At 48.2% G+C, this 65,654-nt stretch overlaps 4 protein-coding genes across 20 annotated transcripts in view; 3 read left to right on the top strand and 1 right to left on the bottom strand.

Moving 5' to 3' along the window:
• LOC121595871 (histone lysine acetyltransferase CREBBP-like) overlaps window positions 1-14,226 on the top strand; it is a 25,652-nt gene extending 11,426 nt beyond the window's left edge. For 7 of the 8 annotated variants that reach the window (XM_041920230.1, XM_041920221.1, XM_041920257.1 and 4 more), the window contains exons 5-17: window positions 1-3,428; window positions 3,510-3,799; window positions 3,881-4,038; window positions 4,792-4,896; window positions 4,998-5,940; window positions 6,043-6,273; window positions 6,401-6,631; window positions 6,725-7,122; window positions 7,200-7,593; window positions 7,686-8,042; window positions 8,133-8,423; window positions 8,558-8,860; window positions 8,933-14,226. The exon at window positions 1-3,428 is cut by the window's left edge and continues 4,328 nt beyond it. In XM_041920230.1, the coding sequence (XP_041776164.1) occupies window positions 1-3,428; window positions 3,510-3,799; window positions 3,881-4,038; window positions 4,792-4,896; window positions 4,998-5,940; window positions 6,043-6,273; window positions 6,401-6,631; window positions 6,725-7,122; window positions 7,200-7,593; window positions 7,686-8,042; window positions 8,133-8,423; window positions 8,558-8,860; window positions 8,933-9,814 (8,011 nt within the window). In that variant the 3' untranslated portion in view covers window positions 9,815-14,226. The remainder of the gene's footprint in view (window positions 3,429-3,509; window positions 3,800-3,880; window positions 4,039-4,791; window positions 4,897-4,997; window positions 5,941-6,042; window positions 6,274-6,400; window positions 6,632-6,724; window positions 7,123-7,199; window positions 7,594-7,685; window positions 8,043-8,132; window positions 8,424-8,557; window positions 8,861-8,932) is intronic. The other variant, XM_041920266.1, reaches the window with a different exon arrangement.
• A 9,304-nt stretch (window positions 14,227-23,530) lies between these two features.
• On the bottom strand, window positions 23,531-50,695 carry LOC121598488 (calcium/calmodulin-dependent protein kinase type II alpha chain). 10 transcript variants are annotated; one of them, XM_041925466.1, is made up of 2 exons: window positions 50,145-50,695; window positions 23,531-29,354 (listed from the first exon to the last, which is right to left on the bottom strand). In XM_041925466.1, exon 2 carries the CDS (start codon window positions 28,450-28,452, stop codon window positions 26,980-26,982), a length of 1,473 nt encoding a protein of 490 aa, XP_041781400.1. In that variant the 5' UTR covers window positions 28,453-29,354; window positions 50,145-50,695; the 3' UTR covers window positions 23,531-26,979. The 10 variants fall into 10 exon arrangements, with proteins under 10 accessions (XP_041781400.1, XP_041781389.1, XP_041781423.1 ...); XM_041925455.1 differs by having other exon boundaries at window positions 23,531-29,351; XM_041925489.1 differs by lacking the exon at window positions 50,145-50,695 and adding an exon at window positions 40,992-41,495.
• On the top strand, window positions 47,250-49,491 carry LOC121598480 (tigger transposable element-derived protein 1-like). The gene has a single exon (XM_041925408.1). The coding sequence runs from the start codon at window positions 47,554-47,556 to the stop codon at window positions 49,222-49,224; it is 1,671 nt and encodes a 556-aa protein (XP_041781342.1). The 5' UTR covers window positions 47,250-47,553; the 3' UTR covers window positions 49,225-49,491.
• Window positions 50,696-52,581: 1,886 nt separating the features above from the next.
• LOC121590280 (nuclear pore complex protein Nup153) lies at window positions 52,582-61,656 on the top strand. The gene is made up of 6 exons (XM_041909794.1): window positions 52,582-53,668; window positions 53,772-53,960; window positions 54,073-57,879; window positions 58,236-58,340; window positions 58,974-59,029; window positions 60,243-61,656. Exons 1-6 carry the CDS (start codon window positions 53,456-53,458, stop codon window positions 60,319-60,321), a joined length of 4,449 nt encoding a protein of 1,482 aa, XP_041765728.1. The 5' UTR covers window positions 52,582-53,455; the 3' UTR covers window positions 60,322-61,656.
• The last annotated feature ends 3,998 nt before the right edge of the window (window positions 61,657-65,654 follow it).

The following is a 65,654-nucleotide window of genomic DNA, read 5'->3' as shown; positions in this document are numbered from 1 at the left end:
CTCGCCCCAGCAGCAACAGCAGCAGCAGCAGGCTCAACAGCAAACGAAGCTGAACCTGCAGCAACAGCAGCAGAAGCTACAGCAGCAGCTACAGCAACAGTTGCAACCCCAGCAGCAGCAGATGCAAATGCTGCAGCAAAAGCAGCCCCAGCAGATGCTGCTACTTCAGCAGCTGCAGCAGCAGCAGTCCGACAGTCAGATGCAGATGAAGTCAGCGGACAGCACGGAACAGCAGCAGCACGATCAGCAGTTGCTCTCCTCGGCCCAGACCACTCCGCAGGCATCGCCACTGACGAACCAGCAGCAGCTGAAAGGACTGCTGCCCCAAGCGGTCGTCTCGGTGGGCCAGGAGCAGACGGGCGGACAGGCCGGCCAGGACGGGTCAGCGGCGCAAGTGCTGCTACAACAGCAGAACGCCACTGGAAGCGTAACGGCCGGCGTGGATGGTGTGGTAGGTGCAAGGGCACCGTTCAACCAGCAGCTCGTGAACAGTATGCAGCAGCAGTGCGGCCCCTCGTCCTCGCCGTTGCAGGGCAATCTGATCGGTGCTGCCGGACAGCAGCAGCAGCAACAGCCAAACCAAATGAACAGCATGCGTGCCATGGGAATGGCGAACCAGCAGCAGCAGCAGCAGCCGGGAGGCAACGCGGTACGTCTGATGATGCCACCGAACCAGCTAGTGACGAGTGGCGGCATGCTGCAGCAAAACGCTACCGACGGTATGCTGGGCCAGAATGCGGCCAACCAGCAGGGAGGCGGCGGTGTGCAGCAGACGCAAGCGAATCCCTCCATCATTCCAATGGGAGCGGGTAGCGGCGGCGGCAACCAGATGCTGTTCAGTCCCGGCGACGGTAGCACGCTGACGAACAGCGGGGCGGTAGTGTGCAGCACGTCGACCACGGGCGGCGGCGGCGGTATGCAGACGATGACGTCCCAGTCGATGCCGCTGATGAACGCGACCAACACGAGCACGATGAGCGGCGGCGGTGGCGGCGGGGGACCAAACACGAGCAGCTTCGCGGCGGGCAGTGGTGCCGGTGGAGGTGGTGCAGGCGGTACCGGCGGTACCAACCCGTCGATGGTGGCGGTGCCGGTGCAGGGTACGAAGGACTGGCACCATTCGGTCACGCCCGACCTGCGCAACCATCTGGTGCACAAGCTGGTGCAGGCGATCTTTCCCTCGCCCGATCCGTCCGCCATGTTCGACAAGCGGATGTACAATCTGGTCGCGTACGCGAAGAAGGTCGAGGGCGACATGTACGAGATGGCCAACTCGCGCTCGGAGTACTACCACCTGCTAGCGGAGAAGATCTACAAGATACAGAAGGAGCTGGAGGAGAAGCGCCAGAAGCGCAAGGAGCAGCAGATGCAGCTGCAGCAGCAACAGCAGCAACAGCAGCAGCAGCAGCTGAACGCGGCCGGGCAGGTAGTGGGCGGTGCCGGTGCCGGCGGTGCTGGCGCGAATGCCGCCGGCCAGCTGCTGCGCCCGCTCAACCACAACCACCAGCAGCAGGTGAACCTGCTGGGCGGTATGAACGCGGCAGCGGGCGCTAACAACCCGGCCGCCATGCAGCAGATGCGGCACGGCGGCGGCGCCGGTGGGCTGATGAACCAGGCGCAGAACAGCCTCGGCGGCCAGCTGGGACCGAACAGCCGGCTCGGCGTGGTAAACGCGCAGCAGCAGGGCGGTGGACCGGGCGGCCAAACGCAGCAGCTGTTTGTGGCGCAGCCGGGCCCGAGCCCGAACGGCAATCTGGTGCACGGCGCGGGCGGCACTGTGCTGCCCGGCGGGCTTTCTCCCTTCGCCCAGCAGCAGCAACCGAACAACCATGCGCAGGGCATGGTCGGCGTGCCGCAGCAGCAACCGCAGTCAGCAACCGCAATAAACCAGCAGTCATTCCTCAACGGACCGGCGATGATGGACAGCTCCTCGCAGCTGCAGCAGTTCAACGACATCGTGCGGGCCAAGTGCGCCAACCTCAGTGGTGGCGGTGTCGACGGTACGCAGCAGCAGCTCGGACAGCTCTCCAGTGCCCTTACCGGTCAGACGATGGCGCAAGGGATGCGCACGGCGTTCGGTGGCGTCAATGCCAGCGCGGCGCAGCAACAGCAGCAGCAGGGAGCCAATCCGGGCAACAATCCTGGTGCGTCCGGCGGCATGTTTGTCAACACAATCAACCCCGGTGGCGGCGGTGGTGGTGGTGGTGGTGGTGGTGGCGCCGGCGGCTTCAAGCTGATGAGCGGCGGCAAAGCTCAGGCTCAGCAGCGCAACATGGCTCTACTGTCGGGTATGGGCGGAGGTGGAGGTGGCGGCGGCGGCACCGGCGGTGCTGGCACAATCGGCAGTGCGGGAGGAGCCGGCACAGGCGGTACCGGGCTGACCGGTACAGCAGATCTCCTAGCCAGCAGTCCGTACGGTGTCGTCGGTGGGGCGGGTGGAACGATCGGCCCCAATGCAACCACCGTGGCCACGTCGAACGGGCCCATGCTGCCCTCCCCGGCAGGGAACAGCAGCACGTCCAGCAACAGTATTGTACCGCTACTACTCACGCCCGGAGGACCACCGTCGACGGAATCATCGTCGGCGGGCGTCGGTGACGGGCTCGGCGGACCGACCGCCACAGCCGGTGCGTCCTCGGCCTTGCCCGTTGGCGGCGGACTCCTTCCGCCAGGCAGCTCGCTGGGCGGAACGATGGTGACCGGGGCGGCCGCCACCGCCACCCTCTCGCTGAACGGCAGCTCTACCACGACGACGCCGGCAACGACGCCGGCCACCCCGGGCAGTGGGGCCGCCCTGCCATCCACGTCCACCGTGCTTCCCGCCTCGACCGGCAACCTTAGCGGAGGGTCCGGCACGACGAACACCACCGCCAACGGGGCCAGCACGCTCACCACGTCGGTGGGCATGTCGGTCAGCCGCATGACCTCGTCCTCGTCCTACAGCTCGCAGATGGCCGCCCTCGAGGCGGCGATGGCACGGGACAAGGAAGACTCGCCCGAGCAGCCGAGCAGCAGTGGCGCGAAGGACGCCAGCGCTGGTGGCGGTGGTGGCGGCGGCGGTGGCTGTGGCAGCAAGAACAACAAGGGCAAGTTCGAGATGAAGCGCGAGGAGGACATCAAGAGCGAGCCGGACAGCAACCACATGGACACGTCGGGCGGCGGCGAGAGCGGCGGCAAGAACGTGAACAACGAGTGCATGAGCATGATGGCGCACGAAATCAAGTCGGAGCTGATGGACGGTTCGGACGGCAGCAGCAGCGGCGGCAGCAGCGGCAAGAACAAGCTGGACGTGACCTCGTTCAAGGTGGAGGTGGAGCAGGGCCGCCCCGGCAGCCCGAAGGCGAAGGTGATGAAGACGGAGCTGAAGGCGGGCATCTACCCGGAGCCGACCATCCAGACGAACGCGAGCGACAACAAAAAGAAGTGCTGTAAGTAGTGTGCGCTGTTGTTATTCACGCACAGCTTTTGTTACGTTTGCCTTCGTTTTCTTCTTCTTCTTCTTCGATTAGCGTTCAAGCCGGAGGAACTGCGGGAGGCGCTGCTGCCCACGCTCGAGAAGCTGGTCACGCAGGAACCGGAATCGATCCCGTTCCGCATGCCGGTCGACCCGAACTCGCTCGGCATACCCGACTACTTCGACATCGTCCGCCAGCCGATGGATCTGAGCACGATCCGGAAGAAGCTGGAGAGCGGCCAGTACCAGGATCCGCGCGAGTACGTCGACGACGTGTGGCTCATGTTCGACAACGCCTGGCTGTACAACCGGAAGACGTCACGCGTCTATCGCTACTGCACCAAGGTAAGCTTGCGCTTCTATTGCTTTGTCGTCGTACGCGCCCGCCTCACAAATGCATCGGCTTTTCTTCTTCCTCTCCCCCAGCTGTCGGAGGTGTTCGAGATGGAGATCGACCCGGTGATGCAGTCGCTGGGCTACTGCTGTGGCCGCAAGTATACCTTCAACCCGCAAGTGCTGTGCTGCTACGGCAAGCAGCTATGTACCATTCCACGAGACGCAAAGTATTACAGCTACCAAAACCGGTATGTACTCGCTAGTAGTGGATCGTTGCTCGTTGCGGCACATTGCCATTGCATTTTCACCCCTCCCCAGCTAGGGAAAGCAAAACGGAAAGGGACTTTTTTGTTCGTTTGTTTGTTTGTTTGTTTGTGAAAGCAGCATTATTGACCACTCTCAGATAGTTACTTCAAACCAAAGTCTCATCATCACGACTAAAATCTGTACCCACCAGTGTGTGTATTTGCTTCGCTTGCTCACACACATATGCATGCAACCGGCACCCGTTGGTGTGTACGGTGACTTTCGAACTGAAGAAAAAGAGTAATTGTACCGCATGCGCATATCCTTGCTCCCCTTACCATTTTTCATTCGCTTGATAATTTCGCATCACAAACTCACAATCTTCGCTTAGGAAACATAGCAGCAGAGAAACGCCTTGACCAAATAAACCCGCTTTGATTAGATTGTTTTTTCGTACAGTGAAATTAAAATTTGTTCATTTGTTTTATATTTTCATATTACGCGCTCATCAACACTCTACTACCACCACCACCACCACCACCAACGTATCACCGCGCAAAATATCTACAAAAAAAAACACACACACACACACACATGCTTCCTCCCCATCTGCCAAACTCCCCAACTTGTTATCGCCATCAACATTCGGAAAACCATGATCTTCACGCCATCTTCATCCCATGCCACACCAACACACACCCTAACCTGCTGCGCCGAACGTTCTCGCTCGCTCAACACAAAACCAAAACTAAAAGCTCTTTTGGGGCATTATCTACCAGATACACGTACTGTCAGAAGTGCTTCAACGAGATACCGGGCGATACGGTTACGCTTGGTGACGATCCGATGCAGTCGCAAACGTGAGTATTAAAACATCATGGGAATATAACATTTCTAGAGGCTCGCGAGACCTTTGCTTACAATGTGTGTCTGTGTGTTTCTCCGGTCCGTCGCTGTGTAGCCAAATCAAGAAGGACCAGTTCAAGGAGATGAAAAACGATCACCTCGAGCTGGAACCGTTCGTCGACTGTCTCGACTGCGGGCGCAAGCAGCACCAGATCTGCGTGCTCTACCTCGAGTCCATCTGGCCGGGCGGGTTCGTGTGTGACGCCTGCCTGAAGAAGAAGGGCCAGAAGCGGAAGGACAACAAGTTTAACGCGAAGCGTCTGCCCACGTCCAAGCTCGGCACGTACATCGAGACGCGGGTGAACAACTTCCTGAAGAAGAAGGAGGCCGGCGCCGGCGAGGTGCACATACGCGTCGTCTCCAGCTCGGACAAGATGGTGGAGGTGAAGCCGGGCATGCGCAGCCGGTTTGTCGAGAACGGCGAGATGCTGCCCGAGTTCCCGTACCGCGCGAAGGCACTGTTCGCGTTCGAGGAGGTGGACGGCGTGGACGTGTGCTTCTTCGGCATGCACGTGCAGGAGTACGGGTCGGAGTGTGCGGCACCGAACACGCGGCGCGTCTACATCGCCTACCTCGACTCGGTGCACTTCTTCCGACCGCGCCAGTACCGCACGTCCGTCTACCACGAGATACTGCTCGGGTACATGGACTACGCGAAGCAGCTCGGCTACACGATGGCGCACATCTGGGCCTGCCCGCCGTCCGAGGGCGACGACTACATCTTCCACTGCCATCCGCCCGAGCAGCGGATACCGAAGCCGAAGCGGCTGCAGGAGTGGTACAAGAAGATGCTGGACAAGGGCATGGTCGAGCGTACCATCCAGGACTACAAGGACATCCTGAAGCAGGCGATGGAGGACAAGCTGCAGTCGGCGTCCGAGCTGCCGTACTTCGAGGGCGACTTCTGGCCGAACGTGCTGGAGGAAAGCATCAAGGAGCTGGACCAGGAGGAGGAGGAAAAGCGCAAGCAGGCCGAGCGCGAGGAGGCGGCGAACGCGGTAAGTGCATCGGGGAGCTGAGTCGCTGCTCTGTCTCTCTGTATGGGTGTGTGTGTGTGTGTGTTCGTGGATTATATTTTCGACTGAATTTGTTTTGCACAGATGATCATGTCGAACGATGACAGCGACACCGTAGCCGACGGTAAGAAGAAAGGCCAGAAGAAGGCGAAAAAGTCCAACAAGTCGAAGGCAGCTCAGCGTAAAAGCAACAAGAAAACCAATGAACAGATTGGCAACGATCTCAGCGCAAAGATATTTGCCACCATGGAAAAGCACAAGGAGGTGTTCTTCGTCATCCGGCTTCATTCGGCGCAGTCGGCTGCCAGCTTAGCGGTAAGCTTTGTTAGGTTTATGTTTTTAAAAATTCTCATTCTTTGGGAACCTCGGTACGGGAGGGTTATTTTTATTTATTCAACTGCCCCTTCTGATTCAAAACTGATTCTTTTTTGCTTCGCTACAGCCCATCCAAGATCCGGATCCACTAATCAACTGTGATCTGATGGACGGGCGTGATGCGTTCCTGACGCTCGCGAGGGACAAGCATTTCGAGTTTTCTTCGCTACGCCGGGCACAGTTCAGTACGCTCTGCATGCTGTACGAGCTGCACAACCAGGGCCAGGACAAGTTTGTCTACACCTGCAACAACTGCAAGAACCACGTCGAGACGCGATACCACTGCACCGTCTGTGACGTAAGTATTCTCTTCCCCGTGCGGTGTGGTTGTTCTTCCCTCTGCGCTATGTTGTTGCATTATCTAACAAACGGTCTTATCCTCCCCGTGCAGGATTTTGATCTCTGTATTACCTGTAAGGAGAAGGTGGGCCACCAGCACAAGATGGACAAGCTGGGTTTCGATCTGGACGACGGTTCGTCCCCGTCGGACGTGAAGCAGACGAACCCGCAGGAAGCGCGCAAGCAATCGATCCAGCGCTGCATCCAGTCGCTGGTGCACGCCTGCCAGTGCCGCGACGCCAACTGTCGCCTGCCGTCCTGCCAGAAGATGAAGCGGGTGGTGCAGCACACGAAGCACTGCAAGCGAAAGACGCACGGCGGTTGCCCGATCTGCAAGCAGCTGATAGCGCTCTGCTGCTACCACGCGAAGCACTGCCAGGAGGCGAAATGCTTGGTACCGTTCTGCCCGAACATCAAGCACAAGCTGAAGCAACAGCAGCTACAGCAGAGGTAAGCGATTGCTTTTTTTCTGTGCGGGGTTCAGTCACTAAACTTTTCCCTTTTTTCTGTCTCGTTCTCTCTGTCAGATTGCAACAGCAGCAGCTTCTTCGGCGCCGTATGGCGGTGATGAACACGACCCGGCTCGGTGCACCGACGCCGCAGATACCGCAGAACAGCAACGGCGGTGGCAGCAGTCTGAGCAGCGCCGTCTGCTCGACCAACGTCATCGCCGGCTGCTCGGTGGCCCCGTCCGGGCCGGTTAGCAACACGATGGCGATCGGTGTGCCGGCGAGCGGCGGTGGTGTCGTCACCAGCATGGCGTGTGGTGGGCTAAACAATGCCGGCGCGGGTGCCATGAGTCCGTCGGCCGTGCCAAACACGGTCCAGATGGGTGGAATGGGCAGCCCGCACCACGGTGGTATCGGCATGAAGCCGGGAGCACAAACACCGCCGGCGAATGTGCTGCAAGCCGTCAAACAGGTATGTGTTTGTTTGTGTGTGATGAATTGGGAATGTTTTAACACAATTTGCTCTCCATTTGCGCATCCTTTCCTGCTTATCGACTAATACAGGTACAGGAGGAAGCCGCTCGCCAGCAAGCGCCCCATGTGGGCTATGGCAAGGTCAATCCCGTAATGATACCGCCAGTAATGGCGCGTGCCATACCGGCCGGCCATATGAACGCGGGTGGCGTCGGTGTGAACGTGTCGGGCGTGGGCGTGATGCCCAATGCGCAGCAGCAACCGAATGCGGTGGGCGTGGCGATGGGTGGACCGGGCGGTGGTCCGGGCGGCCTCGGCCAGAACGTGATGCAAATGGACCAGTGGAACACGCGCTACCCGAACGGTGGCGGTCCGGGCATGCGACCAACGCTCCCCGGCATGATGCAGCAGCCGCAGCAGCAACAGCCACAGAACACGCTCCAGACGGTAAGCGAAGCTTCAGTTCACTCACAAGAGCTCTATCGCACCATGGGTAAGGTTCTTAACAATCCCATTTTTGTGTATGGTTGTACACAGGGCATCATGGGTGGCGGTGTCGGAGGTGCGCAGATGATGGCCGGCATACGGCAGGGCCCGGTCGCCATGCAGGGTGGCATGATGGGCAATGCCCAGCAGCAGCAGGCCGGCGGGCAACAGAACCAGCCCGGTCAAACGCAGATGGCCACGCAGCCGAAGCAGGCGATCGCACAGCTCATGGCGACCCTCAAGAATCCGGCCGCCGGTCCGGAGCAGCAGCAGCAGCTCCTGTCGATACTGAAGGCCAATCCGCAACTGATGGCTGCCTTCATTAAGCAACGACAACAACAGGTACGAGCTAAATCCCTCTCCCTCTCTAGCGCGAACGTTCCTAAATGTTATTGTTTGTTGCACTCTATCTCTCTCTCTCTCTCTCTCTCTCTCTCTATCTCTCTCTCTCTCTCTCTCTCTCTCTTTCTTAATAGGCGGCTCATCAGCAGAATCAAAATCAAGTGGGAATGCCGCAGCAACAGCAACAGCAGCAGGTGCAGCAGCAACAGCAGCAGCAAGCGCAGCAGCAGCAGCAACAGCAGCAACAGCAAGTCCAGCAGCAGCAGCACAACGTCATGCATCCCGGTGGCTCACAGGTGCAGCAGGTGCAGTCTGGCCAGCCGGTAATGGTGTACAATCCGACGACCGGCGGGCAGATGGCAGCGAACCGCATGCAAGGCGTACAGGGTATGCCGGGCGGCGGCAAACCGGGCAACAATCCATCCATGCAAATGCCGGTAAGTGTGCGTTATTCGTCCCAACCCGCAATTCGAGTCTAAACCATGCCCTCTTCCTCACCACGGTTGCAGCTGCAGCAACAGCTCTGGTACAAGCAGCAGCAGGCGCAGCAGCAGCAGCAGCAGCAGCAGCAACAGCAGCTGATGCTGCACCGACAGCTGGCCATGTCCGGCGGTAACATTCCACCCGTCCCACCGTACAACCAGCGTCCCCGGCCGCAGCAGCAGATGGGCGGCGGGTACGGGCAGGGTGGCGGCATGTTCCCCGACCAGCAGCAGTACATTCAGCAGACGATGAAGCCGAACCCGCAGGCACAGGGCGGCGTCGGCGTGAACGTCTTGTCCCAGCAGCTCCAGCAGCAGCAGCAGCAGGGCCAGGGCCCGAACCAGGGCATCATGGGGCCACCGAACCCGCAGCAGCTCGCCATGCAGCAGCAGCTGATGCAGTCGGTCCGGTCGCCGCCACCGATTCGCAGCCCGCAGCCCCAGCCGTCCCCGCGGGCGGTACCGTCGCCGCGGGCTCAACCGTCCGTGTCGCCGCGTGCGCAACCGTCGCCGCACCACATTCCGTCCCATTCGCCCGTGCCAGTGCAGCCGGGCGACGTAGTGCTGCACAACCACATGCACTCGGGCCACCAGCCGGGCAACGTGGTTGGCATGGGAGGTGGCCTGGGCAACGTCGGCATGCCAGGTGCGGGCACCGGTAACGTGGTCGGAGTGGGCGTCGTCGGTGTGGGCGGCCCAGTGAACGCCATGTCGGTGGGCGGCGGCATGGGCGGCGTGGTGGGCGTAGTCGGCGGGCTCGGTGGCGGCAACGTGGTGGGCGTGGGAGGCGCGGGCGGTGTGCAGCAGGATCTGTCGCAGGGCGTCGGTATAATCGGCCCGGGCGGAAACGGGAACGCTGGCGAAACCTCCCTGCCAGACCAGCTGACCAAGTTTGTCGAACAGTTGTAGTAGTATTCTGGAAAAAGTCAACGTAGCGGGTAGAAACGTACTATTTTGATATTATTAGTTTGTTTTAGAATAATTAGTTTTTTTTAGTACAGATGTTTACAAATCGTATGTAACTTAAGTGAAGTGTGGTTCCGTTCTGATAGGGACAAAGAAAGCATTACGCAAGCATTACGACAAGAAAGGATAGTATATTTGTTTACCAATTGTGACGGAAGGTAAAGTGAAAAGTACGTGGCTGCGCATATAAGCAAGGAAAACAGCAATTTAAGGATATAGTTTCATTGAGCAGAGCGAAGGCTGTATAATTGTACATAGATATTGTTCGATTTTCGTTCAACAGGGCGAAAGTCGGTCCTATTCGCTGTCAATAGTTAAATGTTCATTAGTTCTATTCCAACCAATACCCTGAACACAATTTTTGTTTGTTTTTTAAGGGCTCGTATTCTAGGCTTAGGACGAAGATTTTTTTTTTCTATTTCGTTATAATGTATCACAAACATAGGTGGAGAGCGATTGTGTAGCACTCACACGTAGATCACGCGAAAAATCATACGGTTTAAGTAATGAATTGCTCGATTTGAAGCCATTTTTCTCAGGTTTCATTAATTACCTTCGAAACACTTGCACACGCGCTCGCGCTATAAAAAGAAAAGAACTCACCTGCATACGTCATAACTATATTAGTTTATTATCATGTATAGATATATACATATATACATATATATATTTTCTCCATGTTCATGGTGTAAATATGCAAGTCTCCGAAACGTCTTCGTCCTTTAACATGTGCATAATGATTGTGGCAGGTTCAATAAGCGCGGGCCCGTAAAGCATGTAGTAGGCCAAACGAGAAGCGACTAGCGCAAATTTAACTCTGCGTGATTTACCTTCAAATAATACTGTGTTCCAGTGCGTTTTCAGTTAACACGAAAGCTCTAGTGCGTGTTAATCTATTTTATAAAGCTGTACATATTTAAATCCCTTTTTGAAAGATGAAGATCGGAGAGAGGAACCAGGGACATGTAGATTACGGATGAGGGCGGGGTACAGGGGCGAGATAGAAACGTGCGGTGTATAGGAAAATTGGTAAGAAAAATCAGAAAACAAACAACACAACCAAGAGAGCAGAACAAACCAGAAGAACGACACAAAAGGCCTTGCTAGCGAAGTGGTGCAGTAACACGTGTAAAAGAAATGCAATTTGTATAGGTAAAAAAACATACAAAACAAACAAACATTAGACTTTTGAATTTAGTGTATTCTTCGAAAGGGAGTTAGCGCGAGTGCAATTTTATAATGCAGTCGCCGTCACACATCCACTCGCTCGCACACCACACTACAGCTTAACCACCCAAGCTTGCGTACGGGGGTTTTGAATGGTTTTTTTTGTACATCTTACACTAAACGATCTTATCACATAAGTTCTACAGTAAGGTGGTCCTCAATGCACGTATACGCGCAATCTGCAAAGTAGAATGTTTTCCGTTTTTTCGACACTAAAGTATTTTTAAAATCCTTCAAAGAAAATTTAAGTACTCGTTAGCAATCCTTTACCGGCATTAGGTTGCGTATTTTCCCTTGTTTGTATTTATTTGCATCCTTTTCTTTTCTTATCTAACATTGCTTATTCGGTCGTGTGGGTTGCAGTAGTCAATTCGTACGACTTAACAACCCAAGGGTGTTGTTTCTCGAACTTGAACGGCTCGATTTTTTTCATACGCAGAGCTGACTACCCATTCTGTTTTATGCGCCCTGCTACGGTTGTTGCACCAAGAAAGAGGATTTGCCCGTTTGTTTTTGTCCCAAACTGACTGCACTTTTTGGGCTCCGGCGAGTGTGCGCGTGTGCTTGTGAAAATGTGGGTATGGCTAGTTGGGACAAAGTCACTTAAAATAAGCTGGAAAAAGTAGTACGATACATTGGAGCTGGAGACTCTGGTGTGTGTGTGTGTGTGTGTAACGAGACCACCCCGTAAGCTTTAAAACCGAAGAGCAAGCAAGATTTAATTTAGGCAGTAAAAAGTGACACAAATCACATTTAAAAGCAAAGCAATGGTGTCCTGTGTATCCGATTCCCGCCCTTCCCGACGCCCCGTTGTACTCTGTCACCTTGTGTGACAGAAGCCTGGGATGTGGTGGGAGGGTGGTGAGTTTGAACTACGAACAAGACTTACTTCTTCGATAAGTGGAAACGTGCGCTTTTACTACGTTCTGTACATATAGATTTGATTTTATCCGGCTATAAACGTGGTCAGGGCCTGTTAACAAACTCTTTGCTGGCTTTGTATTAAAAAGTGTATTCTAGCAATAATCCCAAAACTGGCAAGGTAAAGAGACGCGAAGAAGGGAGGGAGAATTTGAGAGTTCGCGAGACAGAGAGAATAGAGGATAGGGTAGTAGTAGCACGTTCTCCCATCTTTCATTTCAAAAAACCCTCCACCACCCATATCTCAGGATGAGTGCACACAATATACCACATTCACGTTCACAATATTGGGTGAGCCTTTTCCAGCGTGAATGTGCGCTGTGTTTTCTTTTATTAAATTCCTATTTCATCTGATTTTTTTTTGTAAAAAATAACGAGTGGGAGAGAGAGAGAGAGAGAGAGAGAGAGAGAGAGAGAGAGAATAGAGAGAAAGAGAAAGATACAAAGAGAGGGAAGATGTAGGATGATCTTTCTCGACAAAGACAAAACGAAAGGTAGGGCAATTGAAGAGAAATTGTTATGTGGCTGTGTCGTCGTTATTATACGCACCATCAGAGTGCGGTTAACCGCCTGATGGAAAATGGTTTATGCGCGGTTCGCGTCCCGTTTTTCTACTGTCTTGCTGCACATACGCCCAACGTAGGCGGGGCGAGGGGACAGACCATTTGTGATTAGTTTCCCTTACCTTATTCGTTTTAGTTATCGTAGTTATAACAAGCAATCCTTACTGGCGTGCAAGCTAAGGCCGTACTACAAAAAAGAAAAGAAAGGAAAACAAGAGAGTAAGACAGCAAATGAACATACAACATACATCACACGATCTGACTTGATTTTCACTTCCTCTTTAATTATAGCGTAACGGTTAGTACGTAAGGAAGCATACAGACGTGTTTAGTTATTATAATGTGTATACATATATGTATTTATATATGTATATATGCATACATTAAACGTTCACACACTTTTTCACGCTTGTTTAATAATTTATCTATCCGCGATCGCTTTCGATTCTTGTAATTGTGTGCACAGGTGTATATATATATATATACGTAACAAAACAAATGTTCTAAAGAATAATATTTAAGTATAATATACACATACCCTACACACCTAGCACCCACCCACCCCTTCCATCCTTTCCCATTCTGTTGCTGTTGCTGTCGAGCGCTTAGAGAGATTCGAAGAAACACGACACCAATGGAAATTCCAACTGGTACAACAACACACCCACGTACGTACGTACAATATCATTGCCCATTACCTCTCCCCCTCTCCCCTCCCGCCACCGTACCTCCCTTTCTACTTTCCTTGACCACCCCCTACCTCTCATTCTTCCATATCCCAAATGCTCAAACGCGAACAATATCATCCCAGTCCGCAGTTCCACGTTAGGCGGTAAAGCAAAATGTAATCTGTATCCTTTATACATAAAGCTAGGATTACGATTGGAAATAATTTATAACACAAAATGCCACATTTAATATAAATATATTCTATACATAAATGTAGCATATAGGAGGGATAGTTCGTGTCTCACACCACTCGAAGATCGCTGTTCAAACTAATTTTGAGATGTAGGCGATAAAATGCGAGCAATGGAGAGGGGGAGGGTAAGAAAAAAACGCAGAAGCGTTAGAACGGAAAATTAACACTAGAACATAAAAAAAGGAGGCAGCAGGTCGATGATACTGTAAATTGAATAGAAAACGCATGCGGGGTTTATAAGCAAAATGTACTGAGCAAAAGGGTTTAGCAGCAGCAGCAGCAAACAGAAGCAAAAAGCAAAAAAAACGGGATGACAGAGAAAACGAAGCGTGTGTGTGTGTTTGCATGTATCCGCTGTTGCAACGAAATCATCACACACAACAACAAAAAAGCTCACCCACTTCGTTTTCTCTCCTAACTGCAATTGCGCGTGGTTTAATTTAATAGTCCTACCAGTAATTGAAGCAAAAGCAAAACAAAAGCAAAACATCCTTCATACTTACAAGCTCTATAATAATTAAATAGAAAAAAAGGAAAGAAACAATTATGTTGAAACGATGTACTATTACTGCTAAATGTAAAGAGGAGAGAGGATCGTGAAAACGATGTACGGGACGGGAGAAGTATACAATAAGCACGGTAGAGCGAGGAAGGGTAAAGAGAAAAATCGGAAACAAAGAAACAAACGAACATAAAATGTATACAAAATCAAGAATGTACTATGTCATGCTTTTTTCAGCTTAAATGCAATGGGCGTGGGGGTTCCTATGAAAGAAGAGGGATTGGGAAACTATTATGGGATTGGGGGTCGGGGGTGAGTAATGTACATCCGGAACAAGGAGATCGCCGGCATGGACGAAATGGTGCGTTTTTTGTTGTTATTTTTGTTACAAAACTAAGTGAAACGTGTGTCCTACACGAGTCAGCAGTAACCGCACTCTCATCACCTCTGCCAAGCTCCCACAGCACGCTGGAAGCCTTCGAACATCAGTATTCGACTGAAAAACGACCAATTTGAAGAGTACACGGTGCGACGGGATGCGTTAAGCGATGCCGAAAAGACAGTGAGATGGTCGTGTGTATAAAAAGGAGCAGGTTAAATTATAGGAGGTCTGGTGTTGAGAAGTGCTTGAGCGGAGATCGATCGGAATGAGTAAGTAAACATGATGGGGGTGTGTACATAAGAACTTCTACTACCCGTTTAGGGGGACACACAGTAGTTAAAAGGGAGCAAGAAAGCGATAAACAATTTTTAAATACCATAAAGCCTTCAGAAACGATGATGTTTGATTTTTGAGTCCTCTTCCTGTCCCAATCAATCCCCCGTTTCAACGCTGCGTAGTACTAACTCGCGATTCACGAAAGAAGGTCAGTCGGCAATAGTGTTCGGTGTTCTGGAGCAAAACCAAAAACAATTAAAGGCGATGGTACGTTGGTATAACCCGGATCCGAATTTTAATTGTGCAATATTACAAACCGGAAAGTAATTTGTAAAAGACGAGACATAGCGGTTGGAAGGATAGCAGACGATTGCAGTAGACATATTATAGAGTTACAAGTAGGGCGCATAGGGTAAACGCAATGGTGCAACAAGTATTCTGAGGGAGATAAGCCTACTTCTAAGTAATGATGTACAAAATCTCATGCGTAAAGTAATAAATGGAGAAAACAATAATATCTATTCCTACTTTCTCCTCGGCAGTAAATTACAACGTAAACAACTTCTCGGGAAGACGAAGATACATCCTGCCGCTAGATACAATGTTTCCGCATACCGAAGCACATGATACAGGCAATGTGTATGGTTTACCATATCACGATTTTTTAAACGAATTTTTATGTTATATTTAATTCTTTGTTATCATATGTTATTGACTTATGGGATACAATATTGCTATGTTGCAAATGTATGCCCGTGCATGCTCTTGCTTGCCGTATGCTCTTATCATACGAGAGGAAAGATGACGAGGAGAGTGAATATCCTTTCTCTCTCTCCTTCCGCTACCTCTGCGAGATGCTGCGACCAATCGAAACGCTACCAGCGCGGACCAAAATACCAGGCATCGTACCAGGAGATCATGAAAATCAGGAGGTAGCTCTATCGATCCTCACTCTGTCTCGCTCTCGCTAGTGTGAGAAGATCTAATGCTCCTCTCTCTAATTGGGCGCTTATCACATGCGCTTATCATACGAGAGGAAAGATGACGAGGAGAGTGAATATCCTTTCTCTCTTTCCTTCCGCTACCTCTGCGAGATGCCGCGACCAATCGAAACGCTACCAGCGCGGACCAAAATACCAGGCATCGTACCAGGAGATCATGAAAATCAGGAGGTAGCTCTATCGATCCTCACTCTGTCTCGCTCTCGCTAGTGTGAGAAGATCTAATGCTCCTCTCTCTAATTGGGCGCTTATCACATGCGCTTATCATACGAGAGGAAAGATGACGAGGAGAGTGAATATCCTTTCTCTCTTTCCTTCCGCTACCTCTGCGAGATGCCGCGACCAATCGAAACGCTACCAGCGCGGACCAAAATACCAGGCATCGTACCAGGAGATCATGAACATCAGGAGGTAGCTCTATCGATCCTCACTCTGTCTCGCTCTCGCTAGTGTGAGAATATCTAATGCTCCTCTCTCTTATGGGCGCTTACCACATGCGCTTATCATACGAGAGGAAAGATGACGAGGAGAGTGAATATCCTTTCTCTCTCTTCTTCCGCTACCTCTGCGAGATGCTGCGACCAATCGAAACGCTACCAGCGCGGACCAAAATACCAGGCATCGTACCAGGAGATCATGAAAATCAGGAGGTAGCTCTATCGATCCTCACTCTGTCTCGCTCTCCCTAGTGTGAGAAGATCTAATGCTCCTCTCTCTTATTGGGCGCTTATCACATGCTATTATCATACGAGAGAAAAGATGACGAGGAGAGTGAATATCCTTTCTCTCTTTCCTTCCGCTACCTCTGCGAGATGCTGCGACCAATCGAAACGCTACCAGCGCGGACCAAAATACCAGGCATCGTACCAGGAGATCATGAACATCAGGAGGTAGCTCTATCGATCCTCACTCTGTCTCGCTCTCGCTAGTGTGAGAAGATCTAATGCTCCTCTCTCTAATTGGGCGCTTATCACATGCGCTTATCATACGAGAGGAAAGATGACGAGGAGAGTGAATATCCTTTCTCTCTTTCCTTCCGCTACCTCTGCGAGATGCCGCGACCAATCGAAACGCTACCAGCGCGGACCAAAATACCAGGCATCGTACCAGGAGATCATGAACATCAGGAGGTAGCTCTATCGATCCTCACTCTGTCTCGCTCTCGCTAGTGTGAGAATATCTAATGCTCCTCTCTCTTATTGGGCGCTTACCACATGCGCTTATCATACGAGAGGAAAGATGACGAGGAGAGTGAATATCCTTTCTCTCTCTCCTTCCGCTACCTCTGCGAGATGCTGCGACCAATCGAAACGCTACCAGCGCGGACCAAAATACCAGGCATCGTACCAGGAGATCATGAACATCAGGAGGTAGCTCTATCGATCCTCACTCTGTCTCGCTCTCGTTAGTGTGAGAATATCTAATGCTCCTCTCTCTTATTGGGCGCTTACCACATGCGCTTATCATACGAGAGGAAAGATGACGAGGAGAGTTAATATCCTTTCTCTCTCTTCTTCCGCTACCTCTGCGAGATGCTGCGACCAATCGAAACGCTACCAGCGCGGACCAAAATACCAGGCATCGTACCAGGAGATCATGAAAATCAGGAGGTAGCTCTATCGATCCTCACTCTGTCTCGCTCTCCCTAGTGTGAGAAGATCTAATGCTCCTCTCTCTTATTGGGCGCTTATCACATGCTATTATCATACGAGAGAAAAGATGACGAGGAGAGTGAATATCCTTTCTCTCTTTCCTTCCGCTACCTCTGCGAGATGCTGCGACCAATCGAAACGCTACCAGCGCGGACCAAAATACCAGGCATCGTACCAGGAGATCATGAAAATCAGGAGGTAGCTCTATCGATCCTCACTCTGTCTCGCTCTCGCTAGTGTGAGAAGATCTAATGCTCCTCTCTCTAATTGGGCGCTTATCACATGCGCTTATCATACGAGAGGAAAGATGACGAGGAGAGTGAATATCCTTTCTCTCTTTCCTTCCGCTACCTCTGCGGGATGCTGCGACCAATCGAAACGCTACCAGCGCGGACCAAAATACCAGGCATCGTACCAGGAGATCATGAAAATCAGGAGGTAGCTCTATCGATCCTCACTCTGTCTCGCTCTCGCTAGTGTGAGAAGATCTAATGCTCCTCTCTCTAATTGGGCGCTTATCACATGCGCTTATCATACGAGAGGAAAGATGACGAGGAGAGTGAATATCCTTTCTCTCTTTCCTTCCGCTACCTCTGCGGGATGCTGCGACCAATCGAAACGCTACCAGCGCGGACCAAAATACCAGGCATCGTACCAGGAGATCATGAAAATCAGGAGGTAGCTCTATCGATCCTCACTCTGTCTCGCTCTCGCTAGTGTGAGAATATCTAATGCTCCTCTCTCTTATTGGGCGCTTACCACATGCGCTTATCATACGAGAGGAAAGATGACGAGGAGAGTGAATATCCTTTTTCTCTCTCCTTCCGCTACCTCTGCGAGATGCTGCGACCAATCGAAACGCTACCAGCGCGGACCAAAATACCAGGCATCGTACCAGGAGATCATGAAAATCAGGAGGTAGCTCTATCGATCCTCACTCTGTCTCGCTCTCCCTAGTGTGAGAAGATCTAATGCTCCTCTCTCTTATTGGGCGCTTATCACATGCTATTATCATACGAGAGAAAAGATGACGAGGAGAGTGAATATCCTTTCTCTCTCTCCTTCCGCTGCCTTTTCTACTACTGCACTAACATCCGCGTAGCTGAGTCAACCTGGGACGATAAGCCGGCTCGCACTGGTTGAGCACCCATCGAGCCGGAGATGCCACTCCGCACGATCGTGCTCCCTTGGAATCAGGCGGCTGAGCGAGAGGGTCACGCACAAAACCACTTAAATTAATATTTTTTTTTATGTATTGTGTTATAATTAAATCTTCCTTGTTTACCCTACTTGTACTCCTGCGAATTAAATGTTAAAATCTTTCGTTATTTTTGTTTCTTTCGTCGTGTATGCAAAACTCTGTCATCTGGTGTGTGTGTGTTTTTGTATTGAAAACAGCTTATCTTACCACAAAAGACGACCCATACGTTTTCCGTACTCATGCTTTTTTTATAATTTATAATGACAAAGACTCCTCAGGCGAATGAGTTTAGGTAAAATCATAATAGCGTAGAAAGAAAACCAGCATGTTTAGTATTCACATGACAATCCACAATAAATCAACAGGCAACAGGGTTTCAAGATCAACGTGCAATCCCACAGTCTTACTTGCTGCTTTGTGCAAAACATATGAGTCATATTGGATAGCTCATATTGTCGTATAAGTAGCATAACTTCGAGGTTTTTACATAGTGCAATTTAGGCATACGTGCATCGGTCGTCACCGAAATGGTTCAAATATGCAATGTATTCGGAGATTTGTTTTAATGGAATAATATTATGAATAATGGTTGATAATTGGTGTTTGTCGATCATTTTGACCGATGAGTGAGCCGTATGCGGTGGCATGATGAACACGGGAAGTTGAAAATTATTGTGTTTCGGCAGGACAGAACAGAAAAAAAGCAGCAAAGCACACAGCCCAGGGCTAGTCGAAGGATGTGATTGATTATATTTTACCCCAGTAACAAACATAATAACAAACGATTAGTGGCATAATCTGTTATGACGTGTTGCCTTAGTTAAATTAATTTTTTAGATTTACCTCTTGGAAATATTAGTTTCGCTGCCTAATGTTTTAGTGATTTATATACTTGTAGTTAGCACAAATCTACGATAGGCGTACTTTTGTTTTTTTTTTATCTTTCCTTTTTTGTTGTTTGCTTTCTTCTTTCTTTTGTCTCTCGTAACTATCATTGCAATTATTCGAAGTCATTTAATGTATGCTTCCCTTTCGTGCTCTTCGTTACACTTCTTCTTTTGTCTCTCTATCTCGTCCTCTCTCTTTCGCACTGTCTTTCTACCACTATCTATCTCTCCTCTCTCATTCTCGCTCTCGCTCTTTCTCTCTCTATCCCCCCTCTCTCTCTCTCTCTCTCTCTCTCTCTCTCTCTCTCTCTCTCTCTCTCTCTCTTCCCCCTCACTATTTATTTCGTTTTCTGTTCCAACGGTTCACTCTTCGTGTGAAGCATACACGCATCCTTTAGTTGTTCTGCGTAAATGTTGGTTATTTTACGTGTGTGTCATAATGTTGCTCATTCTCTCTTGCTATCCTCCAGCCCCCTCTTTCACTCTTTCTTCATCTGTTTTACTCATTTTGCATTTTCGCTTTCGCTCTAGCTGTTTCTGTGTTTGTGTTTCTTTTGCGCTATTATGCATTTATTATGCGGTAATTATGGCTTGCGAACTATCTGTTTCGTTTGTTAGTTTCTTTTTTTGTTTTACTCGTGTATGTGTTTTTTCTTCCTTTTTTTTGTTATCTCCTTTATCCCTTAAATACTTAAAATTATTTTTTTGGTAATCTTATCTTCTTGCACGTTACATCTCATTTATTTGTATGTTTGTGTACCTCTTTATCGCATCCCTTTTCAAACGCCTTATTTTCGACTATTTGTGTTCGTAATTACGAGTCACAAGATGCAGCTGAGTGTGTCAGAACCGTCTGTGTCCGGGTTTATGTTTTCTGTTACTGTTGTGTATCTGTGTAACTGTTGCTATTGCTGCTGCTCAATCGTTCAAGATTTGTCTATTGTTATTTTGCTCCATCTATTTGTTACTTATTTTCCATTACTATTTTTTTCGTGTTTCTTTAATCTGGATTTGCAACGTCACAAGAAAGAAGAGACGAATGAAAAACGAAGTTTTTCGTGAATACATGTTCGTTTGCCTTGCGTTTACGTTTGCTCTGCAGTTTATTCTGTTTCTTGTTTTATTTCGTCTCGTTACATCACTTACTGAATGTGGGAGTGAGAGCACACACACACTATAATCGATTTCTTGCACCGAAGGAGGCGCCCTGCTAGTGCGCCATTAAGAAGGAGAGAGAGAGAGAAATGTTGCACAATTTCACAATGGGGAAAGGGAGAGGGGATGAGATACAAATAATTCTATGTTTCTATCTAATGTTTCTAAATATGCTTGCTTTGTTTAGCATTTTACCTCCTCTCCTCATCTTTTTGCTCGGTCTGTTTGCTTCTAATGTGTTTCCTTGCTTTCTTTTGCTCGCTTTGCAATAGCTCTCAAAAGAAAATGACAAAGTTTGGAAACAAACCAATGAAATAAGTTACATTCTTTTAAATACAGCACAGTGACGCGATATTATACATACATACATACATATATACATGCATGCAAGGCCGTACATACATATGTTTGTACCTACATTCGTGTTCTTGTGTTCCGTGCCCTTACCAATTCTTAAATTTGCTTGTGTTTTATTCTCCTTGTTTGTGTTTGCTACTTTCTTTTATGTATGTTCTCCCTTTTTTTTTTTTTGTTGTTGTTGTTGTTGTTGTTTGCTATCCTTCCTCTTTGGATCAGATATATGTTATTTAAATTCAGTTTAAGTTAGTTGTTCATACGTCCTTTGTTGCTAACAAATACTGCCCCAACGCACGAATATTTCTCCATTCGGGAAAAATTAAAACGTACATTGTGGGTTGCAAAATGCACCAATTTTTGCACAAAACCACCGTTCCTTGTTCCAATGCAGCTCCCCATTCTCTTCTCCTTTCGCTCAAACGTTCGTTCACTCTTGTAAACACACGGTCAATAAGTTGATATATGTGTTTGTCCGTTTGACAGGAATAAGGAATAGCAATAGAAACGGGGAGATTATAATATGTTATTGTTAAAAAAGAAAGAGAGAAAAGGAACTAAAATACAAGGAGAAAGGATGAGAAATGTAAACATGGGGGAAAACAACGGGAATAAGTATTCGTTTCCCGCATTTTGGCTTGCTTGTTTGGCGTGCCATTGTTTTAAACTACAAATTTGCAAGATTTACATGTCATTTGATCTGTTTCTTTTTTTTAGTTAAATCTTTTTTCTACTAATCTCCTCCTACCTTTCGTTAGCGTTCTGCTTTATCCGGTACTGCTTTGAGATTCGCTTTCAAGGATTTGGTTTGTTTGAATAGTAGATAGGTTTTGTTTTTCTTGATTTTGTGTGTACCTGTGTACAGCCTATACATATCCATAAGTGTGTATTTTTGTGTTTTCCTTTTCCAAGCAACCTAACAGATTTTTTACTCCTATAGCTTGGTGCACTGTGGTGCGGGCGCGTGTGTTTATATGACAGAGAGCGTTCACTCTTGTTGTATTGATGTTTGTTGTTGCCTTTTATTGTGTTTGTTGTTTAGTTTTTCGTTTGTTCCTTTGCTTATTTAATCTTTTTTTTTGCGTAACTCAATCTCTCCTTCTCTCACACGTTTTACTGCATTACAATACAACAACGACAAGAAGGTGGTGTTAATTAGTTGTTACACTTAATCCGTATTGCTGAGCGTATGCATTTAGTTGTCTTTCACATTATAATTTCGGCTTCCATTTATAGTTGGTATGTTATTCTCGCTTCTTGCTCTCCCGCGTTTAATCTATTGGTTTCGGGCATAGTTTTTAACGTTTAGTAATACCACAGCACAAAGAACCTGACGTAACGATAGCATTAAATAATTTGATACAAAGTTAGAGTAAATGAAAACAGTTTCGTCCCTTTTTCTTCACATCCATACTCATACACACTCACACCCACGTAGACGATCGAACACTTGGGTTTCGAAGATGGATCAAATCCATTTTAACAGCTTATCCGTGCAGCAAAAGCCGCCACAGAATCACAGTAAACAAGGAAAGGGAAAACAGAATACAGAACCTCCCAGTAATGCATGTCCCTCGCGCCAACCATGCCACCCATGACTTTAGTTTTAGACGCAATTGTAAAAATTAAAATAAAAACACAAACACGTACGACTCCTTCACCCGAAACAATCAGCGAACAAAATACTGCATGTAGCCAATAAAACAGGGGGAAAAAGGAATAAACAATAATCAACAACCGAAACAACCACGAAAACTCATTGATTTAAAGCATAACGAACAAAATAATCATGTAAGAATACACCAACCGTAAAATACCCCGGCAGAAAGATTTCGAATGAAACAGGACGGAAGAAATCATAACAGACGAACAATGCGCAGTTCAAAAGATGGATTGTATACATATACACGCACACATACACACATACACATAAAACAAATAGCAAAGCATATCATGAAACTGAACCTAGCTTCGTCGGGCTGATTGTCATTCGAAACTGGGAACTATAGAAAACCATCTTGCCGAAATTGGGGGGGGGGGGGGGGGGGCACGCTAAATGGACCGTGCGCGACACAAGAGGAAAACGCTTGCCCGGTCTCGCCATCCAGTTCCACCTCTCGACCCCCCCCACCCCCAACGCCACACTTTTTGTTTTTCTGGGGTATGGAGTGTGTCACCTGTTTGGTAATATTTCGTGCACTGAATGTGTGGGGTTCTGTTGAAATTATGTTTTTGTTTGGTTATTTCGATAGTTTTTTTTTTAGTTCTATTTGCTTAGTTTTTCCTTTTGCCCTTCTGTCTTTCTCGACTGCTTTGCTAAACGATGCAACACCACAGTGTGCAAGGACTGCAAAATCATTTAAAACATCACTTCTTCTGTTTGTTTGTAATGTATGTGTGTGTATGTGTTTGTATGTGTGTGTGTGTATGTCTGTGTGTTTCTGCTCTTGTTTTTATTTCGTTTCGTTTGGTTTTCACTCCCCCTGGTCATAGATTCATCGGTTCACTATTATTTTATTTATATTTTCTCTCTCTTTCTCTCTCTCTCCCTCCCTCTCTTTCTCTCTCTCTCCCTCCCTCTCTCCCTCCCTCTCTCTCTCTCTCTCCCTCTCTCTCTCTCTCTCTCTCTCTTTCTCTCTCTCTCTCTCTCTCATCTTTATGCGTCTCCTTCTCCATTCGGCTAGTCGTTGCCGCCTTTCTTCCCGCACGCTGTTGGTTCTATTTTTTTTTGCTTCTCTGTTAAATATTTATGTTAAATAGCTACGATCTTTCCGTGTTCCCCAAGTTGTCTCCCACAAGATTTATAATATGTTGGTTGTTTTGTGTTTATATTTCTCCTACTTGCTGCCATCCCTGCGCTGCCCTTTGCTTTGCCCGTTCGCTCAGTGCAACTTTCACTTACGTGTTACATCTTAGCAAGCATGTGATAGAGCGGCTACTTTTCCTATCCGCAGATACTGTAGATGTGTAGTACAGTAATGTCCGTTTTGTTCTTCTTCTTCGTGTGTTTGTAACTGTGTGTATGGATGTGTGTGTGTGTGTTTGCGTATTTGTAGAAATACTTGCATACACTTCGTTACTACTAACTAGCGCTTGTTTACAGCGTCGCGGTTGTGAACTTGAAATTGTATTCGTACATTACTAGCGGGATGAGTTCCTTTCGCTCGTAGTGAGTGTGTTGTGTTGTGAAGCGAACTAGTATTTGTTGATGTTTTTTTTTTTGTAAGTGAGCACTTCCTTTCACCATCTTTGATGGAGGCAAGGAATCTTGCCTAATTTTTTCCCTTTCTTCTAAGGATACAAATAGCAAAGGAGCGGATTGGTTTTAAATGCTTGCATCCATACAAACCATTCACCAACACATACACACACAAAGACACAGACATACATACATCCATATACACTAACACACATCATTTGGGGCGCATGTGTATCGCTTTGTGGATGTAGACTGAGTCTCGGTATGAATAGTCCCAAACTGCAATTTCACCTTTCATCATTCGTGTAGCCTACTTTAAAGCTATCCTTCGATAAAGGGCCGGAGAGAGCGCTAAACATTGTCAATCTGGAAATGTTTTTTTTTTTTCTCCATTTGTCTAGGTCTTCTCGTGTGTCTGCCCATTGAAACGTTTCCAAAAGAGACATCAACTATAAATGTCTATGGAGTGTATGTCTGTGTGTGTGTGAAATGAGGGTGTAAGAGATTTTGTTCTGTTTTTTTTTTCACTATCAGCGAGCTTGGTTGCATGTTGAATGAGCTTATATTTGCTTCCTTCCCGTCCGAGTGGAACGCAACCTTGCCAAACACTCTTCCCTTTCGGAAAAAAACTCGTGCAACACATGCGCTCACAAACACGTAAATGCACAACGCAAACATTTCCCTCCTCAGTTTTGTCCCGGAAAATGCTAAAGGTGTAAAGGTGGGACACATGATTAAAATGCTAAATGGTCGGCAAGAATGGTCCTAACCGTTACCAGTTTGTGTTTCTTGTTCTCGTTACGCTTGCTCCTCGTATGGATACGTGCGAGCATGTGTCTGTGTTCGTGTATGTTGTTACTTTCGGTTCGTACTACTACTATTTCTGTTTTTGCACTATGGTTCTGTTCTTCCGCAAGTTTGTGTAGGGGGTTTCGTTCTTTTTTTCACTCGCAGACATGTGTGTATGTGGGTTGATTGCTAGACTGGTGGGCACTAAAATTGAGCAGCTATGGATATACGGGCAGAGCTACGGAGCATCCATGCCGACGCAAGAGTGGCGCGTTTGTCGTCTACATCCTTCCAATCTTCCACTACCCTCGCTCGCTTGTCTCTGTGCCTATCTCACGCATGAATCGCACAACATTGAATAACAACAATAATAATAAACTGGACGAAAAAAACAACAACATCGCAATGGAATACGGTTGCATACATTCGCCCTTGTTCATCGCGTCCACTGCTGACCGTTCTCGAAGCATGAGTAAACGAGTAAGTAACGTTTGCCTGGTTCACGCTTACTACAGCAGTTTGAAGAGACGTTATGCTCGTGTGTACTACGGTAAACGTTGTTCTGCCTGTACATTGAATCCGTCCCATCCACAACTCCCGTTCGCTCTGGTTTGCGCTGTTTCACGCTGCTGCTTGTTTTTATCGTTGCATAATGAAGTTGCACCACAATCTGCACATGCCCGCCTGTTATAATTACAAGATAATGATTTATCTTGCCGTTGTGCTGCTTCAATGCTTTGAACGCATGTTTCTAGTTCGAATTTTCGAAGAACGCAAACAACCTCTGGCCTGCGAAACAAATTTGAAGTGACGAAGCTATCGGTTTCTTTGTTGGGCTCTAATACATAATACAAGGTGGGCTCTAAAACCGGCGGTTTTGTAAAAAAAAAATAAAAATACAATGCCCTACCATTTCGCACCAGAGCATCAGAGTCGGATAAACTGCACATTTCATTCCATTTAACATATTAACGTAGAAATTAAACATAAAAAAACAAACTCTTCTTTAGTTGAATGGCAAGATAGTTTCGGGTTTATGTTTGGCAAGCATCATTTAAACATTCAGTCAAAGAAACCACAATCAATGGCCATACTTTCCAAAAACCGTGTTGTATCGGAACATCATCAAGGTTAGCAGCCAACTAGCCCAGCATTCTCCTGCGGCACTCCCCAAAGCTCTTTAGCGATCATCGTGCGATCGCGAAATACAGTTTCAATTTCAAATTTGGCGCGCGGCTCCATTAGGTTGCCCATCCTTAACCTTAAGAAGAATGTAAATGTGCGCACGTGTGTATGAGTGTGTGTGTGTGTGTTTGTATATGTTTTTTTAAATGTTCAAATGGTGCAAAAGGACGATGGAAGAAAGCGAGATGAGTGTGGTAGAGCTGGAGAGCAGTAGTGGGCGGGGAGAGGGGGGATATGAAGCGGAGGAGCGAAAGGAGTTGCATTGGTCGTTGGAGGGAAAATGTATTTAAGAAGAGCAAAGTGCAAATGGAAATAGGATTGTGTATGTGTGATGGTGTTTATGTGTTTGTTTCTTTGTTTTTTTTTGGAGCATTTTTAACTTGTTTATTTGTTTTTTTTTTTGTTTGCCTTGCCATCATTTTTTGTTTTCACGTGTGTTTGTTGTTTTTGGTGCATCAAAAAGAGAAAAGGTATGAGGCAGAAAATTTGAAGTTCCTCAATAAATATACGATTTTGCGATTTCATCTGATTACTTCATTTTTCATCGTGGTGATACTACCAACTCGTGACTTGGTTCGCTTTCGCTTTCCGTTTTCGTTCCCTTCCCTGCTTCCTCGCTCCATGACATTTGTTGTGATTCCTCTCCATTCCCCCTCTCCCTCGCCCAACCCCTCGCTTCGTCGTCGTCGTCGTCGTGGATTGCTTCAATCTTACAAGCGAAAAAGTGTTTGGTTTGTAGTAGTTGTAAGTAATAGTAGTAGCAGTAGTAGTAGCAGTAGTATCAGTAGTAGTAGTAATAGTAATGGTTGCAGTAACTGCTGTACGCTGCCGCTGCCGAACCACACCCCCTTGCCGCAGTACCACCGTCTCGCTACCACCGAGGATGGCCGATCTACTTGTGGTTGACAAAGTCGTATTGTGTCGCGGTGTTGCTAAAGCTGCCGTTGCGGCTGCCGTGAAAGTGGACGTTCTGCCACTTGTTGTCCTTTTTATGCCACACCCTCGTCTCCTCCGTCTGGACCGTGTGCGGGTGGCCCTGCTTGTCGATGTACTGCGTCAGCCGGACGTACGCGATGCAGGCGGTGTCCTCGCCGAAGATGTGCACGTGCGGATTCAGGATGGTGGTGTTGATCGCCTTGTTGCTCTTGCCGAGCACGTTCTCGAAGTTGAACTTGTGGAAGTCCATGCCCTCGATCAGGTTGCCGAGCGCTTCCGGCTCGAACGAGGTCAGGTGCGGGTCGCAGATCTTCGTGTACGTCTCGTAGTCGCCGTTGTTTATTGCTTCGATCAGCTGTTCGGTAATCTTGATGATCTCCTGCCGGCGCGCCTTACAGTCATCGTCCTCGACCGTGGTGCTGGAGGAGTCGGTCGACTCCTTCACCTGCGAGCCGTCGCCCTTCTTTGCGATCATGCTCTTGCTGGAGAAGTTGCGGGTCGCCAGCATGGTGGTGAGGATCGCACCCTTCAGCTTGCGGCGTGCGTTGAACTTCTTCAAGCAGTCGACCGTCTCCTGTCGGTGGACGACCGAGGCGACGCGCTCGCGCTGGCAGATCCACGGGTGCTTCAGGGCATCGGCGGCCGAGATGCGCTTGTACGGGTTCACTGTTAACATCTGGTTGATCAGGCTTTTCGCCTCGGGCGTCACCGTGTCCCATTCCGGCGACGGGTAGTCGTACGTGCCCGCCTTAATCTGCACGTATAGCCGGTGCTGATCCTCGTCCCAGAACGGCGGGTAGCCGACGAGCAGGATGTACAGGATGACGCCACACGCCCAGATGTCGACCGCCTTCCCGTACGGCTCCTTTTTCAGCACCTCCGGCGAGAGGTAGCCGGGCGTGCCGGCGAACCCGAACCACGCCTGCTGGTCGCCCTGCACCTCGATCGCCAGCCCGAAGTCGGCCAGCTTCACTGCCGCACCCTTCGCCTTGCTCGCCAGCAACAGGTTCTCCGGCTTCAGGTCCCGATGGACGACACCGTTCTGATGGCAGTGGTTCACCGACTCTAGGATCTGCTGTATGCAGTGGGACGCGTCCGCCTCCGAGTAGAACTCGCGCGCGACGATGTCCTCGAACAGCTCGCCCCCGGTCACGAGATCGAACACTAGGTAGTGGAAGTTCTCCTCCTGAATGCTGTCGTGCAAGCGAACGATGTTCGGATGCTGTAGCTTTCTGCATATCCGGGCCTCCCGCTCGAGCTTCTGGAAGTCGCGCGACGTCAGCTTCTTCGTGTTGATGATCTTCGCCGCAAACTCGAACCCGGTCGACTTCTGCACGCACCGCTTCACGATCGAGAAGGCGCCCTTGCCGAGCTCCTCCTTCAGCTCGTAGTTGTCGGAGAAGCGTGTGCACGCTGGCTGGGCCGCCATGTTGGTCACTGGGTTGTAGGTGATGGTGGGGGGACGGGTGGTGGTGCGGATTGGACGAAATCAACCGTACGATCGATTGTTCTCACTCACTTTTTTACTCTCGTTATCTCGTTATCTTCTCGCTTTCTCTCTCTTTCTCTTTCCTTTTTCTCTATTTCTATCTCTCTCTCGTTCTCTCCCTTTCCCTTTTTATCTCGTACACATACAAACAAACACGCACTGTACCACCGCACTGTAGCGGGTGGGAAGCGAAATAGCCCAGTGGGTAATTCCCCGGCAAATGGACGACACACTACGCAGCAAGCAGAGTTCCTCTTACAATACGCTTAACCGTACACACACCGTACGTAACACCCGTTTACTGGGATATCTCGGTATCTCTAACACCGTCCAGAGCACAGAATGTTGACCTGCGTGAACGTGTAGGGCTTCACCCACACACCGTAGCACCTCTTATTGTTGCCTTCGGGCAACCTTAAAAATCTAGCCTCACTCGTTCCCTTAACTCCTACCCCTTTTTTTGCTCTATTGCTTTCCTCCCTTCCTTTGTCACGCAGCGCTTGTGGGGTGGTCGCTTGAATTCGCGCAGTTTGATTCTGATCTGTTGATTGATTGGTTCGTGTGGCGCTGTTGTGACGGTGACTCCTCACTGACACATGAGTCGCGCGCTGCGGCGTGATTGGTACGATTGCTGAATCGTGAGTTGTCCGGTCTTGGATGCTGAGCGTTCCTGCTGCTGTAGCACCTTGCCAAACATGATACTGTATAGCTGTCAACCTGGCGTCGCTCTGCTAGCACACTATTGCCACGTTCGCACCTCAATTGGCCTCGATAATGGGGGCTGCTAGTTGCTGGTAGGTCGGTTTAATTTCCACTTCCGAATCTAATCACACTGAACGCTGCTGAAATGGAAAAAGCAAACGAAAAACGGCGAGTTGTATTAGAAATTATGCAACGAGAAGTTTACAGGATGATCGGCGGACATATAATGGTAAACCAGCGATGTCAAACTCATTTGACTACGGAGAGCTAAAACGCTGCATAAAATAGTGACTAGTAAAGAGTTATTCATGTGTTAGAATGACCTACATTCAATGGAGATGATATATTTGTCGATTCAATCATATTTACCATCGAGTTGGGCGCTACGCACGCTTGCAAATATCGAAGAAACATATAAGAAATCAAATTGTGCTTGATTTATTTCTCAAGGAATTGCGAGCCGCATTGAAAGCGAGATCCGTCAGACTTACGGTTCTTTATCTCTCACAGATAAGATCTTCACTATGGAGGAAATTATGATTCGCTTGGTTACGTCAAGTATATAATATAAATTACTTATAAAGCGAAAGCTGATCGTGCTGTAACCACTTTTTTACACGAGAAGACGTGAATCGTCATCAAATCTAAAGGGGGATTGGTGGCTGTAAAACACCATACAGTCGGACGCGAAATAATGGTCCAGGGTGCGGGTACTTCTTCAATGCTTTTATCCTACACACCCACAAACAAAGAGGTTATCGTTGTCCGCCAGCGAACAAGAAGAGATAGTTAGTTTTATTGATTTGTGGATAGCCCATTCGCTCAGTAGTCAAGTCCACCAAACCCTCTACTACTCCAGAGCCAATCGATTCGATATCAAAAGGTAACAGCACACTTTGAGCAAAGTATAAGTGACAGGCCATATAAATTGATCCCCGCAATTTTACCCCGTCAGGTTACTCTCCACCTCCCCCCCCCCCCCCCCCCCCCCCCCATCATCTGGCCCAAGAAAAAAGCAATACAGAGTGGAAACCAAATCTCATCCTAATCGGAAAGAATTCGATTCGTCTGTGGACACCCAGCAGGGGCGGCAGTCTGAACTTTCCGCTCAACTTTTTTTTTATACGAATAAATGATTGCTTCCCCACTTTATCCTCATCTCTCGCTCTACTTCTCAATTCCTCAAGTAGCGAAGTGGTTCCATGTTTTATGCTTTTCGAGAAGGACCTGCTGGGTTGGGAATGGTTGGGGCAGTCGTCAACGTCAACCGCAGAAGTGCATCACAACAACGGGACATGTACGTGCGTTGAGGATGTTCTGCGGGGATATAGAGGACGAGAGATTCCAACAGCAACCATATGGTAAGCTTATAAGCGCCTGGAAAAGCTCAGGGCACACACATACACTAACACAGACACATACATAGCAGTATATCTATATATCCGTTTCTTCCATCGCAAGCAAAGGACGATCAATGGCGAACCACCTGCGGTAGGGTAGTCGGTGGTTTCGCTTTATTAAATTATTCACCCAATACCAATACACCCACTCGCACAGCAGCAGCAATACACACCTACACCTGGAGGAGAGCGCGTGTGCCTCCGGATCCTGTGCTTTGCGGGATACGAAATTTGATTACCTGACATTCGTGTGCACGAGCGACAGGTGGTGGTGGCGGCTACAAAGCGGAAGCGGGAGCTGCTCGGTACAAAACAAATGCCGACGTCGTCGAAGGGCAATCAGCGATGTTCGGCAATCAATCAATACCAATCCGATGCAGACACGCAAACACGGCGCAACAAAGCGAAACAGCGGAGCGAGCGAGAGACAGAGAGAGAAGAATGAGATGAATTTCGTACACTACAGGGTAAACCCAGCCATACACTAAGAGATGGATAGTAGGCGCTAGAGTAAAGGATGTATCAGCGAAGGTGACGCGCGGAGCATTGACAGTTGTGTCACAAACACGGCCAGTCTACACACACGCACACAAACACATTCACACCAGCCGAGAGTCGAGGCCCATCGAGGCCTGAGCAGCGCAATCTAAGGATTTTGTTGATGGGGAATCTTCCTGTGCGCAGTGATGCGGCTGCGTGGAAGGGTGAAAGAGTGTTGTTGAGTCGTGAGCACAAGCCATAAATATGCGAACGGTGGTTACAACAGCGGGAAGTATCAGTGGGAGCGCGTGCGAGGAAACCCCCTCATTTTCCCAACGGCGAGGACGACCACAGAACACACCACACAACAGCAATCGGTGGTTGGGCTGGGAGAAAAAAGGGGGAAGCGAAAAAAGAAGCAGCACACGGAAAGCAACAAACACGGTTCTTCTTTGCAACCCGATTTTGACACCGTAAATTTAGCGGAGAAGCGCACTCTGGATGTATTTTTATACTTTTGCTCAGGCCGACACACAAACCTTTTTAGCATCAAACCGCCCGACAGGCAACACACCGACCAACACACAGCAACCGACCAGTTCGCCCGAAAGGAGAACCGCGTATTGAGCCGCTGGGAGGATAGAGAGCGAGAGCGCGAGCGTTTGAAAAACTCAAGCTCCTAGGAACTTTTCTTTTGGTTGGTATTTTGAGTGGAACCATACACACAAAACACACACACACCAAAAAAGGGCACCACTTGCACACACGTATATAGCTATCTACATGTGCCCAAGCAACTAACCATCGTTCTTGTACAATTGTATTGCTCATGCGTATTGTACGCTTCGTGCTGTGTTCCTACTACACAGTTCTCCTCCCCTGCATGTGAAGTTGGTGGTGCAACACACGGGGATTACACCTTCTTCGATCGCAGATATCCATATTCTTCAGCCATGTCCGTTAATATGCACGCGTGAAATAGAGAGAGAGAGAGAGAAGAATAGAGTGACAAAGAGAGAGAGAGAGAGAGAGAGAGAGAGAGAGAGAGAGAGCGAGAGGTGGAGACGATCGAACTGCTGAGATGTAACAATAGATTCAAAGGGATAACCAGTTACTGATAGTCAAATCATCACTCATCATTATCATCATCATCAACATTGCGGCTATATATTTTCGAGCGTAGATACCTACTCTCTATGTGTTCCCCGGGTACATTCACCAGCAACAGCAGCAGTCATCTGATACCCGGTGACGGAGAAATCCCCGAAATTCCCAAGGTAGTTACATTGTTTTTTTTTTATTAAGAGATCTTCCACGCGAAGTAAAGAATGTCGCATAAGCGAGTAGCGCGCAAACAACTATCAGCAACCCAGTAAACAACCATACAGACTACATGAAAATATTTGAAGCTTCCCTTTCCATCACGCGCGGCACCATTTGCAATTGGATCGAAATTTGTCCATGATCGATTCCGAAGATTAGAATCGCAAAAAGGGCGGAAATGGTGAGGTACTGCTGTGCGATGGCGCCACCACCATTAGAGCGTGTTGTCGCGGTGCTCGAATGTTACTTCGGGCTCGTATGGATATCCGGCACGCACCCCGACGACGTCTCTGTGGTACGATGATATGTGTGGTCGTAGTACCTTTTTCCCGGATTAGGATCGATTTTCTGTGACTGCACCTGTCTCTCGCTCTCGAATGGTTTTGTTTCAGCTTTGCAGATCCACACACACATATACAAACACATACACACACATACACGCACGCACACACACACATTTATATAGTGTATCATGCAAATTTGCTCGACCGACAAACTTTTGGGAGCATCCCTTCTTTGTTTCGGTCTCCGAGAGCCACTCTGCCCTTCCCTTCCACGCACTAGTACTGCTCCCGAACTGGCAAAATCAGAAGCATCGAACACACGACTTGAAATCCTGCTGAAGTTATAACTGAGGAAATAACGATAAGCTTCTCCATGCTTTGGTGGCGTTATCCATACCGAGGCTATAAGAGCTCCAGGCACCCGTCACCATCCTCTTTCCGGGAAGATGTATTTCTGGCACTTTTAGTACATGGGATACAAAATATCTCCACTTCACTGCATATCCCCCCCATCCCTGAGTCCTTTTGTCAGCGAAAGCTACAACAGAGTCCCCGGACCGGACACTTGGGCGGAAATTGAAAAATGGCCCCCGTTCCGTGACCGTGCGATTTTCGATTACTTACAACAATAGGCGCTGGAACGATAGGCCTAGCTCACAGTCGGCCTGCAGCCAATCCCCAGTCACCCGGCAGAGCGTCGATTGCACAACTGCTGCTAGGGCCCCGCAAATCGTACCGCCGTGACCGTGTGCTCGAGAATGGCGCTGCTCTATTTGCCCGGAAAACGCGCGACGCAAATCACACAGGTGTCTTTTTCTGTAAATCTTCTCCTGCATCTTTGTTCATCGGAAGAGCAGAGAAAAAGTTTGTGTATTAGAGAGAGAGAGAGAGAGAGAGAGAGAGAGAGAGAGAGAGAGAGAGAGAGAGAGAGAGAGAGAGAGAGACAGAGAGACAGAGAGAGAGAGAGAGAGCAAGAGAGAGCGAGAGAAGGAGATCGAGCGAGCGAGAGAGATTTACATGAAGCACAAGAGAGCGAATATAGCATTACACCCAATTTCTTGTCAGGAATGTAGGGGGAGGCACGGAACACGCCACTCGTCAGAGATGTCCGACCTGTCCGACACACTCTTCATGGAAAATGGATCCAATTGGTACGTGTAGCATTGGCTTCATTTCCAGCTATTGCGATGCTTCATCTATCTATTGTGTATCAAATACCTTCAGCGAAACTCACAGATGAGTGGATGTGCATTTATAATGTGCAGGGTTTTGAACCAACATTCGGCTGACCGACTCGCCGGCTTCTCCCCAAGCAAGCGCCAATCTCTCTTGGAGGTGTGTCCCGAGAGTCGACACACACACACGCACATATACACAGAAAATAAACTTTCAAAGCGAAGTTGCTTCGTCCTTTTTCGCCCTTTTCATCGATCTCCTACTAGACCGCCATGCATAAGTAACGAATTTGGCATGACATTTCGGACCAACGAAGTGCAAAAAAAGAGCAGAAAAGCAGAGCCAAGTAGTAACGAAACTAGAGCTCTATATGCGCACACGGTTCGCCTCTCTTCTGATTGGCTTACCTTCTTCTAACCGCATGCATCATTAATTATACAATCATCATTTTAGATTAAACCACTCTGAAGCTTCCCGGGGTTGCGCCTTTTACCTTCGCTATGTCGCTCTATGCGGTACCCCTGCTGTCTCAGTGTGTAGGGGGTTTGCTCTTCGAAGGTTATCCGTAGCAGCGTTTACAGCCTTTTCTCGAGCGCACACACACACACGTACAACAACACGAACATATACTAAAGTGCATTATGGGCCATCAAAACCGAAAACCCCTCGAAAGGATCCACTGGTACTCGTCGTTGACTCGACATGGGGGACTCGCTTTTCTCCAACCCCCTCCCTCACCCCACCATATATCGATTGAAACCCACACTCAGCACGCTTCGGGTCGACTGGCTTTTTGTCCCGAAGGTCTTTTGCCTCGCACAAACCACCAGACCAATGATGGTTGCTTCCGTCGAAACTGCGCGTAAAATAAGGCTCTAGATGCGATACACAACACCACCCCGAGGAGCAGAAGAAGGTACATGACGACACGACGACCTGAAAGCCTGAGCGAGGGCCTCTCCACTCACACACACACACACACATACACTTTGCCGTTAAGTACCCGGGGCCAGTGCAGTGCCACACCAGGACACCGGGCGCCCGCAATTCGAATGCTCGCGCGTCTGGGGTATAATATATAAGTAGTTACGGCACATTACGCCCCCTCCCCTGCCCTCTTATGACGCTAGGGCTTCCATTGCACAACGGGTGCGATTAGTGGTTGTGCCCGCGATACGATGGATTCCCCTACCCCCACCTCACTTCAACACCAAAAGGGGTTAGAGGACGTACACACCCGCGCAAGTGGTTCCGTCGGACGATGTACTACTTTTATGCTCTTTTTTGCGCAAAAAAAAAAAACAAAAAAAAAGAAGCACCATTACTATTCTCGTTTTGTGACAGTGACACTTACAGAAGTGGGGTGTGGGGGGGGGGCTAATACAGCGGTATGTGAATGTGGTCGAGGAAACACTTAGCGAGCGGATAGTAACAATGGCACGGAGCTGCTTCAGATGAATCCTTCAACCGCGACTAACGCTGTAATGTCTTCCTGAGCACATTTTCCAACCGACGACCGACTCTACCACTGGGTCTGCAACGTTCCTACTGCACACCGATGATTGATGCTTGAAATGATGCTCTCGTTTGGTTTTTGTTTTTTGTTTTTTAGTTTCGTTGCACTGCATTGGCATGTGATCTGGTGCTTTTTATGGTTGTGTTAGCACGACTACATCCGGCAAGGATATTCCGCCAAGATATCCGGGCCTGGAAAGCTGGAATACGACAGTTTGCGGGTGTAAAGCGTTACCCCAAATACCTCGTCCTCAAAGAAAAGGACGTACCCCAATTACACCAACAAGACAAGCTAGCCAAGCACAGTAGGCACATGCAAACAGTCATGCGAGTCGTATGCATCGGACATTTTGCTACACCTTTCGTGTTGTGGAGCTCAAACTCATGCACCTTCCATGACCAACGGGTGGAAAGCGTCAGTGCGAGAGTGAGACTACAGTTCTAGCTAGGAATAAATGTAACACCGGAAACTGAATAGAGGATGGAGTGTTTGTTAAAAGGACAAACCAAAAAGTTGAAAGTATCCAGCAAAAAAACCCTCCTCTGTGCTAAACTGAGCGGTGGGGAGCGTTGAATGCAGCCACGGGAGGATCTTCCTTCCTGGGACAGCGCTGTCAAACTTATTTGACCATGCAGTATATAAGTATTTACTTGCGAGATGCGATGATACTTGATAATGATGATTTTTTTCGCTCGTGATACAACCTAACTGAACATTGACTTGGGAACTCCGCAAACACCTGGCGATATCAAATAAAATAGTTGGTTGCTCAGAGCATTGGAGCCCGCACTGAAAGACACCTCGAAGGACCCCAAGTTTGACATCTCTGTTCTCAAGCGATCGACCACAGGCACCGAAAGAGTTTTTGGTGGGTTTCGGAGCGTACTACCTGGACCCTACCTGTGTGTGTGTGTGTGTGTGTATGTATGCTCTACAAGAAGACGGAGGAGGACTCGCGGTGGCAATTCGAAATCCTGCGATGCATCATGTCGGTGGGGCAGGGGGCGCGCACTGAGCAAAAGAGCTGCGTACTTGAAGTTCGAAAAACACACTAGTATTGGTGTGCGAAAGTAATACGACTGTGTGTTTGTAGGCGCGGCGGCCCTCTTGTCCGGGAGAGAAGATGAAGGGAGCATGCACACTCCGCGGATTGACAGCGGGAGGTGTTTGGGCCAATTGTTAGAAGAAAAAGAAAAGCGCAGCCAGTTGAAGATGACAAGGCGGGTTTTTAGTACATCTCGGCGCTGCCTCCCCCTCCCCCTTTCGAAACAGAGAAACGCACTGCCAGCGACGAGACATTCGAGGGCGACGACATTGGGATCTCCTCCGACCGGAGTTTATCGGTTTGGAAAAAAAAGAAAAAAAGAAGGGGGGTCGGAACGGAAAACGCGTACACGCACGGGGACGGGCGTAATGTTGAAAGCGAAAAAAACACACACACACACACACACAGCGAGAGTGCAGTGGAGAACGGACACGCGGAGAGATTGTGGGGTGGTGGTGGATTTTCACCTAGGCGACGGGGACGTGCCTGCTGCAAAGGTTCCGGTTGCGCATGCCCGTGGAAGATGCGCACTGCCCCGTAATACGCGGGACACCGCACACACACACACACACACACACACACCACACACACACACACCACACACACACACACACACACACACACACACACCACACACACACACACACACACACACACACACACGTCCGCGAGGGGATGAAAAAAGGCGGGGGGGGGGGGTAGATTGGGAGGGTTGTTCTGTTCGTTCTGTGCCATACGTACAAAAATAAAGCACACGGGGCGTCGTTTCTTTTCTTTTTGTGGGCCAGAAATTAGGTTCGTAATTAGGGTCTGCGTCTCCATCTTCCCCTTGCCCTTGCCACTCATCTCTCTCTGTTCTTCTCTCTCTCTCTCTCTCTCTCTCTATCTCTCTCTGTCTCTCTCTTTCTTTTTGTGCTGGCAAAGAGATTACCAATGTCCCAGGCAACAACAACAACAACCAGAGCAGCAAAAATCGCTTCCTCAGTCTGAAATCGCTGCAAAAAGAGAGCCTCCCGCATTTGATAGAACAAATTGCCCATTAGGAGTGTGTGTATGTGTGTGAGAGAGAGAGAGAGATAGCGCGCGTGGGGCTAATGGGGGCTGGCTGGACATTCCGGAACCCTCTGAACGACCCCTGGCGATCCCTCCCGTCCCACTGCATCACCCTGCACGTTTGCTGGTGTGCCTCCTCACACAACACAGATGTTGTTCACGCTTTCGTGTTGCTGCAGTGCTACTACCTCTATTCGGCACACACGCACGCACACATCTCGGAACGTCCCTGTGCACCTGGGAGGGGGACGGTCGGTCGCGCATTTATGCACGCAGTTTCACTGTATAAATAGCCATATTTCGAACGTTTGCAGGGGACCGATCGGTGGAGAGGGGAGGGCAGCTCCTCAACGATAGCGTGGTAGAGGGGTGGGAAGGTAGGTAGGGCGAAGAATATTGTTGGATATTTATAACGCGCACAGTCAAAACTGGTGCAGCAGAGCACGGTCCGGTGTCGCTGCCCGCTGCTGCAAGGACCAAATTTTATGCACACACTCGCACACACACACACACAAATGCAGTAAAGCGAGACTCCCCAGGAAGGCACGCGCACGCGTTTGTGTGTGTGTATGTGTGTGAAGAAAAGGAAAAAGTTTTGGACCATGGAGTCGAGACCACGATGGTAAAGGAACAGTAGTCAGTCCTGGCGGGTCGGGACAGTCAAGAGCTACTTACGGGTTTTCTTCCTGTTTCGTTTTGTTTTGTTAGCACATTCGTGATTTTCCGTGCCGCTTCCCGACAACGAACGGCGCCGCAGCTGCACCACTCCCTTTTTCTGCACGCGCGCAGCTCACCAGGTGGTCGTCGACCGCGAATTGTTTGCAGCCATTGACAGGCGGATGACAGGCGCACGCACGCACGCACGGTACGGCGGCAGCATCAGGTTGATGGATGAACGGGTGTAGAGGGGTGGGGGAAGGGGTGTCGGCTGTCTTGGCGGCTGCTGCTGTAGGTACTGCCCCTGGACACCACTGGTTGGTTAGCCCCACGCGAGCGCGCGCACGTATAGCAGCAATCCGAGAGCAGGCGGCGAACCCTACAGGGGGTGCCGCTGGTGGATCGACCCACACGACGCACGCCAAAAGGATCCGGCACACACACACGCACACAGAGACAGGCGCGCGCGCACACACACACACACACACTCGCACACTCACACAAACGCGCACACACACACTGCTGTGAAAATGCCGAAAACGCGAATTCGTGTGGTGAGTTTTAGTGCAGTTAGTGGCCCGGGATTTTGTGACTGCTGTTGCTGTTGATTCGGGGGGCGGGGCGGGGAACAGGTTGGGTGCGTTGGGTGGGCTATTTTTACTGAGCGACCCTCGCGACTTTGGGCGGGTTGGTTGGTTGTGTCAACCGTTTTCGAAAAACCACTAAGCGCGGTGTGCTGCGTTCTGTGCAAGCGAAACTGCAATGACTTCAAGACGGTTCTGAGAGCACCGGAGTACCCCCGTCGGACGCGTCGTTCTCTCGAGTGGTCTCCCCACACAGAGCCACACTCACTCACTTACGCACCCAGCGATAGCTCTTAACTCTGACTCTCTCTCTCTCTCTCTCTCTCTCTCTCTCTCTCTCTCTCTCTCTCTCTCTCTCTCTCATTCTCTCTCTCTCTCTCTCTCGTGGAAAACTCTCGTTAGGTGCAAAGAAAATGCGAAAGAGAGAGAGTAAGAGAGAAAGAGAGTGTATAAAAAGAAAGAAAGAGAGGGAGAGGGAGAGAGAGTGAGAGAGAAAAAGAAGGAGAGAAAGGGGACATAAAGAGAGGAAAATGTGTGTAGACACGCGCTCGCCCCTAATACGCGCCCTCCGGCAAAATCTCCGGGAACTCCAAAAAATCTAACCTTCCCCCCTTCACCTTCCCCATGACCTCGGGCAGTTCGGAACACTAACATCGACGATAAAGTTTTATTTGCATGTGTTTTTCCACTTCAGGGATGTGTGTGTGTGTCCCTTGAACGGTGGGAGATTCTCCTTACAAACCCCCCCCCCTCCCGCTCTCCCCTCCCTCATATGCTTTTGCTTGATTGCTGCGTGAACTTATGCTTTCCCGCAATTCTTCAAACTGTAGCAACCGCACAGAGAGCCTTCTCCGCCTCTTTGCCGTTAAAGCGGGGCGGTGTAGGGTTTGCCCCCATTCCTCCCCTGTGAGGTTGCCTCCCAAACTAACCTCCTTTTCACCGACACATCGGCCACTATCGGAGACAACGCCACAAAACCCCTTGGTAAATCGACACTGGCGAGCGAAAAGCTGGACAAAGGGATGGAACTGTCCACCCACACGCACACGCACACATCACAAGCAGAACGCGGGGCAATAGTTAGAAAAGGACAGGGTAGCTCCACCGCTATCGATCATTGTTACCCTCGGTGGAACTTGTGTGTGTGTGCTAAAGTGTGTCTGAGTAGCGTTATTATCGAGGGCCATACTTAAGAGATTTCAGAGCTGTGTGGAAGAGCAATCGTGAGGATGTCTTCCTTTTTGGAGCAGAAAATTTACACTTCATCTGTGTTTGTGTGTGTGTGTGTGTGTGTGTGTGTGTGTGTGTGTGTGTGTGTGTGTGAGTGTGTGACTGGAACACGGCCAAAAAGAGACAAGGACAAAGCTCGCTGGTGTGTGTGTGTGTGTGTGTGTGTGTGTGTGTGTGTGTGTGTGTGTGTGTGTGTGTGTGTGTGTGTGTGTGTGTATGTATGTCTGCCAGCCATAGCTCTGTCACGACACTCTCTCTCCTCTTCCCTCTTTCCATCCCTCTCTCTCACTCAGCCCTCATTGCACATGCAATATAGGGTTTTCCAGGGGTTCTCATAGTTGTGGGACCCTTCCTTGACTCTTTCCTATGGGAAGTGAACTTCATATGGTGGAAATTGGACTCTATGGCATCCTAGTTGTACAGGCTACTTGGACATTCCTATTGGATTTGCCCAACAAGGGTGCAATAGAGTCCAATTCCCATTACATTTCACATTACAGTTTGTTTCACTTAAGAAATAGTCAATAGAGTGTCTCACAGCTATGAGATCTCCTGGAAAACCCTGTAAAACGAAGGATACATGCACACGCACCTTTTCCTTCGTGCCCAGCCAATACTGCGTTTTTTACTTGCATGCGTGCATGCGTACGTGTGCACGTGTGTATGTGTTCGAGAGAGAGACAGAGTCAGAGACAGAGAGAGAGAAAGAGAGAGAGAGAGGAAGAGAGAAAGACAGAGAGAGAGAAGGGTACAGGTTTTTCGCTAAAGCCTTGAGAAGATGACATCCACAAAACAGTCCTGGGAGTTGGCACCACATAACCCCCGCACGCCTCCCGCGTCACACACACACACACACACACACACACACACACACACACACACACACAGTAAGAATAAAGATATGAGGCACACACAAAATAAAACAACTTTTCTCTAGTGACCTCTTTCAACCTTCCTCCCCTCGCATTCCACACTCCCTCCAAACCCACTTCGAAGAAGAATAAAATCACACACGCACACGAAACGCACCTTTCCTCGGTGGAAAATCGAAGCACTTCTTTCGCAGGACCCTTTCGCTGCAGGCAGCCCTGTGCGGGGGCGGGGAATCCTGGAGAACACCTGTGGGGCACGGAATGGGAAGGTGTGGGCGGACGGGTTGACACAGCCCGTCGCGGGTGCGTCCTGGCGCTTTCCGCGTTACTTTCGTGTGCTGGGGCCCGACCGCAGGAAGAAGAGGCAGGGAAAAAAAGAGGTAATCACATACACGCGCAAACACACAAGTTGACTGTTGACTGCTGTTGCTGCTGCTGGAAGCGTTTGTTGCTCGGTTTGCTGTTTGCTGACTGGTGCCCGCTTGGTGGTTTTGCCGTCCCAGCTACCGATAACACTAAACAACGCCAGTTGGGTTTTTCGCGTGTACGGGTACGGGTTGCCGCCGTGCGATTGATTCCTCCTGGTTCACGGACAAGCGCGCACAAACACACACACACACACACGCAGGAGACTATCACCCGACCAACCGACCGAGAGTATCTCTGATATGAGGCAGCCCGAGCCGTGCTCGAACGGACGTGCGCCGCGCCACCAAGCTCCTTCTCCACGCTTTCCCAGGCACGGAGGCAGCTGTCCCGCTCGCACGTATGGCCAACACCGGCCACCGGTTCTCCTTTCTATTGTCACGGGGAATGGCCATTCCGTTTCCCACAGAGAGAGAAAGAGAGAGATAGAGAGAGAGAGAGAAAGATAGAGAGAGAGAGAGAGAGGCGAAAAGCGGAGAGCGAGTTTTCCCGCGACCCAGAAAGGAACACTCGTCAGTTTTCCCCACTTCTCCTTGTACACGACAGAGAAAGAGAGAGAGAGAAAGAGTAAAAGTGACACGAGAGATTCACTGTTGAGCGCGAAACACACCCCAGGGGAACTTTCGCTCTCTGGCGAGAGTAAAAGACAGAGAGAGAGTGAGAGACAACAACCAAAAGAGCGACATCTGTGTGGAAAAACTGGTACACCCTGTGTTGGGCCCGATAATGGGCCTCCATAGCCAACCCTCGCCTTACCAACAACCCCCATCCCAATGATCCTTTTAGCTCACCCTCACTCTCTGTCCCTCTTTCTCTCTATCTCTGAATCTTTTGAGGATTCCCTTCTTCCAGCGCTTCATTTCCCTTTACTATAGCTCTTTATCTCTCTCTCTCTCTCTATATATCTCTCTATATCTCTCTCTCTATCTCTCTATATATCTCTCTATCTCTCTCTCTAGATGTGAACAGAACGTAGTGGGAAATCATCCTCTCGCGATAACATCTTTGTAGTGCATTTTCCGCACCGCATAATCTATTCTCTCGTTCTCTCGCTCGCTCGCTCACCCTCCGACGAATGGGAAAACTCAACTGGCTCTAATAACGAGAATTAGTGAACAAATGAACGACGAGGGAAGAGGGAGAATACAATTTGATGATGTGTGCGTGTGTATGTGTGTGTGCAGGGGTAGCGGGGTAGAGAATGATAGATTAAAGGGAGGATGCGTACACATGGCGGGCATTGATTTCAATCATTATTTTTCCGATGAAACATTTCGCCACCTCTGGGCAAACCTTTGTGAGCGGCTGGCAACAGCCCACCTTTTGCCCTCCTAAACACCCTCCTCATAATCCCACCCCCCTGTTTGGGGCGATTGTTTGTTTTTCGCTTTTGTTGTGACCGTCCGTCGGTGGCGCTTCGATTAGAAAGGTTTTTTTTTGTCTTCGTTTCTGCTCAAATCCCTCTCCAATCTTACACCAGGCGCATACAAGGCGCAAGTCCAAAAAGCCCCACCATCCCTGTCTCCATATTGCACCCTCTTTTCAACCTTCGCTTTGTTGAGCAATTTGCGTTTGCATGTAATGTTGACCTTTTTTTCTGCTGCAAATAATGACACCGCGCGCCAGAAAAAGATGGCGCGTGGACGAGCAAACAGTTCAGAGATCCGTAGTCTCCCAACCGGGACAAAAATACACTATTTGGAAGAAGGTTTTTTGCGGACTATCCCTTTATAATGCTCACGCTCCTCATGTATCTCTCTGCTAGCACTCTCTTTCATTGGATTTTTCCCTCTCTTAGTTGAATATTTCCCACACAACAAGAACAATAAACCCAGCTAAAATGATAACATTCGTGGGGCACTTTCCCTTCTCGAGCGCTACTGAAATACCACGAATTTGACCAACATTTGAGTTTTTCAAACGGCACACTTCGAGACGAGACATGCGGTGCTGTGCCCGGTGATGCTCTGCTCTGCCATTTGCCCACGAGAAAAAAGCAACCCTTTTCATGTCCCGCTGGCGCACAGGGTTCGAAATTCGAGTGCATTTCCGACGGAATTTCGAGCGTGCGCTTGCGTTACAAGCATAACGCGGAGAGAAGACCACTCGTTGCACACATGGAAAGTAAAAGAATTTCCGGCCATACGAGAAAATGTTGATTGCATGAAACTTTCTCAGAAAGATTGCTCCTGGTGTTACGCTTAATACCAATCAAAGGTCCTCGGAGGCATCGGGTTGCAATCGAAGATTCGTGCAACAGCGACATTTAAATGCCACTTCCATCGCCGCCGATGAGCATACCGGCAGCAGCAAAGCTAAATCCAACTACCTTGGGAATGGATTGTCACACCGTTTGTCTAATCGGATCGGCGACGGGTTTGCGCTTAGTACACACGCAAGTGACTTAAGAAGCCAAGTGTCTGCATGAAACGCTTCTTTCGTAGTGTTGGCGCGTGTTACAGTAGATGGCGCTGTGCTGCATTACAGGGCTACAGGTTCATCGTTGACGGGGAACCTAGTCTAAGTAATAACACAATTAAGACACAGATCGGTTGAGAATATGGATGAATATAACAGTAATTCTCGTACATAGTTAATTTGTCAAGATATTGAAACTAAAAAGCTGTCTGTAAAAAAAACTCTATATACGGCCACAAAGATCGCCATGGATTAAGGAGAACGGGTAATAAGCACTGCCATTGGCCGCTGCTGTGGCTGTGGCAGAGTTTTTCGACGCCTTTTCTTCGACGACAAAGTAGCCTTTCTATGTCTTCTGAATTGTTCAATTGCCTTGCTTATTTTTCCTTTCAAACTTAAAAGGGGCCAGCCGTGTGGTTTTCTAGGTTCATTTTAACTCCAATCCGACGAAGGAAGATTTCAGACGAAGTAACGTCCTTTACAATCGAGCATTAAAGGTCTTTGGCACTTAAATCCTATTATGAGATTGTTACAGTGAGTCTGCCCTTCACCCTTTCACTTCCTCTTGGGTCTTGTGTGGATGGCTAATTCACTAATTGGTATTGATGTGAACAAACAGCGAAGTTCAAGAGCTAAAATTAACGCAGACAAATTTCCAATGATTCACTAATGTTTAATATGCTGGCGATAGAGCTTATAGGAACGCAGCTCATAGCAATGATTATAGGAATAGTTACAGACGACTCAACCTAACCAGAAAAAAACTCTACTCTATTTCGTAAAACGGAGGACAGGAACTCCTACGACCGTTTTCCAGCTTCAATGAACTTCAAAAGGGTGCTGATGATGTTGGTGAAGTGATGTTTGGTGACGGAAACAAGTGACCTATATGGAAATAAGATGGAAAACACTACTTAACGTTAAACCAAATACCACCTATTATGTATTATATCTGCTTTTGAATTTGAGAAAGTGCAGAGGTATTTTGCTTAGATTGCTGCTTGCAATGGCTTGTGTGTCAGTTCCACTTCCTTGTTACCAGCAAAGTTGTCGATCCCCAACTTTTTTGAGTATAGCCTCTTCTTAGCATCCTTTCGATTCCGTCTACTATCCACTCCCTTAGCTCCTTATACCAAATTGTACTGCCATCTTAGTTCAGGTGAGGGTTAGTGATTAGAATTTTTCGTTTGACACGAGGAAAACTTTGTAAGTATATTTAAATGTAACTCTCAAAACTTTATAAAACAGGGTGAATTATACTAATATCTATTTTTATCCACAAATTGTGAGATGGACTGTTGTATGCACCTGATATTTAAAATACAACCAACTTTCCTGCACCTAATAGGGATCTTATAAATGTGTACATAAATAAATTTATCAAGTAAGAGTAATGTGGATTGCGAGTTATGTTAGATAATTTTGTTTATTTATTAATACAATAGGTGGTTGTTATTCAGGCACATTTATTGCCCGATAACGTTAAATGGATAAATAACCATTTTTGTTACGATATGTTAACAAGCTGATAATGTGGACAAATGGGTCGCAAATTTTTAATCGTAATTGGATAGACGCATGAAGTAGACACCAGTCATTACTGCTCAAAAAGAATTTAGTGATCCTGTTGCACCTAAAAGCCATAGGGAAGGCACTAGAGCCGACACATGCGAGAGTTTTAACAACTGTTAGATACTATGTAACTCTCCAATTGAGCGTTGCTAATGCAGTAGGTCAAATTAATTGTTTGTTTTTGTAAAATTAACTAAAAAGAAAGTAGCCCAAATTTAAGAAAAGAAGCGATTTTAATCGCTTCTGCTTCTAAATGAAACTTTTAAGAGTTTTTTGAGTATTCGTCAAGCCTCCAGGAAGCTTGTTTGAATAAAAGTTTTCACCCAAGTTTTCAGTTTTCCTGTCAAAAAGTGATATTCCAATTTGGTTATAAAAAAAACATGCTATGAGACCACCTGGACTACATACACTTAGATTCTGGATTCCATCACCAGAACTCTTTAATGCATCTTGGGATAAATGTAAACACCACCTTGTTTTGTCATTTTCGAGCAGGTACTCGAATCTAATTCTAGCTTTGAGGCTGGAATAATCTAGGCTAGTTTGTGTGTGGTTTTGTATGGAGTGTTTACATGATTTCAGCCTTCAACTGTCAAACTCCATACAAAAAACTAACTAGAATCGTGAAGGGCCCCACTATGTGGAGCGATGAAAGTTCACGCACTCATCGTAGCATCGTATGCTCTACGGAGCTCCATACGCTCAAAGTAGCTCAATATAGTTACGATCATTTTTGGACAATCCGTACGCCATTAGTTACGATTGCAGGTTCTGTGGATGTGTAGCGTTTGGTACTACATATCAGTAAACTTTCCAGTGGGAATGTAGAATGTTGTCAGAATTCTCGTAATTAATCGCTTGTACTCTTTCGACACAGCACCTAATCAAAAACTTAGAGGCCGAGGTGAGTTGAAAACGCATAAACGGTGTAGCATCTGTTTACAGGGTTTCGTACCCCGTGTCCAGAGTATCGCCAGCGTTTCCAAAGCATCGTGCAGCTGTCGTGGGATTGGTACGCCGCGATTGAAGATGCGTAGGAAGTCCCTGTGCAACTAATGCCCTTATTTTTTCATATAACGAGCTGAACGACGAAACGAAACGAGCAAAACACACACAGCACGAAGCAAAGTGTGCTCGTTTCGTATAACGAGCGTTCGGATTAGCTGCAGCCAACCGGTCCAACTCACATTAAGGCGGCGCTCTGGGACCAATCGAACGAGAAAAACAAACACGACTCTGTTCGATAGGTGCTCTGTCAGCTGTTCGATGTCTTATAGTCCTGACATGATGCACTGCAATACGCCTATCTTTTCATCTCGAAAATGAAGAATTTTCATAGTTTAAATGAATATCCATCTACAAGGGGAACATTCTACAAATAGTTTACTAGTTATTCATATCAATAATTACATAAAAATCATTCAAATTTAATATAAAAAATGTAAATAAACGTCCATGCGAAAACACACACAGTGCATACACATGCATTATGTACACGCAATAGTTTAATACATTTTAAATCTGTATGTTTCATGTTTTAATTGATTGTGAAGCCTTACAATAATTATTGATAGCTATTTTAAATAGTGTGCACGCAATTTTAAGAAGAAAAAGAGACAAAATACGTAAACAAACTTGAAAATGTCCCGAACTGAATCTACTGTAGCTGCGAAGCACAGGTGGGTATCGAACATCACAAACAGAATCAACTGTCATGTTCGACTCGATGTTTGTCTTGTTTGTTTGTTTGTGTCTAACAGTGCATCTCCATATCAAGGTGTATGTATTAAGAAGGTTGATTTCTACCGCTTTTGGTGGGCGACATTGCGGCAGACATCTGTCAATCCCTGCATACAAATTGCATTACCCCACACCAGCCCTCACCGATTTTTATACCGGAGCCCACGGAACAGTTATGTCAAGTCGAGAAATGTCATTTTGCTCTGAACAACTTCACCTAGTCATTTTAAAACACCTTACTCCTTTATATGCACCTTTATATGGGTTTGTTCGTGTCGGATGTCGTGTTCGATTGCTGCTAGAGCGCCGCCTAAACTTCACATCAAATCAACCTCTCTCCTCTTTCAACGAGCAAAGGCTCGCATAGCGAGCATTTGAGAATAGGGATATATTTTCTCTCTTTTTGTGTTGTAGCCTTTCCCGATACCAAAAACTCGAAACAAGCAATCAGGAGGTTACATACGTGCTGCAACCCGTTCCAGCATTCGAGTACTTCCCTTCGTGCTGTGAACACCGTGTGTGTTTTCGTCGAGTGTTATTGTGACAACCACAACAACAGAAACATGGTGAACAAAACTACCCAAGCCACCAAGTTCAAGCGGATTAAAATACCGATTGAAGTTAAAAAGGAGATTATTGAAAAGCGAGAGAGAGGTGTAAGCGTGGTCGAGCTAGCGCGCGAGTACAATCGCAACACGTCAACGATTTGCTGCATTCTGAAGAACAGAGAGCAGCTGAAGGCCAGCACCGTGTCGAGGGGAGTTTCGCGACACTCGCGCTCGAAACTGATCGACGACGTCGAACGATTGTTGTTGATTTGGATCGATGGAAGACAGCGAAAAGGCGAGCAGTTAACACAGAGCATCATCTGCGAGAAGGCGAAGCGTATCTACGGCGATATTGTGGCGGGCGGAGCAGGACAGGCTTCCACAGCGACCGGCACAGCGAACGAAACGTTCAAGGCGAGTAACGGGTGGTTAGAGCGTTTCAAGGAGCGTACCGGAATTCACAGTATTTTCCGGCAGGGTAAAACTTCTCGGGCGGCGAACGATTTCGTCGCTGCGTTTAACAAGCTGGTGCGCACGGAAGGGTTCCTGCCGCAGCAGATTTTCCATTGCGTCGAAACGGGGCTGTTTTGTCGCCAAGGTGCCAGCGGTACGGTACAGCAAGCGGCTGAACAAAAGTGCACACCTTCCGCGCCGGTGCAAGGCCGGCTGACGCTGTTACTGTGTGCCAATGCAAGTGGTGATTTAAAGATCAAACCGTTGCTCGTTTCCCACACCAGCAGCAATGGACCGCCGCGCGCATTCCAATCCAATTCCGCCCACCCGAATCCACTGGACGTATTGTGGAGAGCGGACAAGCAAGCGTTGGTTTCGGGCGATATGTTTGCCGAATGGATTAGCGGTGCCTTCATGCCCAGCGTGACCAACTATTTGCAGGAAAGCAAACTTCCCCTCCGGGCGCTACTCGTCGTGGACAGTGCATACGGTCGGTGCGTCGAAACGCTGGCCGACAACCTGTCTCGAGCCGTTCCGCTCCTTAAAGTACAGGTGCTTCCTCCCAACACGGCACCAGTGCTACAGCCTATGGACCAGCGCGTGATCCGTCTGTTTAAAAAGCACTACCTCAAGCAGCTACTGGTGCATTGCCTTGACGTTACGCATGGCACGCATCTATCGGTGGAAGAATTCTGGGCCCTGCACTTCCACATCGGGACGTGCGCTAAACTGATCGGGAAGGCTTGGGCAGCCGTTACGGCGGGAACGTTAAGTACTGGATGGAAGCGGCTCCTACCCGGTACGCAATGTTCGACGATCACACCCCATACCGGCTCCACCAGGGAACCAACGATGGATCAGCTTTGTACGCTCGCCAGCTGTCTGGGGATGGAAATAGGAAGCATCGATATCGATGGGCTGGTTGCAGAACACGATGAGGCGGATCCATCAACCGAGCAGCTGCAGAAAATGCTGAAAGCTGAAGGGAGTAAAAAAATGGCTGCTGCAGCAGAGACACAGATCAGTCCCCCCCAGTCAATCGAAGACATTCAGGCGGTGTTAAACGCATGGGATAGTATTGCCCCGTACGTACGCAAACATCATCCGGACGTGGCATTGGCTGCGCGAGCGAACGATGCGTACGAGTCGGATGTTATTGCGCACTATCGGGCAATAGTAAAACAACGACAAAAGCAATCAAAAAGTAAGGGTGCTGCAAGGAAAAGAAAGTAATGCACAGACATGAAGAAATAATAAATAACAATAAGTTTGATCGTGGGCACCTTCCGGCATTTTATTGTTTTAATGGCGGACACAATCTTTTGCTGACAATCAATCTAAACGATCTTTTGCTGAATCTGGTTTGGACCAACAATCAGGTCCAAAAATAAACCAATATAGCGTTTGCAGGGAACTTATTTAGCTTTCAATTGTTAGATATTCTTATCGATAAACCTATCCATAACATCTTTAAAGAATTATGGTTGTTCTATTACAATCAAGATGAAGAAAAAGTATTTTCGCACTGCGAAAAATCCAACCTCCAAGTCGACTTCTTGGAATGGTTATAAACATGACCCGCGATCTTCCTGATCCTGTGTGTTTCAAGACGGTGTACTGCGCACTTATCAGTCCGCTGCTGGAATAGAGTTCATCTTGCCCTTGCGCGGCTAGAGTCCATGCAATGGAAGACAACGCGCTTCGCCCTCCGTGATTGGAATCAGCGTCTTGACTTCAAGACTTGGTGTTTGCTGCTTGGAATCCCGCATCTCGCCGAATGTGTAAAGCATGCCAGCATAAGAATGCTTAATGGAACCATCGACTGGCCAGTACTGCTCGTAGATACACCTCTACGTTCCTGCCAGAACACTCCGTCGTCGGCCAATGCTTGCGGCCGCTGAAACCCGAACCACTTTTGGCTCTTGCAATCCCTTTCTTCGCATGTGCCGTTTCCTAAATTCAGTTGGCGATCTCTACCAGCCCGGAATGACGACGGCAGAGCTGACTCCGCATTTAACTGTTCGAAATGCGTGCAATAATATCGACGCATAAATGCTCTGCTCGTTAATTATTGTACATTGTAAACACAATTTGACTCGAGAGTACTCTGTAGTCCATCGGTTAATAAACTTTAAGCATTGAACATTACTCACAATCGATCGTCGTTCCATCGAATCCGAAAGCGCCGTGTTGATTGTATGCTTACATCCGTTTCGAGCAGCTCTCAAACACACGCACGCACGCACACAGCGAAACACACACATACGATTACGCGCCTTTAAGATAACATTAGAAAACTTAACAACTCTTATCACTTATCACTTATCACTAACTGGGGGAGGGATGGTCTTGACTAGAGATATCAATTCCGCGATGCTTCCCGTCAGCAGAACGTGAACAACCTGCGCCGCTGGACGGTCGCGTTTTGCTGTTCCTGCAGCAGCTGCAGCAACTACCTGGTGCAGGAATAGTTTTCGCGGAACGAATTTCGCAGACTGCATGCGGCGGAGGCTGGCTATCGAACGCTCTAGCGGGTATCGAGAATTGGCGCCGATTTTTCTGGAACAGTAAGCAGCAGGCCAGCTATTGACATGTCCAGTGTTGTAATTATTCCTTCGCCTTTTCCAAAGTTGTTGCACCAATTGTTCATGGCAGATTTGATCTGCAACACTTTTTTTTATTTTTCAATGTTTTTTTTATGCTCCCTCTCTTTCTCTCTCACACACACACACACACCACTTTTGCTTTCATACCGCGCTGACAGTTTGGCTGCTGTGGCGTTATGAGCTGCCAGTCAAAGTTAGCATAAAAAGGTGGGCCACGATGTATGTGTAAAGTGGCCCTTACACGATTGAGATAAAAGCTTGGAAAAATAATTTCGCTTCTCGTTTATGTGACCGCTCAAAAACTGGCCAAGATAGGTCGCTGAGAATTCACCTGGTGAACGATTTTGATTGTTTAGCCAGGATATGGTAATTTTGATGCAAAAAAATGTATAGTTTCTGGCAGATGTGAGGCGCATGTGGGATGCCAGCGCCGTCGTTTGACAGCTCGTGTGCGTGGAACTTCATGTAGAAAAAATAGGCTGAGTTTTTTTATAAGGACTTTCACGCAAACTCTAAACTGTTTCAAATATCGCCACTGCGGCGCTGTCAGTCTCAATTAAGAATCAATTCATGTGCTTGCTTGTCCCTAGCAAGTATCGCTCACAGTGGGTATCGCTCTTCCCGCCAGGCCATATTAATAAACAGTTTTGACAGGTCAAGGGACACTTTTACACTGCTTCTAGACGACACAAAAAAACTTTCGCGACAATTTTTGGCGACACTTTCTATGTGTCAAATCATCCTTGTTTTAGCACCAATGTACGGCTTACTTCGATCGTAATGTCGCGAAATGCGAGCGTAGCCTTGCTGTGAAAAACTCATAAGCTCGTGATATACACGATTGCCTTAAAATTTTTTTAACACTATGACGTTTTTTTATAGCAATGAGCTCACAGAAAATGTATGTATATCCGGGTTACGAACGACGACGAGCGGGCAGTCTGAGAACAAAGGAAATCCGTAGCTGGGTATCAACACCATCGATCATTAATCAAATCTCACTTGCTTCTGTACAAATGGTTCACATTGGAGTTTAGTACAGTCTTTCTCCGAGTTACGCGATTTTTTATTGTCAAACAATCGTATCGCTGCTCTAGTTCTAGCGATGCATAACTTCAATGCAAAACCATAAAACAGTACAGAGGGAAGGAGAAAGCTCTCAAAGCGAGGAAAGTGTTCGACTGGTTGGGGACCACCAACAGATGGCGTTACCACCTTTTTTTTAGAATCAGTCGTTCACCGTCTGCTAAACGAAGTCTTACTATATTCCGTTTAGGCAGAGAGCTTGAGTCGTTTAGAACCCGTTTAGTGATCGTTTAGTGGACTTGTGGCACTTGGGTATTCAATGGCAGATCGATACAAAACCAATCTGTTTCACGGCGAATATTTTCACACCATGTGCGTAGAAAATTTAGCATTTCATCAAATGCCATCGCACCATACAAGATGACAGCTGGATACATACATTCAGGCGTGAAATGTTTTAGCCATGTTTATTTAGGCTATTTTTTCACGACCCCTTTAATTGTAGATTAGTGGATTTGCGGCAATTGGGTTATAACGACCAGCCTGTTCAGTTTCAGAACCGAGCAGTGAATTTATTTTCTTTAGCTCAAGCAGTTTCAAACAGTTCAAGCGATTTTTTCAAGCGAACACCCAAGTAGGACTGTGTGTAGAAACCTTGCTAATCGAGCAGTTTGTGCTGCTCGAGCACTTCCAGTGTTGCCAGCAAGGTTGTATCCGTTTATAGTACCAGATCCACGGCAGATTCCCAGAATACCCGGACCAAAAAACGTATAGTCCCGAAGGAATCATGTAGAAATATGTATAAATATTTTTTTTACCATCCAAAACTTACCCTCTATTGCGTACTACTCTCTTGACTTACACTTTTGTAGCGAATTAATTAGAATGTCCCAGCACCCATCGCTCAACGCCGTACGCTGACAGCTGTCAGTGACATTCTCGATCCGCTCCCTGGACCAGTCCTGTCATAGCGGCCCGATACCATCATTTCCTCGTAAACGCTCGTGTTCGCAGGTAGAGCCCTAGTAATTTTGTCGCCATTTTTAGCTTCAAGCCAGCTAAGACAGCAGAAAAGCGGGCGTTTCTGCTTAAAATTGTTTCAGTGCATCAACAATTGTCGAAGTTTCGCAAGTGTGAGCGCTTTTCCCAATACTTCCCAGTGCCAGTTGTGTGTGCCGGTGACGCGTGCGTGTAGGGGAGCGCGCGCGCTTGTGTGTGTTTGTCAGTGTGTGTGCGTGTGTATGCGTGCGTGCGTGTCTCTAGCAAAGCCCCGCGTTTTTATGTCCATCTTTCCTTCTAATTCGGGTTCCTGGTGCACGGTGGTTGCCGGCATAGAGAGCGTTGATTTGAGCGAGTGCGTGCGTCTTCCTCGGAAATAAGCGGAAGCAAGCACCACTGTCAGTAGGATTTGTGCGTGAGTACGTTTGTGTGTATGTGTGTGTGTGCCTGAGTGTACATGTGCATGTGCGGGATCGTGAGTTGGTTGCGTTCCATTTGACATGTCTCTTGACATGTTCGGTGCTGTCCCATGTTCGATGTAACGCGATAGTTCGCCTACGATAGACAAAAGACGGAGCGAGAAACGAAACAGGAGACAGTCATATCACACAATTCAACAACCCCCCACATCCAGCAATCAACAAGCGTCACGGATTCGTTGAAAAAAACGGCCGCCACAACTAGCAACTGCCTGAATCCATTTCCCTTCGTGCCGGGAGGCGAGAAAGAGAACGGAAGAGATAGGGACAAGTAGGGAGCGAGATCGAGAGCGAGATTGCGTGAGTGAGAAGGAAGAGTCTGGTGCGTGTGGTGCGGCTGTGGTGGGTTAGAAAATGTCGTACATGGGCAAAGTTTCGTCGCCCCGCCGTACGGAACAGCGCTCGCAGGAGGACGACGACTGCGAGGAGGAGGACGAGGTGACGCCAACGGGACGGAGCGGCCGTCCGGTGCTCGCCGCCACCATGGAGGAAGAAGACAGCGATCGTAGTAATTCTCGAAACCACACCAACACTATCAACAGCAGCACAACGAGCGAACAGGATCAGGTAAGTGGAGGAGCAGAAAAAAGGGGGGAAGGGTGGAGCAGTAGTTTAGACGGCGGATGTTCTGGCGAAAAACAACCCTCTTACTTTTGTACCCTCGTTCCAGTCACTCGTCGGCAAAATTGCCTCGAACTTCCTGTCCAACCTGTCGAAGCTGGTGCGCAATGCCAAGGAGAAGATAGTGTCGCCAAAGCAGGACAGAAACAAGAGAAGCCTCGAGGCGGACCTATCCGGCAGGCAGGCCCGCGAACAGCTGGCAGCAGAACCGCGGAAGCGACCGCGCTCTTCCATCGTGGTAACGTATTTCCCTATGCGCCCGTCTGGTGCTTCGCTTTTGACGCTTGGTGAACGTTTAATAAACCTTGCATGTGTGTGTGTTTGTATTTGCCCCGTTTCTTCGCTCTTAGGACAAGGAGGAGGAGGAAGAAGAGGGGGAGGATGAAGAGGACCAGGACAGGGCAGAGCGGGCAGTGATGGAGCAGGAGCAGGAGGAGTATGCGGATGAGAATGATGAGGAGCAGGTACCCGCGGCCCAACGGAACGCCCGTACTTACGAGACGGTTACGAAACGGCGCCGGCTGCACGAGGTCGAACCGTCGGTGGCTGCCGCTCCATTGCCCCGCAGCACGATCGGGATGCGGGCCAGCCGGGCACCGGTCCGTTCCTCGAAACACACCCAGACCGATCGGTTCGATCGATTTGTCGCGCAAACGGGCAGGATGGAGCGTGCCACGTCCATGGTCGGGCAGTACCGAAACACGCGCAACGATGGTCGGCCCAGTGGGCGCACTTCCCTGTTCGGGCGGCCTGCGTCGGTGGCATCGTCGGACAGCGTGTTCCGCCCGTACTCAATCCATTCCACCCAGCCGTCGGCAACGGTTGCGTCGGGAGCGGAACCGGAGGACGGCGCGGCGGGCGAGCCAGCCAGACCGTTCGCTGCGTACAAGTTTGGACAGGGGCTTGCCGATGCGTCAGGCCGCATGACGAGCTTTCTGGGCAACGCGCACTACCGGCAGCGGATGGAGAGCCTGCAGCGCGGAGCGGTCCCGAAGGCGTTCTTCTCGTCCCACGACGAGCCGGCCAAGAGCCTCTACTCGAGCGGATCCGAATCGAGCGTCTCCTCCCGACGGCCCTCCTTCAACCGGACCCTGTTCGGGTCCGTCTCCTCGCTCAGCAGCGGCCGCATACCGCCCGAGTACGGTGGGTCACCGTTCTACGACGGCCTGACGCGGTACGGTGGTGCGTCGGCCGCGCGCACCCTCGCCACCAATGTGATGGTGCAGCGGTCGGCGCAGCCGTCCAATTCAACGCTGGTCGTACGGCAAGACGCGGCCTCCGGCTCGGGCAGACGGCGAGAAGCGGGTCCGGAACCTCCGAAAGCGCCCGAAATCTCGTCGACCTCGCAGCGCATGAGGCACATCTTGGACACGTTTTCGACGAACAAGAAAAATGGCCAGCCAATACCGGAGCAATTCCTGAGCAATTCGAGCCTGGGGCGGGAACTGGACGAGCTGATCGGCCGTTCGAAGCAGACGAACCGTATTGCCTACCCGTACCCGGACGTGCACAGCCCGCGCATACCGGAGATGTTGCAGATCATGCGCGAGCAGAAGTCGGCGTCCATCCTGAACGAACCGGTGAAGTATGTTCCACGGCCGCCGGCCGTACCCCTAATGGAGTACAACGTACCGCTGCTGCCCGCTGACCGGCCAGCAAGTCCGAGTGAGCGGCGAACCCTGGCCACCGAGACCCGCCCGAGCGTGGAAGCGTCCAAGGCGCCGGAAGAGCCGAAGCAGCAACTAGCCCCATTACCTAACCCCGAGCAGCTTCGCGGTCTGCCGCGATTTAGATGGAATCCCCTGTCGTCGCAGCCGATCACAGCGGAGGTGAAGCGAAAGGCGGTAAATGGAAATGAAACCACTCTAACGCATAATAAGCAGGAGCAGCTGGTGGGTGCAGAGGGCGAGCGCGAGACAGAGCAGCAAGAGCAGTGTGAAGAAGCAGAGGAAGAGCACGGAGAGAACGAAGAGGAGGATGGGGACGAGACGGATATGATGGAGCAGGAAAACGCCGGACAGCAGCTGTGCCGGTCCAGCACGCCGATTGAAGGTGTGCAGCAGTTTACCTTTGCGTCGCCTATTGCGCTGGGTGAACCGCTGGAGCTGGAGTTTAACCCGTCGGCTACGATTACGTTCACGTTTGCTTCGCCGGCACGCTGTTTAGACCAAGATCTCGAACCGAAGGCTCGCTCGTTCCAGGAACTGATGGCCGAATCCGCCGGCAAATGGGTGTGTGACATGTGCATGATTCGGAACGAGCCTGAGCGGCAAAAGTGCATGGCGTGCGAAAGTGCGAAACCAGCAAAGAAGCCAGTACAGCAGCAGCAGCAGCAGCAGCAACCTTTAACAAGCACCACGCAGCCTGCTCCCTCGTTCCAGGAACTAATGGCCGAATCCGCCGGCAAATGGGTGTGTGACATGTGCATGATCCGGAACGAGCCCGACCAGCAAAAGTGCATGGCGTGCGAAAGTGCGAAGCCAGCGAAGAAGACAGAACAGCAGCAGCAACCTCCCGCGACAAATTCTACTCACGACAGTGAACCGCATACGCCGAGCGATTGGAAGTTGTGGCTTGCGATGAAGAAGCCAGTACAGCAGCAGCAGCAACCTTCAACAAGCACCACGCAGCCTGCTCGCTCGTTCCAGGAACTGATGGCCGAATCCGCCGGCAAATGGGTGTGTGACATGTGCATGATCCGGAACGAGCCCGACCAGCAAAAGTGTATGGCGTGCGAAAGTGCGAAGCCAGCGAAGAAACCTGAAGAACAACAGCAGCAACCTCCCGCGAAAAATTCTACTCACGACAGTGAACCGCATACGCCGAGCGATTGGAAGTTGTGGCTTGCGATGAAGAAGCCAGAACAGCAGCAGCAGCAGCAGCAACCTTTAACAAGCACCACGCAGCCTGCTCGCTCGTTCCAGGAACTGATGGCCGAATCCGCCGGCAAATGGGTGTGTGACATGTGCATGATCCGGAACGAGCCCGACCAGCAAAAGTGCATGGCATGCGAAAGTACGAAGCCAGCGAAGAAGCCAGAACAGCAGCAGCAGCAGCAGCAGCAGCAACCTTTAACAAGCACTACGCAGCCTGCTCGCTCGTTCCAGGAACTGATGGCCGAATCCGCCGGCAAATGGGTGTGTGACATGTGCATGATCCGGAACGAGCCCGACCAGCAAAAGTGCATGGCATGCGAAAGTACGAAGCCAGCGAAGAAGCCAGAACAGCAGCAGCAGCAGCAGCAGCAGCAACCTTTAACAAGCACTACGCAGCCTGCTCGCTCGTTCCAGGAACTGATGGCCGAATCCGCCGGCAAATGGGTGTGTGACATGTGCATGATCCGGAATGAGCCCGACCAGCAAAAGTGCATGGCGTGCGAAAGTGCAAAGCCGGCGAAGAAACCTGAAGAACAACAGCAGCAACCTCCCGCAAAACATTCTTCGCAAGACAGTGAGCCACACACGTCGATCGAATGGAAAAAAATGTTGGCGGCGGATTCACCGTTCAGCAAGGTGCCGGAGCTGAAGGATGGCTTCCAGTCGATCGTCGAAAAGATGAAGGCAAGCACGTGGGTGTGTGACACGTGCACTGCGCAGAACCCGATAGAGCACGGCCGATGTCTCTGCTGCGAACAGGACCGACCGGGCGGTGGTGGGGCCGGCAGTGCCCCTGGCAAGGCAAGCGAAGCCGCCGTGCCCGTTCCTAAATTCACTTTCGGCATGCCATCGTTTGCACCAAACACCGCCAACTCCACGACAATCGACACCCAGAAGGAGGTGAAGGCAGCGGGCCCGATCACCTCCACCCCTTCGCGGACGGGCGGCTTCCTGTTCGGTGCCTTCAACGGGGTGGATCGTGGCACTTCCAACAGTGTGGCGCCAGCGCCAGCACCAGCACCTGCTCCAGCTGCAGCACCAGTCCCAGCGGGCCTTTTTTCGTTCGGTGCACCGGCGAACAGCTCCCACCCTTGCCCACCGGCCGCGGCGGTAGTGCCGGAAGCGAGCAGCAGCAAACCGAGCTTTTCCTTCACGAACACTAGCACCACCGTGACTAGTGCCGCCCAGCCGTTTGTTTTCGGTGCTAGCCCTAAAGTTCCTTCCGCCGTCAGCTTCCAACCGTTGGCGAACAGTGGCAGCTCAACGGCGCAACAGCAACAGGTAATTTTAGTTTTTATTGCTGAGGGCTATTTGACGTTCCTTTTAGCTAATTTCATTGTGATAACAAAACATACTGATGTTGATGTATCACATTCTTTTTATTTTCGAAGCTTGATTTTTGGCTTAAAAAGGAAAAAAATACATGTTGACTAAACTAGTCTAAATAAATGATGTATTATGTAAGGTCATCGCGGGCCGTATTTGTGCCTTAGATCGTAGTTTGAATGGCAAAAACCAGGATTATTACAATCCTTGGTCGATCTACTGTTCACAGTTGACTGGAATGTGAACTTTACTTTAAAATTAACTAAATAGCGTTACCTTCTCTCATGCCAATGTTTCTTTTCTTATTGCAGTTCGCGGCCAGCGTTACCGGAGACAGTAATGCCGCTCCTACCAGCCTGTTCGGATTGCCGTCATCGACACCGGTCAACTTTAATTTCACCACAACCAGTAATTGGGTATGGCGTGCCTGCTCCTGAGCAATCGAAGTCCATCTTACAGAGCCGAATTGTTTAAGATATTATCATTCAAGATTTTGACATTATTGCACAATCCAATCCATTTGTCATTGTCGATTTATTTTTTTCTACTTCACTGACGGTGGGAGAGGTGATAAGTCGTAATGAATTCTAAAATTCAGTTTTGGGTATGGTTGCTCCGTTAATGATTCAGCAACCCGTGTAGTATATGCCAGTAGTCCATCGGCTCTGTTGTTTAAAAATAATTAAAAACACTGTCTGGTTAAGTTTGAAATGAAATGTTGATGGCTATATATGGAAAAATGGGGTATATAGTACTCCATTTCGTTGCTTTTTCCAGTTCTTTTTGTTTTGTTTTTTTTTTGCTTAAGTGAGTTATGCCTGGCCAAGCTATGTTATAAGTCAAAAGTTAAATTCGGTAGTCTACATCGGCCGATAAATATTGAAATATCAGGCGCTGCGTAATAGATTTAGAAGACACAAATCTACATTCAAAATTCATCCCACATCAAAAGCCGCACATAACCAAGAGGCTCAGTAGACACGTGTAACATCGTTAATGATGGTTTTAAAACTTTTTTTGTTTTTTTTTTTTTCTTCAAAAATATGCAGGCTGAGTCTAATCCAGTATTCCAATTCGGCGGAAAATCACAACCCAACCCAAGCGCGTAAGTAGCTGGTTCTTGATATGTAGTTAGAGACGTTCTCTTCGCAATTACACATCCTAGCCGTTCACTCGCTCTGTGCCACAGTGTATATATTGTATGATTCTATCCTTCGTTCCCTGCATCCAGTATCCAGTAGTGTTGAGGTTAGATTTTTCATCACAATTATCAACTAATATCCGCGTGTCTGGCTTTTTTTAATTTTTAAACTAATATCGCTTTACTTGTTATACGTTCGTAGTTATTGTGGTACGAAGAAGCTACTATGCCAAGGTTGAATCTTGTTCAAATTACTTTAATCATTGACGTATCTAGCTACTACATTTCCATATTTGCTGTATGTTGTATAATTCGTTTGTGACCTACATAATGTTCTCACTTTGTTCAATGGGACTTGAAAGGGAGAAAGAATCGTTAAGATTGTATTTACTCTAACCAAAAAATGGAAAACCAGGCCGTTCTTACGACAAATAAAAAAAATGGAGCAAAAGTAAATTCGAAACACGAAAAGATGAAACATGAAAGACAATAGCTTTACGTCACATTTTCTCATCTATAGACACTACATTCTTACTACTACGTTTTACTTTTAAGTTAATTTTACACATTCAAATAATCATTTGCACACCAGGGGGAGGTTTAAGATCACAGTTTCTGTAATTTGAAAGCCACCATAAAGCAGCAGATAGATGGAGGGAAAATAACTTGAATCAAACACTGGCGGCAGTCGTATTTGTCGAATCTTATATTTATGTAATTATGTTGTCATACACATAGTTCAACAGGTCTGACCAAATTATCATGAGTTAGCGTTTGCAAAGGTTATCATTCAGGTAAAAGTTGTATACGATTGGGCATCCTTACACCGGCCGTAGTTCTGGATTTCTTCGTGTACGTTCTATTTCATAACATAACGAAGAAATTCATTGGTTTTATTAAAATTACCCTAACTTAGTTTGTAGCTCGTTCCATTGTACTGCCGATTGTGGTTTTATGTTCTGCACGCATTAACTTCTTGTTTGTCTATTTGTATTCAATAGTGACAAAACTGTTGTTTGATGTTGTATTTGCTGTCTTTTTGTGGCATTATTTGATATTCCTATTAACTTTAATTTACGAGATTTCCCCTCCCCCCTCCCTTTCCATAAAAAAACCTGTTTTGTCCTATTTTAATTAAGCCTGATAGTAAATGAACATATATTTTGTACCTTTTCAGGCAAATATCGGCGGGCCAATCGCATCAAATCGCCAGGCGGAAGATGATTCGGGCCTCGCGGCGTTTGCAACCACGGTAAGCCAGCAAGCGACACTAGACACACCGGCACTCGATGGCTGAATCTATGAGTGAAAGAGACAACCGACGATGAGAGTGCGTGGGCGTGCGATATGGAGCTGGATGATATTGATTAGGACATAATTATAAGGACATTTGGAAGTACGTTGAGAAACCAGAAGCAAACCAGACAGACAGGGAAGCGTAGAGCAACAGGCGGAAGAGGTTTTGCAGCTAGTTCGATTTGCTAGGACACTGACACCAGAGCCTCAATCCCGCGAAAGGGCTGATTTAAGATCTTTTAGGAAGGGCCGCCAGTAACTAAATACTAGTACCAGTCACCCATATATCTGCGGCTAGGTGTGTCGGTCCTCTCTCGCGCGATTAAGTTACCGCCGTGAGGTGAACGCATTCCGCAGAAATGCTACGAAATACGTAGAAAATGGGGTAGGGGGATGCTAATAAACATGGTATGGAAAAAAGTTCCAATGTATAGACGATGCATAGATTACAATAGCCGACTGGTCGTCATCACAGTACCGTGGGTGCTGGAAAGATCAGTTGTTAGGCTCTGGCGTCCTGTGTTATGGCCACAGCAGGTGCATCTGTCGAAAGATATCAAACTCTTTTTGTTTGGCGCAGTTTTGAAGTGAGCCAGCGATATAAACAAATATCAACAAGACGTCATTATTTGGCGCTTACGTTAGCCGGTGAATGGGAAGACGCTTTTATATTATCAGGATTGAAACCAACAAGCGAAAAGGGAAACAATAGGTAAACAGCGAAACTAAAGGAAACTGAAAGGAGCCAAGTGAAGGGAAGCGAAGCTGTGCTATGGTGAATGTTCTGTGGTGCAGGACACTGGATGCGAAAGAGAGTTTGTTAACAAAACGAGTACGGGCTAGTAAAGTTGCTGTATCAAAATATGTAGACTAGTAAGAAATGTAAGGAACCGGTTAAAGTATAGAAAGACAGAGAGAGGAGAAGAGTGCGCGAAAGATGCGAAGATAAAGGTAAGGAAGAGGTAGATAGGGGCAGAACGGCAGGAGTGAGCCACAACAAATAGAAACTGGACAGCTTACCGAAACATTTTCACTTATATTTTATAGTATATATTGCATTTCATGCAACGGAGTTTGAGGTCTGAAACGTTCATCAAAGATTTTTCCTTTTACTTCATTGTTTGGGGTTTTTTTTTTGTAATTTTCAAAATTGTTTGAAAAAAGAGATTCGTTCAACAAAAAGTGAAATATAATTTGAACCATGAATGAAATGGAATGAAATTACAAATTATTATCCCTAGGCTTCGGTATTGTTATATTTGCGCATGTTAATAAAAAAAGAAAAAAGGAACCGACACATTGCATGCAAGGATTGTTGTTATTGTATTGTATTGTTTTCAACTATTTCAAACTGTAGCAGGAATGTTAAACTAAGTTGAAATGAATAAGAAACAATTCCTTTTCGCAATAGCGAGTTGCTCGACGTTATTTCAGTATTAGTATTTTTGTGGTTTTACAATACATTTCTCTAAAGCACTTTACCAAACCAACCAAGAACGTCAATGCTGCTGGATGTGCATCACTGCAGCGTATCAAAGACTGCACCTAGGCATCAAATGCTAGGACCCACGACGAAGAACAAACTTCAGCCTCGGGCAAACTTTTTGCCCAGGAATTTCCACCGATTCTTACACAGGAACAGTTCCAAACAGCTGCAAGCAAATTGGAGGTCTGTTAAATACAACCTGTGGTTCCGGTTCCGGTGGGCAGCATTGAGGACCGTAAATAACAATCACCTTCGTGTCACCGAAGCAACGATTTTAAGGTTGTCGCAATAGATATTTCGTCTTTTTGCGTGTAGAAAATTTGCCACAAAATACATTTATACCTTCGAAGTTAAGGCGAGGTAGCAAGAGTAGCAAAATATTATCTCGTCACGGTACCATGGTTTTTGTCAGACTTGTGTAGAGAGTTGCATTTTGTGTGTGTCATCGATATTCAAATTGCAAGCTATTGTCCCCTAACTAGTTCGTCAAGGTCACATTATAGGAAATCTACGATCTTTGTACGTGCAAACTATCATAGTTGAAGGCCATCTGTCGAATGGTGTGTTATTAGCTATTGTTTTGATCATTTTAATATGGTTGTGCTCCTTATGCGAAACACTCGTTAAGCGGGGTACTCGTTTGTCTTCCCAAACTTTTGTCCAACCAGCTCCCACCTTTATAGAATTATTCATGATGGCGCTCAATAATCGGATATCGGGAGCTCTAAACGATCTATTTAAATGCCTTAAAGGGGTTTCGAAGTGTTCTATGTGACGCCTACCATCCCAAATATCTTATCTTTACCTAATGAAGTTGAGATCTGAGCCATTCTAACTGGCAAACTGATATAAGAAAGCATTGTAAAATTGGATCATTCGTCTTCTTTCATCGTTCTTCTCGTCCTTCATCTTCATACCGAGTTATTGAAATTGACAATTTTTAGATGAATGCTAATGTAGACCGGTAATCAATTCAGTACTCATAAGTACGTGACAAACTAGCAATAGGCGTTGGGACAAAAGAAGTACAATTTGTAACTATTGAGCAGCCACCACCAACAACACTCATCTGTGGACTGTTTCATTCGTATCGCCCAGTGATGAACGGTAGGGATCATTTTGGAAATCACTGAGTATAAAGGAATCGTTCAAACACTCAGAACAATTGCTCAAAACAGCTATGGAACGGTCACATGCAGCGCTGTGGTAATTTAAATGTCTTCTTATTATATTTAGAGTGACGGACCCACGAGGTTATGCCGGCCTATACAGGCAGTCCTTGCTACGGGGGGGATGGTCGATTTTGAAAAAAAAAATTGTGATAAATTAATTCAATAAGCTCATGCAAAAATGTATCACTAACAACTCTTAAAGCATCCCGTTACTCCTGAATAATAAAAAAAAACTCTTAAAGCATCACCGTGGTCTTTTTCAACATTTTTACCAATGCCTGCATTCCATAGCTTGTTGCAACCATTCGCGAAATGTCGCTAAATGTTTGCCAACCTCTCTCACAACTCACAACGTTACAATTTTTACCCAAACGATTTTAAACATGCCACAGCGAGGATCAAGCATTCCATTATTACCGTTCTTTTCAATGTTATTTCAAACACACAAATGCAATCGAAATGGATTTGAATGGATTGAAAAAAAAATCTCAAAGATATGTTCAAGGACGCCCCATTCTACTGTGTCGACCTATAAATTATGTCAAAAAAAAACAATCCTTCCAACTTTCCCTCGACCTCCATTCACACGGGAAGATATGAAAAATGAAATGCAGAAAAACTAATTTAAAAAATACCGTTGTTCCCATTTCTAACCCCCCCTGACCCTAGTGCGTGCCCTAAAAGCGAGATCGTCGTATACAACGCCACAACAAGGTGAGTCGTTTGCATCCCGACACCGAAGACACACTCACCAACAACCCCTTATCATGATGTTTCTGTTGTTTGCTTGTTGTTTGAATGTTTGTTTGTGTTGTATTATATGTTTTTTGCTTTGTTCGCGGTTTTTATATGGTCTTCCCATCTGTTGTGGGGTGCCTTTCAGCAGTTTCATCATCAACATCATCCCCCCCCCCCTTCCCTAGTGGGATGGTCAAGAAAAGGAGGACAAAGGAAGAAAGATAAATTTGTGGTCAAAATTCAAACTGGGGAGGGCTAATATGACCCATTCCCTCCCCAAAAGTTGGAAGCTGTGAAGCTATCGTGCGACCTTGATGGCAGTTTCATTAACACTTCTGCTTCATCACCCTCCCGCGATTAGACACTGCCACCATCTGCTGCGATCCTAGCAGGCCGTGGCGGTAGCTTGACACAGACTCACAAGTCTTTGGAGGCATCTTAAACGATTGCCCGTTTGTGTGTCACGCCACACTGACACAAAGATACATCACGCGGCCTCCATCCCTCTCTCTCTCTCTCTCTCTCTCTCTCTCTCTCTCTCTCTCTCTCTCTCTCTCTCGCTCTTGGTGTGCCCAACAACTGAACTAACGCGCGCATTAACGTGTTTTAAAACGACCAAACAAGTTTACTTCCCGTATCCGTAGCTTATGACTCCAAATCCAAACATGTCCCCCACCTCCCAATCGCCCGCCCGCTATGCCCCGTATGGCAATAACTTCTCTGGGCTCAAAACAGACAAAAACCAAAAACTACGAGTTAAATTAATGAGATCATCATACTCTGCATTTTATGGGTCGTGCCATTTGTTTTTTTTTTGTTCTTCGCAGTTTCCCCTGTCTCTGAGCGATCACGGAATAATCAACTTTCGTCAAATTTAATACACGGACACAGCCGTAACCTAAAAGCCAATCGGCGGGGGTAAGATCGTGTTGAACAGGAAAGCGATTCGGGGGTTTATGCCGAAAACAAAAGCAAAAAAAAAGAAGGAAATGTTAAACGTTTTAAAACGCCAAATCCGGTGCGTGCGGGGGCCCGAACCGAAAGAGATCCGATTCGTCTTGACATTGACGGGTGGTGGCGGTGCTGACGTTGTCGTGAGACTCGGACGTGAAGGCAATGCCGTGACCAAAGGCATGGTAATAATCGTCAAGAAAGAATGGACGCCCCGGAACTGGAAAACCATGACCTGCGCCCGTCCGGTGCCTGGTGGCGTAGGTAAAGGCTTATCCCGCCAAAAAAAACGTGTCCAGCGTGACCGCTATTGCGAAAATATTGCACGAGCGCCCTGCGTACATTAACGGCCTAGCGCAACGAGCGCACCAGGGATTGCCTAGGACGCCGCCACCAAGTCTCTCGCGTGAACTGGAGGTCCCTTTCTACTGTACAGTGTGGCTAATGGCGCCTAACACGAACCCATTAAAATGTGCACCCTTTTTGGAATGAGCTCAGGAAACACCTCGATCCCGAATGGAGAAAGAAGTGTGCTAATGCTATACACACTTTCCTGGAACGCCAAAGCACGCAAAACGGAAGTGCACCGTGTATCGATCAAAAAATGGCATGCAAGGAACTGAGTGGACTGCATAATTTGTTCTAATAGAGGACAAACCTCTCCAAACGCCGGAAGTTTCGGTGGCTAACCGCAGCAGTACTAGCTTTATCAACGGTTTTGTTTCTGATTTTTAGGGACCGATGGGGCGCAAAAAAAAAAAACACAAATCCCGATGAGAATTTTGGTGACCAAAACAACCGGGAAGGGATGGGAGGTTGCCTGTACGGTACAAATGTAGTGGTTTTTACGATAATTTCCGCGTGTCGTGCGACGCGCTGATTTGAGTTAGAATGCTGGCTCGACTAGCCCACCGCATCTACGCCTCAAGATATGCGCAATCAGTGC

The sequence above is a fragment of the Anopheles merus genome, chromosome X (assembly GCF_017562075.2).
Source record: "Anopheles merus strain MAF chromosome X, AmerM5.1, whole genome shotgun sequence".
Taxonomy (NCBI): Eukaryota; Metazoa; Arthropoda; class Insecta; order Diptera; family Culicidae; genus Anopheles; species Anopheles merus.
This window is presented reverse-complemented; position numbering and strand designations above follow the sequence as displayed.

Coding starts and splice junctions, on each gene's coding strand:
- LOC121598488 (XM_041925466.1), bottom strand. CDS start 28,452: ATGGCGGCCCAGCCAGCGTGCACACGCTTCTCCGACAACTACGAGCTG.
- LOC121598480 (XM_041925408.1), top strand. CDS start 47,554: ATGGTGAACAAAACTACCCAAGCCACCAAGTTCAAGCGGATTAAAATA.
- LOC121590280 (XM_041909794.1), top strand. CDS start 53,456: ATGTCGTACATGGGCAAAGTTTCGTCGCCCCGCCGTACGGAACAGCGC. Junction 58,341..58,973: donor TCACCACAACCAGTAATTGG/GTATGGCGTGCC, acceptor AAAAATATGCAG/GCTGAGTCTAATCCAGTATT. Junction 59,030..60,242: donor TCACAACCCAACCCAAGCGC/GTAAGTAGCTGG, acceptor GTACCTTTTCAG/GCAAATATCGGCGGGCCAAT.